Genomic DNA, 72,089 nt, shown 5'->3' with positions numbered 1-72,089 from the left:
CAAGTTGCCGACAAGCGATGTCGGCAGTGACGTCGGTCCAGCCCTCGTCGCACAGCCTCGCCCATTGCGGTCCGCCTGGCTTGAAATCGGCGTAGATCTCGATGCGACCTTCATCTGAGGACGGCCCGTCAAGTAGCCGAATGTCTGGAAGGTAATAATCATCTTACATACTTTAGAGTAGGGTTGCGTTTTTGCAAGTGCTATCGCCGCCAAAAATTTCAGTTCCATTCAGTTCAAATTTATTTCATATTTCCACTTTCTCAATGAGAGACTACAAAATGATTGACAGTAAAGCAAGAATACAACATGTATACATCAATGTCTTTAGATTGAAGAAGAAGGAAAAACATACTAAACACAAATGTATATGGTCAAATCATCTGAGGATGTCACAAGTAAATATCAGAAATATCATATTGGGATATTGAGCATTTCATTGCTACCTGTGTATCATTCCATGAAATGCATTTCAAATTTTCGTCAACTTGAACAAGTTTTTGCTTCACCTACATTCACTAATGGAATGATATGGGTATCTGCACTTTTACCAGAGGATGTAGAACCTAAACCGAACATCCTCTCATACAACGCAGATCCAGTGTCATCGGAGATGTTGTCTCCAACCGAATTCCCGTCCCTGACATAGTTTTACAAGGCCACTGTTGTCGTTTTAGAATCCCATCAACTTCATTCAAATTGACTCAATATTATATATTTTCTCTTTTCCACGTTTATGAATTATTTAACAGTGTATTAAACTTAGAAAACTGAACGAAAAGCAATCAGTTCGGGAACTCTGCCCTTGATATGCAGAACACATTAACAGACAGACTTCAATGACAAACTGTATCAAATGAAAATAAGGTCCAAACATGGAAATAATAGATCAGCAGCTTAAGACCGAGATGGATGTTACATCGGGCCACTACTGGTCAATCAATAATTCTTGGTACTAAAATGAATATGACTGATACTACTGATACTACTACTACTACTACTACTACTACTACTACTACTACTACTACTACAACTACTGCTACTTGTACTATTACTATAGTTCTACTGCTAGAACTACTTCAACTTCTACGGCTGTTTTTTTTTTTTGCATTATCATTGCTGTTCTTATATCATTACTTTTTTTTTAGTCTACTTTATTATGTACTGGTTCTTCTCCCTTTAATAAAGAAAAATCTTTTATTCCAACAGGAAGACGAGATAAGATTAAAGCCAAAATGTTATCTTTGAAACCCGGATGCACACACCTGTGAGATGCCGCATGTTAAGAATCATTTTTTTCCAATTCATCTGTAACAACAAGCATGATATATAGATCCTGGAATAGGGTGGCAATTTGAATTGATAACATTGCTCTGAGTGCCATTGTCATAACGTGTGTCAGTGACAATACTCGGTCCTCATTATAGCCATTGAACCTTCATCCACCAGGACAATTTGTTATTATGGTCGCATGGATTCTGGTTCCTATACTGTGCAATTTGGACCTACACGGTACAAAATTATTTTTGTTATTAGTTATCAGGCACGCTATAGCTTTGTCATCAGCCTACTGGAATAAGGGCCCTTCTGTTTGCAAGTCTAGAGTACATTAAATTCAGGCGAACTGAATGGAAGCAATTTCACCAAAGTCAAATTTAGTACAGAAAAATATATCTTTTGATAAGGATCACCGAATTTTAAAGGCACCCAGACCAAGAGGACGATGTTGGATGGCGTGACGATCACCTCCATTTTTATTGCGAAGATGGACTATGTAAAGCTAGTTATCTGTCAATCAAAATGAATCGGGCCCGTCTTGCTTGCGCTTTCTTTAGTACAGGTTCCATAGTCGTTAAGGATTCGTACGTAGCTTAGGTATGGCATGATGTGCATGTTGGACTTTAATACACAGCGATCCGTCGACTACTTCACACCTGTCACACGAGTTTACAGGATGGCAAGCAAATTTTGTCTTTGAGGAATCCGTATGTGTTAGGCGGAATTGGCAAGAAACAATGCCGAATCAAGAGACTATTAAGTATTTGAGTTTGACATTAGGCCTATTTCAATCATTTCCACATGCTCAATGTACGAATCGATTTTATTTGGACTTTCTGAACATGGCAGATGTGTAAGCATGGGCCATCAGAGCCTTCTATTACAGAGTTTGGCCAACTTAAACACAGGCGCCATTTTGTGCCCACCTTGTGCCCACCAAAGAGGTTCTATAATGTAATAGAGTGCGCGTTCGCATAATTATAGAAGCGGGACCAATTGAACGACCCGCCGTCATTAGCAAAGAGGTCGAGAAGTCAGCATTCGCATGGGTACCACACGTTTCTAATAGTCGACCTCTTTCGTGCGCGCGCGCCACTGTTCATTTGGCCCCGTTTTCATTTGTACGCACTGAATGGTGAGTGCTTACTCTATTACGTAATATTATAGAACCTCTTTGGTGGGCACACAATGGGCACCGTAAATCGAAAAACTCATAACAGGGTTGGCCAAACTCTGTAATAGAAGGCTCTGTGGGCCATGCTACAACAGCGCCCTCTTTTATCTCGGGTTCGTTTTCCTTTAAATAAGCATTGACTTGTTACATGCGCGAAGGGCCATGTGGTTATAGCATAAAGGACTCCCTAGATGCACAACTACAGCAACAAGTCATCTGCAATGACTTCTACCGGTTGTCGTAATAGCTGCAATTACAAAGAGTTTACGTGATATTTACTGAGCAAGGCCATGGTTGATTGCCCCAAAACATCTGTAGGCCCCTGTTGATATTACTTCATCATAATTTATTGTAGTAATCGAGATAAATCAAGTATTCAACGCGAGTAGTTAAACCGATTAGCCCCTATGAGGTAGTCAGATTACTATACTGCGTGCGTGAAAATGGACACCCCTCTTCCGCGTCAGGACTTGTCTAAACAGTACGAGGAAACATAGCATGGTCAAACTCGTCGACATGATAGTTCATTTCCTACACTTCCTTCCTCTCCATGCACGTTATTTAAGATATTCTGTAGTGATCAACACTCAATTAGTCCATCCCTACAGTAACCATTGCTACTGTGTGTGATGGTCGTGACCTCGTCTTTGACTTCACCATCACTGGCATTTAATTTAACTATCACTTTATAGAGACGAGGTAGTAGTTAAGTCTCTTGTTGGGCAGGTCGTCGCTACGATTTGGGAACCTGACCTACATGTCCGTTGCTTATGACATCCACATGTTGTTGGTGACTTTGTTCTTTTTTTTTTTCTTTTTAGGGCATAACACTCATTGTGACACGAGCGAACTCATTTCCACGGCATAATGCTCGGTATACATTAATATCCACGGCAATCACGCTCCACGCCATTACAAACGGGATGGACGTGAGACAACGCGGGAGAGGGGGAGGGGAATCGAGGCCAAGCGTGACGGGTCGTGATTGTCATGGATGCCGGGCCAGATCTTTAAAGGGGAATTCCGTCCTCACATTATGTTGCTTTGTGTGTAAACAGAAAAAAAAATCAAAAGAGAAGAACAGTGAAAATTTAAAGGAAATACTGGACACACACACATACATACACACTGACACAAGCACACATACACACAAACAAACAAACAAACAAACAAACAAAGTTATGAACTTAAGTTTAGACAACGAGGCAAATGCTAAGTAGGAAACTCTAGTATGTGACATATAATGTGTTCATCAGCTCTCTATCCCGTTAGTACACAAAAAGTCACAGGTTTTCCTTGGCACATGAGAAAGAAAAATCTTCAGAATATCTCTTGGTATACGACATAAATAGGTCCTATACTTGTTTGCATGTCTTCCTCAGCGGATAAATTCTGTCTGTGTCAAAATATTTGAGAAAATGATAATGATTGAAATTCTGTGTACACAACAAAATAATGGAGAGCTGCTCAACGTCTTCGTCACCAGTTGTTTTGCTCTCTAAACTTTATCAGTTCATAATTATTGTGTGTGTGTGTGTGTGTGTGTGTGTGTGTGTGTGTGTCTGTCTGTCTGTTGTTTGTTTCTTTCAATTAGATTTAGGCCTTCTTCTCTGATTGTTCTGTTTTCTGACAAAGTTGCATATCAGGAAGGATTATCTCTTAATATTGTCTTTCAGTTTGCCACGACAGTCACAGTGCGGATGAGAAACCTAGTAGGCCATAGTAAAACGGGAAGAATGACACATAATGTTCACGTAACTCTGAATATCTACAATAACAAGAGAGAAGACCAAAATTGGGGGGGGGGGGGACAGAAAATGACCAAAATCCCACCCCACTTTACGTTTGCTGCAGAACTGCAGGGCTGTCGTGTACGCCGGGAACACAATATAAACCAAGCATGATTATAACACATACTGTACTAGTATAGGCTACTGATAATCATTAGCAAGGAAGTGGAGGCGTGCAAAGGAAAGCGCGGAAATTGCATGTCATGTCTACGGTGGTCTCTGAACTTTTTGTTTACCTTCAGTTGCAACACTGAGGTACGAATGGGACATTTGTGGACAAGCTGTATCTTAATTAAGTCTTCATTGTCGTCCTTAAAAGGAAGTACTATCGAATGCATGTACATTGCGTAAACATTGTTAATTGCAAGCACCGAAAGTGGTAGATTATTATTTTTTTCTCATAAAAATCAAATTGCAATGAAAAAAGGAATGTTTGGTAAAGCAATTAATTAATGTCTTATTAAGCATCAGAAAACATCATAACACAAAAGAACCGAAACAACAAACAAACAAACAAACAAACGCCACTACCAACGCTTCCGGATATGAGATTCATTCTCCGTGATTCATCACTTTCTCTTTCTTTTCCTAGTATAAAAGGCACGTGGACATGTTCTTAGGCAACTGATTGACATAATCGTCCTTTATTGACGTAAATCATATAGATAAGCACTGATTATTCAGTTTTAGAGTTATAACCACGAAATAACAACAACAACAACAAAATCATGGGCATTCATAACTCGGGTATTATGTATATATATCATCCAAGTATATTATGCCCATGATATTTATAATATCTATTACACTAAACACGGAATAATCGGTTCTTATTCACTTCGACGACAGACAATTTGTCAATTCTGTGTTGTTCGACGCAAGTATTAGTAATTTGAATGTTCACAGACATTCTCTAAAAACACACAAACACACACACATAAAACATGAATGAATAAATGATGAAGTTAACGTTGGAGGTCTAGATTTCTAAAAACTTTGCGCAATGCGGTGTAGGCGTTCACTTAAAGTAAAGGTTATCTGAAAGTTGACATAAAACTCTATTAAATTGTTTGTTTGTTTGTTTGTTTGTTTGTTTGATTTTGCTCAAAGTCCAAGTTATGGAACTAAGTTGTGACCTCAAGAGAAAACGTTTCCGGAAAGTTGAATTGAGCTGTTGAGGATATATATATATATATATATATATATATATATATATATTATAAGTCTTTATTCGAATTTCGTTCAATTTCATATCACAGAAACGCACACGAACCCGAACAGCGCACCCGAACCCGAACACGCACACACATTGATAAACACATACATACACAAACGGAAATAATGCTATTTTAACTAAGCACATATTAACATCTACAGAATGTGATTTAAAAAATGTACTTACCCCCTATCTCTACAGCGTTTGCTTGTAAAATTCCCAGAGTGTAAAGCCATAGCACGGCTACTAGAGACCTTGTTGGTGACATTTCTATTAACGGTATTCCCAAATTCTGAAGAGAACGAACTTTTAGGAAAGTGTTTCCAGCATAAGTGATTAACTAACGTATGTCCGGCAGTGTCCCCACAATATATACCACTCGTTATAACACCAGGTCCTATGGTCGGTCTGCATAAACGACACATTCCTCATTGTTTTGTGGAAGAGACAATAGACCCACGCCTACCTTTCCTCTCTACCGTCACAATTGCCGACTGAGGTTTACGTGACTATGTGAGAGCGAATTCCGCTCGTACCCGACTTCCTTTGATTACAACATTTTAAATGAACTATACATAAATTTTGATATCATCAGAGTTGCGGTTCATCGAATTTCATATATGGATTTTATCATTATGATCGTGTCAAAGTTGACACAACTTACAAGGAAACAAGAAAACGATGATTATTGTACGGACCTGAAGAATGGCCTAACTTAGAAGAACCACAAAACCCGCAAAAACTGGCACATACCCGGGTGAACTGTTTAGATCATGAAAGAATCATATCTATAACTTTTAGCAATCTTTCATTGACTCAGTTCAGCTATACCTTGATCATAATAATGGTGTAGATATATTCATGAATTTTGAAAATATGCATTTACTTTGTTTTTTTTATGTGTATGTGCGTGCGTGCATGTGCGTTTAATATCTATTATTCTGAAAATACCTATATGGGCATGGAAGAGAGAGGGAGAGAGATTAAGAGATAAAGTCAGAAACACGACAAATAAAAACGTGATTACAAAATTGAAGGTCACGAGTCACCAGTCGTGCTATCTTCTGTACCGGACGTTGTGCACCAGACATGGAGTCACCTCGTTGCAAACACCGAAACTGAATCCCTTGTTCAGGTTTCTGGTGACCGTATAGCTCACGTACCAAGTCAAATAGAATTTGACAATCTAGTGTACAGGAGCTGACACAAATTTTGGGAGAAAAAGTTAAGAAGAGAGGGACGGACTCGGGTGAGAATCTACACGTTTAACGTTAACAGTGCACTGGGGTAGAATGATATGTGCGGACAATGTATTACAACCGCAATATTCATGATATTGCGATATCACACGGTTAAGACCGGAACGAGACAAAAATAATTCTTGTCACTGGAGATGAGTAGACAGGATTAATGTTGCCTTTAATGTTCACTGTTGGTAACTCTTCCATAAATCACACTAACATGACTTTTAGATATGACAATGATTAGCAGACTACAGGTGTACTGGCTTCCGTGTCATGGTAACAGCTACCCCTGCTACCCAACCCCCCCCCCACACACACACACACCCACGCGCATCCGCAGGTGTTCTGTTTGTAAAAGCCGAATGTAGGTAATCTAATTCGAGGACCACATTTGCTGTTAAGTAAATATCGAAGTTTATGTTAGTTAAAGTTACTTCAGACTTCATCGAGATTGGATAGGTGAAGTTATGGTAAATTTCCTTTATGATATAGGTTTTTCGGCTAATTTCATTGTTTTGTCATTCAATTTCATATTAGATTGAGCATTCAATGTTGCTACATTTGCTAAGGCATCAACATATCGTCATTTGTGCACTCTAAATTATTGATGGCAGAATGCTTGTACATCTTCGGCAAAGGTTGTTCAACTCCTTCTGCACCTGTCCCTAATTCTTTCCAAGTATTCAATTTCGCTTATGAATAAAAAAAGTTCATGAATAGAGAATTTAGATTAAACCTATCCATCAAAAAAGTACATTGCTTGAACTTCAATTGAATGTTGAAAAGTCTACACGCGGATTATACATGATGCAAATAAGTATGTTAAATGATTATCATAAATAATGACTTTGATGACCCGGATCAGACTAAAGATGTCAATTCAGATTATAAAAAAAGGAAGTTCATAATGCAATCAAAGATGAATATAAGAGACAAAGGAATCTATGAATAGCATGTAATGGGGATTATTTCATACTGTATTAGACATGACATATTTGGCAGAAGGAAAAAAAATGAAGGGTTTGTTTGCAAAAACCGATAAGTCCATTTCATGAAGATTTTGAAGTACGATCTCTGTCATAAAGTACAAAACAATACCTTTTAGATTATATATTGGTCACTACAAATAAAGGTATATTTTTGAAGTTATGGTCAAAAGAACAAAAATTTTCTTATTATTCTCTTTATTTTTCTTAACCTTTAATCGCAACTATCTCCATTTAGCAAATATGGACTTATCGGTTTTTGCAAAGAAACTCTTCAAATGGATATTCAAAACAACTATTGCTGATCAAGATGATGAAATCTGAGATGAAAAGCAAGAGTAACAGTCAATAATTACTTGGACAGAATCACTCTTGCTCAATGATATATAATTATATATATATATACATATATACATAACTTGTACTACGACAGTCGCTTACTCAATAGCGAAATCAAAAGAACTTTTAAATGCTTATCGAGCAAATGGCACTGAAGTGAAGGGCCCCCTTTCAACCATACGTCCTTTGCTAAGTTTCTTGTCCGATGACCTTCAAATGTGGTGAATTTCCTCAGAAAATTATTTCAAACAAAATAATGTGTTTTATTCATGTCACTAGTTACCCATTCTGGTTATCATTGCAGCCAGCATACGAATGCAAGTTGTCAATGACTTAAAGTACTTTCCGAATGATGTATGGTTGGGAAAAGTCACTAGCATGATTCGATATAATTTCGTCACGTGAGATAAGAAATATGATTTTGATAAGTTTTGTGCATTTGTTTACATTTTTTGAAATGAATTTTTGTTTGGCCTAATTAATATTCTTTAGTAGCCTCTACATAAAAGTTGCGATAACACCTGCTAGTCCGCTTCAGAACAATACATACGTGCAGTCATAACCAAACAATATTCATTAATTGTCAAAACGGTTGTAGCGCCCTCTTGATTTTTGTTTTTATTTCTAATGTGGTAAGCACTGTTTCCTTGTAAGCTTTGGACCTTTAAATGCACAAATTTTGTCAAAACAAGGCTAAAATTATGTTCCTTTCCCTTTGTAGATTTGAAAGAACAGCACAATTTGATTCTTTTTTACTCAACAATGTCCAATTCATAATTTAGAACAAATCAGTTGAATATTATTTTGAAGCGCATTTCAAATTTCAAGCTTTATTTGATGAAAATTGGTCTTGAAATGGCTGAGATATCCAAAAACAAAGTAAAAAATAGTAATACCTTATAAAAGGTGGGTCCCACCATTTATTAGGATTGCCTTGTTTTGGATATCTCAGCCATTTCAAAACCAATGTTCATCAAATAAACTTTGAATTCCTTTTAGAATTATATGCTTTTTCATACGTCATAACAGGTTTCTCATTATCTAAAAAGAAAAAAAAAATCTGAAAACTGAAGCCCATCTCAGAAACTGTATACCATACCTTTAAATTGTTCAGAAATGCTGATAAGCAAAGAAATGTATCAACTATGGTTTAGCAGCGTTTAATTAGATCAATCACAATTGCAATTTTCTTATTGATGCATTTGAGTGTATGTCATATTTCATTGTTGACTTTGTATAGTGCAGACTACTGTAAATTGCATTTCAGATATCATAATGTAATGCAGGTGTCCCGCAAGGATCGCCACTTAGCCTGGCGCTGTTTTATCATTATCATTTTATTATGGTAAGTAATGCTTGCAAAGATTGCCATTTTTGTTTTTTATGAATATGTTGATTATTTGACAATGGTAGAGGCTGGAGGTCGTAATCAGTCATTTCAGATGCAAAAAGAAATTGATTTACTGGCAACTTGGTCTTTGTCTGATAATATGAAACTTCAGATGTGAGTTTCTTCAATATGTCTCCCTCTCCCTGGGGGTTGTTTCATGTTCATTGTTGTCACTGCCGGCAACCAGGGACAGCCTGCTGGTAGTGTCGCTGCAGTAGTAGATGACAGGTTCGAGTCCCACGGGTACCTTTTTCACGACATGTGTGTTAATTTAGAGATCAGAAGTTGCGATCTTAACAAATTTAATTTGTAGACGGAGACAAATTGAAGAAACTCACACCCGAACCTTCACCCCTCTGAATAATATCTTTCTTTCAATATGGAACTTAATCCTCAAAAATGCATTTTTATGACAATCTCCTTTCTGAACCCATGAACTCGGCAAAGTTTGTATATCAATGAACCTACTCTGCATGAAACCAGCACTGTTAATATTCCAGGTGTTTATATTCAACAGAATCTTAAATGGGATACGCATACATCTGAAATGATGTAAAAAAGCAGTAGGAGATTGTTCGTGTTTAATAGTCTGATGAGTGTATTCAGATCAGTCAGATTTGGGAGACCTCCAAACTGATTCTGGTGTACAGCGTAGAAGTATTATACTTTCACAGGGAAGCCAACATCATTATGCAGTATTTAAAAAAATGTATATTTTGGAGTGCTTATACATTTTATCATGTTCCCGCATTCTTGCTCCCGTTAAACCAATAAGTTGTGTAGTTTAAAACCACTGAATTCTTTTGTCACCTAAATCTAAATCTAAGAAAAGGTTTACTGAAACCCGGCAAACTGAAAACAGAAAACTAATGGGAACAATATGTTTCTGGTGAACCCAAACGTGTGTTACTTCGTCACTGAGAGAGTCACATCATGTTTCTAATATGTGATATTATGTTTTCTATTAGAAACTAAAAAAACGTAATTATATGTTACAGAGACTGCATCATTTTAAGCATCATTTGTGATCAGTGGTAATGAAAAACTATGAACTTTGATTTAGAATATTTGAAGAGTTTGTTCACAAAAACCGATAAGTCCATATTTGCCAAATGGAGATATTTGCGATTAAAGGTCAAGAAAAATAAAGGGAATAATAAGAAAAATTTTGCTTCTTTTGGCCATAACTTCAAAAATGTACCTTTAGTGACCAATATATCATTTAAAAGGTATTGTTTTGTACTTTATGACAGAGACCATACGTCAAAATCTTCAAAAATGGACTTATCGGTTTTTGCGAACAAACTCTTCATTTCTACCCTCTGCCTCAATGTGTTACAAATTGATAGTGACTGCTAAGTTATTACCTATAAAGTTCACTTCCACTTGTCTTCAATATCACGTGACACTGGTAACATCTTTGCACATAATATACCTTATCAATGAACACAGCACACACATAATTATACACAAAAGCTGCACACAAATTCCTTAGTAATGATTAGACCAAGACAGAAACAACAGACCAAAACACCGTAATTTGATACTATCGGTTCATTTTGAATGTCGTTCTTGAGTACAACATCTGTCACCAAAAAACCAACACACCAACATTTAGCCATCGTCACTGGGTATATGGAATTCTGTAGATAGTTAATGATTTCATTTCAACTCAACATGGCTGTTTCTAATAAAATTCGAATCATTAGATCATAACATGTACTTCCAAATATCCCACTTATTATGGCCCTATTATCATTATCATTACTATTATTATTATTACTTTTATTATTATCATCATTACCATTATCGTGTCTTTACGGCCATCGTTATCTGCGAATCACTCTCATTAAAAACAGATATGTATGTCAAAACAGTTGATTTCAGTAGATGTCTGAATTGTGCATAAGTGTCAAGATAAATATAGTGCAAATGTGCTCGTATGGAAAATTGATTTAAATAAAAATATAAACTTCATCATAATTGTCAGGCCCTATTATACCTGTTTTAAATTTGCTGTCTGAAAACAGCATGGAGGAAGCCAGAAAGAATTTTGATTTGGCATAGGTGAAGGTATCAATGAAATTGACCTTTTAAATGAGGAAATATAATGATAATAATGATGATAATAATAATAATAATGATAATAATAATAATGATAATAATAATAATAATAATAATAATAATAATAATAGCAAGAAATTCAAACAGAAAATACAGTACTTCAAGAGATGACTTTTTAACCTGACCTTGAACTCATTAATTGTAACTGCTTGTCTTACAAACAAAGGGAGATTATTCCATAATTTTGGTGCAGCGTACAAAAATGCCCTGTCACCAAGAGTAACTTTTGATTTCCCCGATGGCTATTTCAATAATGTTTGATCTCACGAACTTCGAAGGTGATAAAATGTTTGAAATGAAGTCTTTAAGTCTACAAGTTGCTGTATGTACACTGGTGCTGTACCATGAAAAGCTCTATACAATTAGCAAAGTTTTAAGTATGATTCTCTGCTCTACAGGCAACCAATGTAATGCACGTAGTAATGGACTACAATGAGAAAACGAAATAAAAAAAAGAAATATGACACATTGTGTATACGACGAACCCTACCCCGGTCCATCCAATCGTTCTAGATCTGCTTTGAGTTACTCCTGGTTGTTTCAAAGATAAGCCCAAAGTTGTTACCTTTGCAACCTAACGAATGTAATTTATGTCAATACCTCCACACTTTTTTTTTTTATAACCTATCAAGCAAATATCTTATGATATCCCCTCAATCATATCATTATAAATTGACGTGCACATATTACCAAATCAAATACACTATTCAGTCATTACAACCATTATGATGCAAAGTGAGAAATAAACACAAAAGACGATGTTTGAAATCAAGGTTAGAAATAATGAGAGCATTTAGAGTAAACATGATATTATATCACATCTTCTATTACATCTTCTGAACTTTTTCGTACCCTATGAAGCATTTTTTTAAAATCCTCTCATTAGTATCAACATAAATTCACTTGCATGTATCCTTATATCACCACAAAAATACACTACTTCATCTTGGTATAATCATCATCATACTCCGAAAAGTGAGAAATAAACACAAAACACAGCCTCTGCAATCATGGTTATAGATAATGAGAGCACACCACTATTTATATCTAAAGTAAACATGGACAGATTCAATGGAAAGTATGATTTCAGATTTTTCCCCAGTAGCTTTGCCATGGGACGACACATATGTGTACGTAAACAGTGATTGAAACCTACACTAAGAAGCTATCACGTAATGTACTCTCAGCAATATCAGTACGTGTATAAGTTCCCATACATCAATAATATCATCGCCACGAAATCAAATATAACACTCTTTTATCATTCCAGTTATCACACTGAAAATGAGACAAAAACACCATAATATAGACTGAGTTTTAAGATCACGAAATGATTAGAGTATTTACAGTAAGCCTGAAATAGTCAGTGGAATGCACAATTTTTTATGAATTTTCTTTCCTTTCCTCTTTGTGTGTGTGTGTGTGTGTGGGGGGGGGGGGCTTAACGAGACACCTATCAAGCTAAACTTATTTTGACAACAGAAAGAATTTGGATCGCGTTTCCTGAAACACGATAAGAGTTTCTCATTCTTTCTTCTTTCTTTTTGGAACAAGAATGCATGTAGGATTCAAGACATTCACTGGCATTGTATTAATGTACACTTGTACAAGTACATCGTTGCAGTGATTATCAATACTTTCAATCTGTAACATGGACCATTCAGTATTGCAATCGTCACAAGTCTCTACCACTAATATAGCTTGAACATCTTTGTCAGTTCAATCATCCAATCAATATTTAGGATTAGTATTAACAATACCAAGGAAATCCCACTTTACATTATTAAGGAGCTGCAACAGAGATTAACTCTTTCGTGTTTAACCTTTAGTGCCAGTGACTCCATGTAGACAATTATGTGCATTACTATGGGTTTTTCTATGTGCCAATCTCAACTCAAATGAAAAAAAAGAGGGTAAGTTTGATGTACTTAGGGCCTCGACCAAGCTACCACCTTTATACAGTATATACAACATCCATGATAGCGATCGATAATCTTTTTTTGCTAACTCACTGGATACATGCTTGAAAGTGTTGTAAGTGGTAACAATGAGTTCAAACTCCATATACAGTCTAAAAGTAAATGGTGAAAAAACTGTGTCTTTATCAATAAACTCATAATGACTATTCCACTTTGAAAAAGAATAGAAGATTTGCCCGATAGCAGGTATAAGTCAAGTACATTTTGATCGCAACGAAATATGAAATGAACCAAACAATCTCTTTCCCATGTTCTGATACTTTCGTTATCACGTTTCCACTATTTGGGTTGTTATTAACTGAACTTATTTTATTCATACAAACTGGCCACCTGGGTATAATTAGGAGATTCAGTGTTCCACTTGGAAGATTTGACAAGATCTGAAGTAAACTGAACAATATACATCAATATCATTACCAATAATTACTCTTTGATTTCGTAGATTATAGAAGGCATTTTCTTATTTGATTTGATTTGATTTGGTATAATGAGTTAGAGAGTGTTCCACTAGGAAGATTTGACTTAATTTAAAGTAAAATGAACTAGAATATTCGTTACGTCTATATCATTTTCAATTACAGTCTGTACATTTAGATTTTGTAGATTATAGAAGGCATTATCTTATTCATACAACAACCTGGCCACTTGTGTATGATTCAGAGATTCAGTGTTATGCTGAGAAGATTTGACTTGATTTGAAGTAAAAGGAACTACAATATTTATCACGTCAATATCATCATCAATTACTTCTTGATTTTGCAGATTATAGAAGGCGTTATCGTTGCCATCATATCTGTTACCATGGTCGTCTTATTGAGGCTTTTGTCATTCCGGTTTTTTTATGGTTTTTGGTTTTCCTTTTTATAGTGGTGTTGAGCGGCAAGCTCAATAGTAGTAGTGATGATTTCCAGCGAGGACATTTCTCTCTACAGTCGAAGGCGTGTGTGACGCTGAAGAGTAATACACTTCTGATCTCTTTCTGTGTCCAGCTTGGTGTCTCAGTGAAAAATTGGTGGAGTCAACCCGTATGGTAGGATGGTCCCGTCGGTATTCTGGGAAGATACAATTTGATATTTAGTAGCTATCCCGTGAAGCATATGAAAACGAAAGTAATAATAGAAAGCTTACCTTTGACCCCAGTTCCTTGCCAGTATTCAGACCATGCGAATGAAAGACACATTTAAGTTACACCACGAAGAAAAATTTACGCCAGTTACTTACGTTGTCCCCATGGGTTCGCATCTTTATGAAGTTGAGCCTTCCTCACCATAGACCTGACAGAATTTCAAAAGAAAGACAACACACTCAATACTGTATTTTCGGAGTTAGGAATAGCCTTCACAATGGCAAAGGAAGTAATAACATGGTTATCAATTTCAAATAGGTATCATGTGAAGGGCAGGTACATTGGCCCTGTTGATGTTGGGCTCGTGTTTTCATCATTGCTTTAAAAACTCCATGATCAGTTATGACGGAACCACAATCACATGAGCAATGTTCAAAGTGAATCGATTATATGATGAGAACAACACTGATAAAGTCGATAGTGAAAATGACGGTTTGTCAGTGACAAGTGCTGTTATTATGTACGACAGGTACTGTCAACATTGCCTCTTCGCTAATGGAAGGCAAAGTTTGATATTGAAATTAGGAGACGTACGCGCGGCCTTAAAGGTATTCAGCTGATCATTATGTATCGTTATGTTTTCGTTGGCCATTACTCAGTAAACGAAACATAATATCCAATTTCAGAAATCTACTACGTACTACCACATCCTTGTTACATCTGCCTTAGTCGTCATTTTTTAATCCCTCTGCCTGCTTTTCTTGTCTTGATAAAATTATCAAATTGACCGTGTATCGATTATGACTTTGTTTTCAGAGCTTGAAAGATTTGTTACAAATCTGAGCTTGTTTGTCATGTTTTTTGTTTTGCTGGCATAAATATGCGTAAAGAATTACACAACACACGTGAGTTTGAAATTACATGCATTGATGTGTGAAAAACATATTGATTTATCATGCATGTCATAAGCAATATTTCGTCACACTCACATGTGCATGATAAGCAAACAAAGCGACAGGGAGATCACAACTGATAATACCGCCACTACTGCGATGATGACAATGAGGTATGCGGGGAACTCCGTGTCGGACGTCGGAGGGGTGGTTGTTGGTTCGACACCGTCGACAATAGGTAGGCTGATGTCAGCGATCGAGACATTGAGGGCTTCTTCTATGGTCTTCATATTCTCCTGAATTGACTGGTGGAGAAGGTCCTGTGGGATGTACGTTTGGTCTAAACGCAAAGAATGCATAGGTTTTCGAAACTTTGACTCGGTAAAATTGTCCTGAATTCAGTGGAAAAACAGACTGTGAATTGTTGGAATGCTATCCTTAAAGGCATTATTTACCATTTGCAGATGAAGGAAAAAAAAAAAACAGCTGTAGTGCTTCAACGCAGTTCTAAAATGCGAGTTAGGGATAGAAACAACCAATGTAAAAATTTGAACCAGTATAGTTAATGTACTAAACTCACCATCCCTCTTTTTTCTCCCTTTTTTCCTCTCTTTTTTCCCCTCTTTTTTTCCTTTCCTTTTCTCTCTTTTTCTCTTCCCAATCATTTTGATGTCAGTTGACATCGGTTCGTTTATTGTGTTTTATATTGATGTTTTGTGTATTTTCTGAGGGTCCCATATCGTACAAGCTTTGCTTCTTAGTGGGACCCTCCACTTCCATCCTCATCCTTAGTTGACTTGTATTATACGCTTTATGTATTTAACAAAGATGTAATCGCATCTACTTTTCATTTTCATAATTTTCTTATGCACCTTTTCAAATTTTGTTCTGTATCACAAATATCCCGTGTATATGCAATGTACATAATTTCTTTGTTCATTTTGATGGAGGTGAAAATAAAATTGAAAGTTGAAAGTTGAAAGTTGAATGTTAAGTATTATTTAATATACAAAATGTGAACAATTGTTATAATAAAAATGTTTCTAAACTAAACCGTCTTCAGTTATGGTTTATTGAGAAAAAAAGTGATATCTCCTTATATTTTAGGACTTATTGCGAATTTTTTTTTATGGTATGATGTTTTGTGATATAAGTGACAAACACATGTGCATCAAATGTGATATCTCGAACATTTATCAAATTACTACACCCAAAGGTAAGCGTACCTTTAAGTAGCTATGTGTCGAAAGGATACAAGCCATAACCGTTACATTTAACACGTTTAAAGTTTTAGGAACGTTGTTTTACTTTCATGTTGGGGGACAAACGTATAGTAGAGTACAGTATTGCTGTCTCACTAACCTGTTTGGCGTTTAATCCGGTCGTAGACATCTCGCCGACGTCGTCCTCCAGATGATTCCCCATTTGCACAGAGATCGGGGTTTTCCGGAGGAAGAGCGACGATGGTGACGTAACAACCGATTTGCAGCCTCGATTCTACTGGGAAGCCGTCCGCTATCAGAACATGAGCCGCAGTGACAAAATTCAGATCTTCGGTGCTTAAAAACAAACAAACAAAAATATTTAGTCCGAATTCTTCGATATTGTTTTGGCGTAAAGCAAATCATTGACGCAATGTACACAGCAAATGGCGGGAATCGAAGAACATATTATACATCTATTCAATCTTAGTGTATCTGTCAGTAAAAAAACAGAATTATCTAAGATTTGTTTGCAAGTCTAGTAAGGTGTTGACGTCATTACCATCATTACATTCTTTATTGTGAACGATAACAACGATTTCTGTAGCCATGGAAACTATCTACTCCCCTATACCGCTTTAACTCAAACTTCAACTTCAGCAAGATGTTGCACGTACTTGAGTCGTGGTCCTTGATTTGGACAGCACACTGAAAATTCGTCGTTGCAGTAGTTATTGATGGCAACAGCAACAATCTCGCGAAGAGGTGACAACAGATTTATGCACTGTGAGACACGAAGGAGAAGACAGTTGAAATAACAAATGACATGCTAAGACAGCCGAAAAATTGCATGAAAAGTTATGATCGGTAACTATATAATGTTTTATAATATGAAGGAGTAATGAGTATTGTTTTTTTATTCAATTATAGAAGTCGAGGGTTTTTAAAGCACTTAAGAGCAGTCTCTTCAGTGTAAGAAAAGAAATGATTCAAGCATTTTCGTTGTGATATCATCATCGTCGTAATTAAAACATTGACGGTTACATATTGATTTTATTACTCAGCTAACGAGGTATAAACAAGTACAGCATCTTTGTCTACAGGGGAATTTCGATTCGATCTCGGGACCTCAAGTTTAAGAGTGTCGAGTTTCGGGCACACCTCCCAAAACGAGAACGCAATATCATGATTAAAATTCCTTTGGGAGGTTTTTTTTTAAAGTTTCAGATGAAGATGACTAAGATTACTAAATCCTGAATTTGCCATTTTAGCCCTCGATTTTTTAATCATGTTTGTATGGAATTTTACGATACGAAGATCATGTACAATTGATGAAGGACTCGTGGATACACATCCTTGGTTTATTAGAAATAGGATATCCTAATTCGCGTAACTTACCACTCCAAGCGTGATGCCAAAGAACAGCTGTACTCCACTCGAAAGCTGTTGCTTGTCAACTGCAGATTTTAACAGGATAGTGAAAATGAATGTTTTAAGTTAGGTACCCATGTTTTGACACAAAGACACCGCAGCTTACAGAAGAACGAATGCACACATACACACATACTTCTTTACACGTTGAAATTTTGCGATAAAGTACAATAAGAGTATGCGTACTTGTTAATTCATATAACATTTACAATACCATAATACGATTTTAAGGCTCTATATGCTATATGCTCTATATGCTATAATCACAACTAGTGTTAACGATGAACTTGTATACAACAGATTGATAGAAGGGCAGAAGGAGAGGATATTGCACAAAAGGAGAAGACAATTAATTAAATGTCATATTAGTCTGATTAATAGAGATGTGACCACGTGGAAATACACGAATGCAACAGCCTATAGGTCTTATTTCTGCACGAAAAGCTGTCGTTGATTGATGAACATTGTACAACGCTAGGCTAAACCGAAAGAGTTTTAAATAATGTTCGAAAACTTTCCTGTCGATAGATATGTTTACAATTATTTGGATTTTATTTCACTGACTGCTTTGAATTCAAATATTCCAGAGTTCAAGAATGTTAACATCGTTTGAGATGTTACAGTTCTCGTTCTAACCACAAGACCACGTCGAAGGGGGTATTCATTAAAAGCTGTTTTGGTCAAACATTTCAAAAGGAAGATAAAAGCTTTGTGTAACGCAACCAAAATTAAAGTCGTGACCAGCATAACATGGTTAGATATCCCGAGTCAAACCAATCATCATGTATACTATTACAGCAAAGTTCACACTGTCACTGACAGATATTCCAATTCCGAACACAACAGCAAAGCACACACACAAACACAAAAATTCTACTCTAGGTATTATTTGTTTTAGAACTATTTTCAGAGTTACCAGTTTGCTGTTAAAATCTAAAACTTTTGGCGTCGGTGCTGATAGCAAATTTCACACGGGAGTGAAATTTACGCTATGCACAGTAGTCATCATGATCTGAACATTAGCTTTTGAAAAATATGAATATAATCAAAATATTTCAGCACGGTTAAAAAACAATCTTTCAGTTGCTTTATTGTTTTAACATAACCCCTATAAGCAAGCATTTGTATGTAATATTTTATTTTTGTAAGTTTATTCTGTTGTCAAGTATTCTTCGAATTACAACTTACATTGACAATTTTCCCCTTGGAATCCGGTTGGACAGTTGCATGCGCATGTTTGCGGGTTGAAACCCCCGCCATTCTGACAGACTTTAGATGGACATATAGTCAGAGTTTTGACTGTTGTAGCGGCTAATGTCGGTTCTAATGTTGTTGGTTGTTGTGTAGATGTTGGCTCTTGTGAAGTTGTTGGCTCTTGCGTTGTTGTTGGTTCTTGTGTAGTTGTTGGCTCTTGTGTTGTTGTCGGTTCTTGTGTAGTTGTTGGCTCTTGTGTTGTTGTTGGCTCTTGTGTAGTTATTTGCTCTTGTGTAGTTGTTATCTCTTGTGTAGTCGTTGGCTCTTGTGTAGTTGTTGGTTCTTCTGTTGTTGTTGGTTCTTGTGTAGTTGTTGGCTCTTGTGTAGTTGTTGGTTCTTCTGTTGTTGTTGGTTCTTGTGTAGTTGTTGGCTCTTGTGTAGTTGTTGGCTCCTGTGTAGACGTGGGCTCTTGTGTAGTTGTTGGCTCTTGTGTAGTCGTTGGATCTTGTGTAGTTGTTGGTTCTTCTGTTGTTGTTGGTTCCTGTGTGGTTGTTGGTTCTTGTGTAGTCGTTGGCTCTTGTGTAGTTGTTGGTTCTTCTGTTGTTGTTGGTTCTTGTGTAGTTGTTGGCTCTTGTGTAGTTGTTGGCTCCTGTGTAGACGTGGGCTCTTGTTTAGTTGTTGGCTCTTGTGTTGTTGTCGGTTCTTGTGTTGTTGTTGGCTCTTGTGTAGTTGTTGGCTCTTGTGTAGTCGTTGGATCTTGTGTAGTTGTTGGTTCTTCTGTTGTTGTTGGTTCTTGTGTAGTCGTTTGCTCTTGTGTAGTTGTTGGTTCTTCTGTTGTTGTTGGTTCTTGCGTAGTTGTTAGTTCTTGTGTTGTTGTTAGTTGTGTTGTTGTTATTTCTTGCGTTGTTGTTGGCTCTTCTGTGGTTGTAGGATCTGGGACAGGGATAATACGCCTGAATGTTGCAACTGCGATGTTGGACACGTCGCCACTTTTGCCGCTGTCGTCAGAGGCGCGAATGGCGAACCAATAGGAGAAAGCAGCCACCTGCGTCACGTTCTCGACAGAGGCAACGAATTCTTCCGGCGACCCGAATGGTTGCGGGACCAGCAAATCTGAACCATTCACCCTGGCGGCACCCTCAAAGTCAGACATCAACATATCCATAGAGTCTGACACACGGATGTCATATAATGTCGCTGAAACATAATAATGAGAGCAGAATCCAATTCATCGAATTCTCGCTATCACAAACAACTATATATAAGAAATTTAATAAAGCGACGGCGTTATTAAATTTTCATATCAGACTGTCAAATCTTTCCTGAGGACTACTTCGTTTTGCTTTGTTTTGGAATATCATTTCAAAGCTGATTTTCAACAAAATAATATACTTTACATTCCTCTGGAATTGTATGCTCTTTGATATTGCATATGTAAGTGGTTTCTAATCATCTCACAAAAAGTTAAAATCTGTATCCCCATCTCAATCGAACCTACACCATCCCTTTAAGCCCTAATGCCTATTCTAACTGTTCCTTTTAATTCAGACAGATCTCCCCTGAGCAGGACTGCGATTCTCCTGCGATTCATTGTGAAGTCAACAATGGTAGAGTTGGTGGCAGTATACATGTAAGGTTTTCGGGCGTGTTCAAAACGTTGTAAGCAGATCGTAAAATGAGCACACCCTGATAGCATATCGAGCTGGATGGCACAGATGTGATTGCTGATGTGGTCTATGTACTACATAATGTAGTCAGGATTAGCAAAACCTGACTAGAGAGATGGAAAGTTGATTTCGGGGAATGTTAATGTTTAAAAGAAGAGTTACTTCATATAATATAATATAATATATATATATATATATATATATATAATATATATATATATATATATATATATATATATATATATATTCTATTATAAATTATATTTGTTGAAGGTACTACCTTTTTGTGGTTTTATTTGTTTGATTTCATTACAAGACACTCGGTTAATATTTGTAGCACAGAAACAGTTGAAAATCATACAAAAGAATTGTGTTTCTACGATGCAGGACGGTTCCTGTTTAAACGTGCTCCAAGTGCATGTAAAGACATCAGAGAGGGGGGCATTTCATGAAGCGTTTTGTTACATATTTTGCCTGACATACTGTTATAAGCTGCTGAAATCCTTCCATTTAACTGACTGAGAGAAAATTTGTTCGACAAATTTGTCGAAAAAGAAAAAAACACGCTTTATGAATTGTACCCAGCAGAAGTGTAAATATGCTAAAGTATATTGAAATAATCCTCTGTCAGTGTCAACGTCAATGAAAACCTTTACCCGTTCCTGAGTCGAGATCGTCCCCCGGTGCGGTCCATGTCAGCACGGCAGTGAGGTTCTCAACGGACGTCGAAGTCACCTGGAGGTCGAGAATTCTGCTCGGTGGAAACACGTCCATGTTCACGATATTGGGTGGCACATTATTGATGCTCGTGGATCCAGTAGATGAACCTCTGACAAAGGAAGGAGCATCTTCAACCTCCAATTCCTGCACCATGTCGCCTGCAAAACGTACCGGGTAACTACCTGTCGAATGAGAAAGGTATTGTGTTGATGTTAAAGTCGTTTGAATGGGTGCTGTTTGTTATTCCGAAGGTTCGTTATATCGAAGGTTCGTTATTCCGAAGGTTCGTTAATCCGAAACACACAAATTCCCTATACCTCGAGGTTCGTTAATTCGGAAATGAAAAAGGGTTCGTTAATCCGAACATTTGTGGCGTTATTCCGAAGGTTCGTTAATCCAAAAATTAAATAGGATTCGCTATTCCGAAGGCTCGTTCTTTCCGAAAATGAAATAGGGTTCGTTTAAATTCCGAAGGTTTGTTAATCCGAAAATGAAATAACGTTCGTTATTCCGAAGGTTCGTTGATCCGAAGTGATATAGGGTCGGTAACGAATTTCCTTCGGAACAACGAGCTTTGTTTCGGGACCCTGTGGAAGAACAGACATATTTTGAAAAAAATGACTGAACAGGCAATCCCCCGTCTCTTCTGTACGTATATGCAATGTATATGCAACTTGTAATGTGTGTATTTTTTATATGAAAACGGAAATAAAAACAACATCAACAACAACAACTTTCAGAATAACGAACCTTATTTCATTTTCGGATGAACGAGCCTTCGGAATAACAAACCTCATCACATTTTCGGATTACCGAAACTTCGGAATGACGAATCTTCGGAATAAAGAACCTTATTTCATTTTCGGTTTAACTAACCTTCGGAATGACGAATCTTCGGAATAACGAACCTTCGGAATAACAAGCTGTAACCGTTTGAACTTTGTCACATTGCCTATTTGCTTAGGAGTTGCGCCAAGGAAGGAATTAAAACGTTTACACATCAATTCATTCCTTAAATATCACAAATCATTTCAGACAGCTGGAATAGAGACCATTAAAGACACTGTCCCTTATTTGGTATGCCTTCACTTAAATGTATGTGTATATCTCACTGTTAGCAAGCAATTTATGTAACTACGATCAATCGTCACAGTTGTCACGAAATTTCCGGTGGACATAACACAGTAGTTCCTTCAAGCCACAATGCAATGTTATAATCTAGTTTCACATAAACCATACACATATTTTTCGTGGCATAACATTATTGAGAATGCCATTCGAAAGAATTAAACGCAGCATATCTATCTTAAAAGCGAAAAAAAATCTTCCATTCAAATGTGAGCAAATGATTTGCGGCCTCGACATCATACGGGAGACCAATGAAGCTCAAAAACGGGCTATTGATATTCCCTTTTCATTTTTGTACAACATACCAATCGATGGCCTGGAAGCTACCGTGCCATCATCATTAAAGCTGATGTATGCTTGAGCTCTGGAACCGCTGGGTTGGCTTAGGATCTTGGCGTTCCCATCATTCTCTGCGACGATCCTCAGGCCATAGAAACCACTTGATGTAAAGCCAAGGAAATTTCTCGAGTATATCCCGTCGTTTGCAGTTATGTCTGCCCCTATTAAAGACATTATTTACAGTTTACAGATGAAGCAAAAACCCAGCTGTAGTGCTTCGAAATACTTCAAACATGTCAGCAAGGGATAGAAAAAAAAAATAACAATTTGAATCAGTGTAAACAACGGTAAATAGTGTTAGATAATATACAAAATGTTAACAATAATTATAATAAAAAAAAGTTTCCAGACTAAACTGTCTGAAGTTATGGTGTATTGAGATAAATAGTGATATCTCCATATATTTCAGGTTTCATTGCGATTTTTTTAAAATAAAAATTATGTTAGGATGTTTTGTGATACAACTGACCTACGTTAATTGTGCATCAAATTTGATATCTTTTATAGTTCTTTTTACATCACTGCTCCCAATGGTAAACAGTACCCTTAAATATACTTTTATATATTTTGCGTTCATATTTGCCACTGGAAAGCGTTGGAATGAGTTAAAATGATACCTGCTCCGTTGTCTAGCAGCGGTAATTCCAACGGTGTCCCGCCAGGTCGATCGACAAAAGCCTTGATGCTTGCAGCAATGACCGGTTGAAAACCCTTTTTGGCCTGTGCGTACAAAACCACCGGTTCGATGTCATTCGAGAAGTCCAAAACGGAGTTATTGATCTCCGATGTGATGGTGATTGGGTCCTCATCCTCGAAAACTGGATCTGACGTGATGGATAGCGTGACAGACTGCGTTGAGCTAATTTGATTCTGGATGTTGTACGTCCACTGTCCGCTCTATAGTGGAGGGTGATGATAAAACAAAGTGGATGCTCAATCAAATGGATAAACATTGTATTGTAATAGATGCCATTTCATGTTAATGATACATAGAAAAGTGAAAATGAGATAAAATCATTATCACTTCATAAATTCTCTACCTTATGCTCAATTGTGTAAAGCTATTTCAGAAGAAATACACGTTGTCACGCAACGGAAGTATATCATCAAAGAATAGGACTTGAGAGTACATCATGAAGGACCTGCATTTTATACCAAAATAACATGGTGCTCCCAATTCTTTTTTTTTTCAACACAAGAAGAACATCTGGTATTCCAACGGCGTCAAAGAGGTTAGGCCTGCCGGCGTGATTTCTGATATACATCCAAACCTCTGTTTTGATCTCGTTGATCGTGCTCAGTTATGTTGTCCCACTTTTTGATAGAAAACTGGTATGGCGCACAGCGCTCTGTGCAAAGAGGTTAAATAATACACTATACTAATAAGTGGACATACTATGATGGATATACGCTCTGTTATGCTCTGTGAGCACTTGGAGAAAGGTCTACCATACTAAAGAAGGACTCGTCTCCCTGTGATCACTGACATTTTACATATTCTGCATTCTAGCGATCCTCTATTCAAAATTTTAACAACATTCGTTAAGACACTTTATGGCTGGTGGAGCGCCCGTGTCGTATTTGATATAAATCCAAAACGTGGCCGGCACAATCGCGTACGTATTGCGAACACTGCCGAATGGAGTATTCTCAGGTACACATTGTTACCGAGGACACACTTACTGCATGGTCTATAATGAAAGGTTGTAGATCACAAACTTAAAAAAGTAAAATGCAGGGAACTTGTCTTGTCTAGGAATCTTGACACAAACTCGGCTGAGTGTGGAGTTGGGATTCTATTACGAATGTTCAGTTCTATACCTGCGCCACACCAAATATCGATATTGTTATCGTTCTTCTCGATATATTTTCATCGTACTCGGGACTGGTTGATGATATCACGGTGTTGTCGGGGCGAGTGATGGAGACCGTTATTCCTGAAGTGGTAATACCTGGAAGAAATGATAACTCAGCCTATAAAGGATGTTGACGCTAATATACTACTTATATACAATAGCAGATTGGCAATTTTATATAACAATCATTCAAGCATAAGTATTCAAAATTACACTTTATGAAAATTCTGCCTAATTTATGTGAATGTGTACGACATTACCCCCACCCCGGAAAAAACACCTTTTTTCCCCAATAAAGCATCAACGAGCTCACACTACGAAATACTCTTGTAAATACACTCACATGCAGACGAGCGTTAAAGATAAATGCTCTTGCTGAAAACAGCGCAGCAGGATTATAACTGGTTAACTTGACTCGTACGGTACACCCACCAATGCTAATGCAAACGCAACTAATCCATCTACCTTACAAGTTTACTTTTTGTCATCATTTAACTATTCTCGGCCCTCTCCTGACCTGTTATACTGGTCAGGAGCTGTGACTTGGTCTGTGCAGATCGAAACAGAAATTCTGCTTGTTTCAGGTCATTTATTACATTGTATATATTTTTTTTTCTTGGTCGTCTCTATACATTCTCATTCCTTGTCTCTTGCAAGGAGTGGATAAGAAGATGTCACATAAATTTTTCGAATAGAATATGTTCATTTTCTCTTTTTTCTTCGAGGTAAATACCTACAATAATGTTAACACATATGTACAAGAACTGTAACACTTATTGTGCAGTGCCCTAAAAAAGGAAATCCATCCCACAAGTAAATAAACTCTAAAAGAAAGACAAAAATCTTCCCTACACAACAGAAGAAAAAGGGAAAGAGTCGAATAGATAAGAAACATGAAAGGTATCATATTTTGAAGTTTCATTTTTTTTTTTCGGAATACATTTCTTGATCAGGCTTGTGAACATTCTTATGAATGTGTTGATGATGTCATGCCCTTACAATATTTTATATATGTTATATATGAAATTCGGAAAAAATTGTAATTTTTGCCTAATACAGGTAAAAGCATATTCCCATACCAAAATGTATCAGAGTTGACATCTATTCTTATTTATTTTGGGTGGTTTTATGGCACATTTTATATCTATACAGGTGAAATATGAGATTTTTGTCACTTCTGTATATGAAATGAATAAGAACTTTGCTGATATGAATATTCAAAACCACTGCATCAAGAAGTGTTCTCCGACAACTTCCTGATTTCTTATCCGGTTTTCAATATTTTTTGCGCTGTTCAGCATGGTTTTTTTTTTTTGTCTTTCTTGTGAAATTATTTCATGAAATTCTGGAGTGGTTTTCTTCTTTAACATGTTTAATGGTCATAATACCTGCAGCATTTGTGTATGTCAGCAGAAAACGAGTGTTCCTTCCAATGAGGGCGTCGAACCAAACATTTCCAGTTTGGCTAGCTCCAGAATTCAAAGTAAACGCTTCGCTTAGTAACTGGAAAACATCGAGACAAGAAAAAATGATTGCATTTAAAACCGAGTTACATTATGTCATTGGAGGTCGTGTTAAAATACAGCCACGTACACTTTTCGTTACCTTCTAATAATTTCATGCCCCATTTTGACGTAAGGGTAATTATTCTATCAGCCTGATTTTATTCTGTTCGTGAGACATAAAGTAAAAAAAAAAAAAAAACATGGAATTGCACTTTCAAATGCGAAAGTGTATTTTGTCAACACCAGTCCTTAGTAAGTTTTTTTTTTCCCCATAATTTAGTATCTATTGGTCAAAAATAGATTGCATTTACAGCAAGCGAATTACAGAATCACATAATATAGGAAAAAAAGATGCAGCATAACGAAATGAATACATACAACATTACATATCAAACAAATATGACAAAAATACCTTGCAGGTTAACTTCACTGTTTAATATTAAATTTCACACTCCCTTTTTGGAAATGTGTGGCAATTTTACCTTTCTTTTTTTAATTCTATATTCTATTCTGTGTTATTTTTTAAGTAAGCCTGAAAAGATTCCAAAATAGGGGTTTTATTCTGGAATTTACAGACCCAAAAAGAAATATAAGAATCTCCATGTTGCTCAGAAAGTTATTCTCACCTACTTCATTTATTGCTTCGAAGTGTACGCAGATTTCATTGGTCATAAAGCAGTCTAAGTTGCACTATAGGATATTCTTATTTCCAATACATTGAATGTTCATACATACAAGTTAACATATGCAGACCATCATTTCCTTAACTGGGGTTAGTTAAATGTAGCTGATATATTTACTGATATGCTGGTCGACACGTTAGTCAGTTCTCCACATTCACGCACCAACTCCTGCAGTGCGTCATTAATTGAATTGGACGCGGAATTCACGTCATACGATACCGCAGATCCACCTGTTTCATCCAAGAAAAAGAAAGTAAATACAATTTTTTTTTTGAAATAAGCAGTCGAAGGTGACACTATAAAAAGTGTCATATTTCACTTTATTTTCATTAAAAAGAGATGACTTTCGGAATGCATACTCTCTGGTGCCAGTTGACATCATTAAAAAAAAAAACCAACTTTATCTCAAACAGAAATCACGATCCCAATAATTCCATCACAATTTGTCTCCGTTTCCTCTCACCATATCTATTTGAACATGGCCACTTTACTTCCAAAAACTTTTAAGCCAATCACCCTCAACAATCAGAAATAGATTCATCTATCTTCTCTAATGAAATATCATAAGTTATATGAGTGATTAGGTAGACAAGGTAAAATACAACTGCAAGTAGTTCTTGAATACAACAGCGAACATGGATGAATACAAGCCGTTTCGTAGCAGCTGCCAGTGACTGCCCATCTGCGGATAAAGTGGACCCTTTAGCATACCAAGTGAAACAGTGAAATCGACAAAAGGTTGAGTTGACCGGGGGCAGTTAGCGTTCGTTAACGAGGATAAATTCCTCCAAAAAAAAAAAGAGTCCGTCTTATCTTTGCGTGTGATATGCCTTTACGGTGATCTTTCATGCGTTGTTATTTCATGCTATTTTTTAAAGTCAGGTCACACATATATCACTGAATATTTCATTAGTCTCCGTTTTCACTCTCCCCCTCAGGTTTCTCTATACGTTATGAGGTTAGAATCAACGTTTTACCAGTTTCCTCTGCTATAGGGTGGAGCTGATTTGACGTGGATTGCTCGATGGTGAGGATGTTGACCCGGACACCTGTGTCGGGATCCCGGAGTGTGTCTCTCACAGAATGACTGACTATGCTGCTATCTTGACCGTCACTCATGAGAAAGAGAATTCCTCCTTGGGTAACCCCAGATGGATGTGTTCCCAACACCTGGATTATAGTATAACAAAAGAATTATCATCTTTTGCCTAATGTTCCTACAGTCTGGAACCTGTGAATCGTACATAATATTACAGTCGATGATTATGACAATGGGATTAGTCTATGGTTCCATACGGTCATTACACGATCAAACACTTACTCTAAAATACTTGTTCCACCCTGCTTGCTGATGCTTCATGTTTTTCTTTTCCATCTGAGAAGATGGATGGATATCCCATATATATTCAGCTGCACTATCTGGATTTCGAGAGGGTCCAGTTGGATGCGATCACTTCACCGGGTTAATATGCACCCTGCTCTTTGAGATGAATAAATGGAGCGGGATCCTTTATGTGCATGAGTTATCAGTTATAGCTCTATCACACACGGGACCTCCATTTTACGTCCTATCCGACGGACAGGGGGTGTTTATTGGAGGAGACGGGATAACAATACACATCAGTGCTTAGTCAGACTTTGGAACCACATTCCATAAAGCCATATGAAAACCAATCAATAACATGAATTGCTTTCCCAAAACAGCAATTTGCTCGATGTTTTCACTTTCACACACTTTCATACACTTGGTTCTTGTGTAAAGTTCAATTTTGTTCAGAGGGTCCAATTTTAACCAAAACCTTGAACTTAACTTTAAAATTAATGATGAAGTTCATGAAACTGATCCATGCTCTCATATTTAAATCACCTCTAACAAATTGTACACTATTCAGCTATTACTCAAATCAATGAAATTGTTTTCTGATTTATTGTTTTAGAACTATTAAGGATCAAAAGTGGGAAATCAGGTTTTTTTTTTGTAACACCTAGTATATATTGGTGTTACAAAAAAGGTGGTGGGATGACCCTGATTAACAGGATAAATTGAACATTTTGGTTTTGAGTATGTTTACTGTTTAGAAGTCCAATAATATTTTCATTAAACGGGGAGGTTTAAAGTTACCGTTTACCATTGAGAGCAGTGATTAAAAAATGTTGGAGATATCACATTTGACGCATAGTAGTAGGTCAGTTGTATCACAAAACATCCTACCGTATAACAATTTCGTAACAAAGGCTAAAATAAAAGGAGATATCACTGTTTTTCCGTCTAAACAATAACTGTGGACGGTTCAGTCTAGAAACATTTTTATTATAACTGTTGTTCACACTTTGTATATTCAACAATATTCAACATTGCTTATACTGATTCTAATTCTTACATGGAAGAAGAACTATTTGAAGCACTAAAGCTGGGTTTTTGTGTCATCTGCAAATGGTAAATAATACCTTTAAGGTCATAGTCTTACCTGAAGTCCTCTCTGTAAACCACATCCAATGCAAGTGCCTCCACCAGTTGAAAGGGCCAGGGCGTTTCTGAGGGATGAGCGCTCAGTATCACTGGCGACTAGTGTCAGCTGGTGCCTGGTTGATGCTACACTTGAGAAGGTGACTATGCCGACATAGGACCCCGTAGGAATTAGGTCCACAAATGTCGTAGCGGCGCTGATAACACGAGTTATTCTGTTCTATATAAAGAAATTGAAAGAAAAAATAAAAAATCAAATTCTCTAAGAGATTGCAAGGATTCTGAAGAATACTCCGCCTTCCTCATATGTGTAACATTTATAAAGCGCACATGAATAAAAGATGATGATAATAAATAACATTTACATACGTTTTTCACGTTTCTGAGCACATTGATACAGAATAACATCAAAGCAAAATGCAGCATTACGTACATTTACAAGAATTCCAGTCTCTCTCTCTCTTTCTCTCTCTCACTCTCTCTCTCTCAAAATGCAGCATTGCTTACATGTACAAGAATTCCAGCCTCTCTCTCTTTAATTTACGAAGGACCGTGTTGGCCTATGTCAGTATCATGAGGTTTCGACCTACAAGTACAAGATTTGATGAGGAGAATCAGATGTTATAATGTTCAGATAATTTTCATCCTTTCTGCTCCGCGCAAAATGCATCTTTGAAGAATTAAATCAGGATGAATTCCCTTCCTAAAGAAAGAAATGAAAAAGCAAATGAAAATAAAACAGTAATAATAATAATGATAATAATAAAAAAAAATAATAATAACAAAAATAATGATGTGAAGAAGAAGAAGAAGAAGAAGAAGAAGAAGAAGAAACACAGTGGGTCGCGAGCACACAATGAATAGCGCAATTTCATCTTTCACGCATTAGTTTAAACTATTATACCAAAGGAAGCAAACTTGGGCGGCGGGGGAGGGGGGGGGGGGGGGCGCATTGGGGGCCTGCAGGGAATCATATTTGTTGTGTCCATCGGTACATTTTGTAACACCGGTTATAATGTTTGCAAAGTTTGTAGAACATTTTGCATTCGTGTCAAAAAAAGAGAAGATCAAAATATAAAAAGTGAATGCCAAAATGTGGTCCCGGTCGCGAGGAGACCACCTCTGGATTCGGAGGAAACAAAATTGAAAGTACACTGTCTACTGATCATTGCATTTCAATGCTCATAGCACTTTCTGGTTTTGAAGTATTTTCTCTCTTTAAAAACAAACAAACAAACAAACAAAAAAACAAACAAACAAAAAAACTAATGTGTGAGCTCTGGGGCCTCTTTTAACAAATTTGTACATATTTCATCATCCTATATATCAACATGTCAAATTCGTTGATAACGTCGACTTTGCATTTTCAAAAAGATTAAATGTGAATCTGCCCCTCCCCTCTTTCTTGGAGGGGGGGGGGGGGGGAGGGGCATATCCCACGACCAAAGTACCACGAATCAATAACTACGCTCATTCATGCATGGCACCATACTTGTAGCCTACATGTATATACAGAGAGGAAGAATTGCAAACATTCCCCAATTTGGGGGGTTTGAGTCCCCTTTTTCTCCATGGTGTGTGTGTGTGCGTGTGTGTGTGCGCGCGCGTGTATGTGTGTGTGTGTTTGGGGAATAGAGCAAATACGAATACAAATTACAAACAAAACATTATGAATAACTATACCGCAATGAAGGGTAGAGCTCGTATTGGTGTTTTTGATTTTTTTCTTGCTTCGTTTTGTTTTGAGGAGCCAAAATTCTGGGAGCTGCACCAGGGCCATCATACAAATTTTCAATTAGTTTGAGGATAAAACGTGGAGTCAACTTACCCCGCCCATGCTTCCTGACGTATCGATTACCAAAACAACTCTACAAGCGTCTCTTGCAAACTCGAACTGGACGAGGTTAAAAGTTGGAGTGAGGTCAGCTGACGTCAGGTTTGGGGAAGAACCCGATGAGTCTTGAGATAACAAAGGAATCGACAAGTAAGTCCAGTTGACTAGATTTACTGATATAGTTCATGATATACTTTACCTGGATAACTGAGAACATTCAAAGACAGGAATTCATATGATCTCAATGTGAAAATTTGAACAATTCAATTATGGGCTCGTTCCATAGAATATTTCTTGCCTTAGTCAATTCTATATTTAAGATTAAAATTCAGAATCCTCAATGATGATATATAAGGATGATAATAAGGGTTCAAAATATGAAAGTTTTCAAATTATCTTCACAAGAGTATGCACTTCAAGATTGGTCTTAATTTTGCACAACCATGTTGTCATATACTCCCTTACAAAAACAACAGTATGAAACTGAAAGGAACCCGACCCATGTACAGTAGCCATATCTACTACGAATGCCGCGTCATGCACGCATAATCAAAATCACCATTTCAGTGACAATCATTGAACAGATAATTTATAACACGACATAAACAAAAATCTGAAAAAGAAATGAAAACATACATAATCTTCAACGAGGACTGCGTCACTTTGATTACGAGATGCAAAGGAAATAATATGGTGGGGAGGGTAAAAGACACAAAAAAGATAATGACCCCAAGATTGGACGGATACGATCAAGTTTATTTTTTTTTCGAAGAGGGCGCTCTTCACCGACTCTGAAATTGTTACGACGATTTTTCTCTGCGGTGAAAACCTCTAAATCTGCAATCATAGAAACTGTTTTGGAAAGAAATTTGTGACTGAAGATTATATTGGAACACTTGTGAATCCTTTGTGCTGACTGGAATGGTGGATGACAACTCTGAAATAGAAAATAGCAGGATTTGATTTGAACTTCAGCACACAGATCCTGACTTTGAAAATGGCGGCACGCAGTGACACGTCATACGGCGAGAAAGCGGCCCATGCTTTCCCTTCTGCGAAACCTGAGGAACAGCTTGGAGGTAAGCCAGTCTTCCTGAAAAATAAAGACATACCATCAGCGAGTGAGAAGGGAATGTCAAACGAGGACATGTACAAATGCCTCATCCGTAGGACCTAGTGTGCAAGGACGAGAAATTAAGGGGATACAGAGAATTCGTGGTCTATGGAGGCTGTACGTGGAAAATCGGGAGTCAAGAATGAAACTGATAACAAATGGCTTGAACATCAGAAATGCCAATGTCGCAGTGTATGACCAAAACCCTTTCATCACAGCTGGGAAAGAAAACAGTCTACGTCTCCTCATCAGAGACATACCACTTTCAGTTCTCGACACTGTCATCACCGATGAACTGGAAAAATGCAAACACAAGGTCCTCGGTGCCCCTATCCGTGAACGTCTCCGTGTAGATGGTCTGCTCACTGACTGCCTGACCGGCAACCGGATAGTCTACATACAGCATCCATCGAAGCCCCTGCCTCGAGACATGAACTTTGGTATTTTTAAAGCCAAAGTCTACCACTATGGCCAGATCGTACCACCTGCAAGGGCAAACCTCATGTGCTCACGTTGTTTGAATGCAGGGCACCACCGGTCGCAATGCAGCAACCCCATCGTCTGTCGACGATGCAAACAGCCCGGACACCTGCAACAGGATTGCTCCTTCGAGACCCCGCCCACCTCACCGACCAGAGACACCAGCGAACATGGACCGATGCCAGCACCATCGCCTTCCCCGTCGGCATCAGCCTCTGCTGCTATACCACCAGTGCACCTGATCGAACAGCTGATCGCATCGGGTCGACAAGCCGCAAGTACAGCGAGTGCACGTCAATCACTCCATGACAACCAGACGCACATTCAGCCCAAGATTACGCAATACCTAGTCGGGGATCGCAACGCTTCACAGCCGCGACAGTCCGCTGACAAGTCTAACGGAGAAATTTCAACTCCTACGCCGACAGAGCCTGTCACTGACCTCTCAGCAGACCGGTCGGAGATGACCGACTCTCGCACACACTCGGAAGCTTCGAGCGAAGAATCATCGAGCGAAGATGACGGCGTGGAAGCGTTGTCTTAACTCTCCGCTGAGTCACCGGAACTACCTAAACGGGCAACAAAAGAAAGGAAAGTGAAACAAACGAAACGGAAGCAGAAATCTTCGAAAAAAGTGCCAAAGAAGAGATGAGTGAAGTGATAAAGAATATACTTGTGTTCTCTTTTCCCTTTATTTGAATGGTGAACTGTCATATAATCAGTTTAAATGCAAGAGGTTTAAGAAATAAAGACAAAAGAAGTCAAGTTTTTCATTGGTGTAAGCACCAGAAGGCAGATATTGTACTTTTTCAAGAGACATACTGGTGCAGTGATTTTGAATCAATTGTCAGAAGTGAATGGCGGGGTCCGTGCTTCTTTGCGCATGGATCAAATCATTCACGAGGAGTTTCAATTTTATTTAATGATAGACTTGATGCTCAAAATCTTGTAGTAAAATGTACCTTGAACGGTCAACTACTAATACTCAGAGCAAAAGTTCAAGAAACTAATCTCATGCTAATCAATGTGTATGCGCCAACGCAAAGGCAATACAGAGAGAGTTTCTTTCATAGATTGAACTCTGAATTACGTAAGCATTATACATATGATTGCGAATTGATCTTAGGAGGAGATTGGAATTGTGTTCTGAATATAAGCAAAGACGTACAAGGATCGAAGAACAAATATTATAGAAGACCTGTAAATCTTAAAAAGATAATGAAAAAGTATGTTTTGATTGATGTTTGGAGATCAATGCATCAAGACGTGAAACAATTCACCTGGCGGAATGTATCTTTGAAGAGGGCTTCTAGATTAGATTTTTGGCTGGTGACGAAAAATATTAAAGGAAAAACAATGTGTACTGACATCCGACCAGCCATTAGGTCTGACCACAACGCAATATCAATCAAACTGTGTATTAAACAAAACATGAGAGGCCCAGGTTATTGGAAAATCAATAATGATATCTTATTAGATAAAGATTACCAAAATGGAATTTTCAAAATTATAGACTCATTTTCAACAAACTGTTTGCCTGTGCAAATGAGATGGGAAATGTTGAAAGTTCAAGTTCGTGAATTTTCACAGAAATATTGTAAGAAAAAGGCACTTGGAAAGAAAGACTCCAAATTGTCACTAGAAGCAAAACTAGCTCAACTTGAAAAATGTATTGATGTGAATGAGTGTAATGAAGAGGTATTAAGTTCTTATTCTGATGTAAAAGAGAAGTTGGAGAAGATTTATAAATACGAAACCAAGGGAGCTGGTATACGAGCTCGAACAAGGTGGATTGAGAAAGGAGAAAAAAGCACGAAGTTCTTTTTGAACTTAGAAAAGATGAATGCAAAGAAAAAAGAAATTACACATTTGAAATGTGATAAGGATAATCGTATTATTGAAGGAAATGAAAAGATACTGAAAGAGATTGTTGATTTTTATTCAAAATTATACAAAAAAGAAACACAAACCAGAAAAAGTATGGAAAGTTATACCTGTTCACAAAATATCAAACGTCTCTCTGATGAAAATAAGGTAATGTGTGAAGGGTTACTCACACAAGAAGAATGTAAAAAAGCTGTATTTGCAATGCAAAAAGATAAGGCACCCGGTCTAGATGGAATTTCTGCAGAGTTTTATCAGGTGTTCTGGCCGAGAATACAAGCGTTACTCGTAGAAGCCTTGAATGAAAATTATTTATCTGGAATGATGTCAAATACCCAAAGAAAAGGTCTCATCACATTGTTATTTTAAAAAGGTGACAGTCAACAGCTGAAAAACTGGAGACCTATCACTTTACTCAACTGTGACTATAAGATAATAGCAGCAGTTTTGGCCGTAAGGGTACAAAAGGTCATTGGCGGTATTGTGAATGACACTCAGACAGGATACATTAAGGACCGCTTAGCTGCCTGCAATGTAAGGTTAACGAAAGATATTATTGAATATGTTATGAAAAGCGGTAAAACCGGAGCAATAATGCTAGCAGACTTTGCTAAGGCATTTGATGTTTTGGATATAGAATTTTTGAGTTTGTGTTTAGAAAGATTAAATTTTGGCGAATCATTTCGAAAATGGATTCGTACTCTTTACACGCACATATCGAGCTCTGTATTGATTAATGGTTGGATATCGGAAAGTTTTAATGTTGAAAGAGGAGTCCGACAAGGATGTCCACTGTCATCACTATTATTCATTTTAGCAGCTGAATTCATGGCCAACAGCATCAGAGAAAACAGAAGTATTCGGCCAATGGAATTAGCAGGCTATGATTTTCAACTTAAACTGTTACAATATGCTGATGATACTTTGTTTTTTGTTCAAGACGAAAAATCGTTAGAGGGAATTTTAAAAGAGTTATATTCTTTTGGAGATGTAGCAGGTCCAAACATTAACAAAGATAAAACATTTATGATTTGGTTGGGTAAACAGAGTGAACGTTGGAACTTAGATAAGTTTTATTTGAAGTGGTCGAGTAAACCAGTTAGATATTTGGGACATTATATTCACCCCAATAATGATGCAGCTTTGGAGTTAGATTGGGAGCAAAAATTATTCAAGTTGCAAAAAATTCTTGACAGTTGGACAAAGAGAAGTTTAACCATCTTTGGACGAGTTATTGTTTTAAAAAGCGTAGCCCTTAGTCAAGTTATTCATCTGATAATGGTAGATTCGATACCGTTTAATTTTTTGAAGATTTTGGAAAATATGGTGTTTAAGTTTATATGGAAAAGAAAAAATGAAAAAATAAAGCGAAGTATTATTACAGAAGATTTGAGCAAAGGTGGAATAAAGATGATGGATATACAAAAACAATTGCTAAGTTTTCGGTTAAAATGGCTGGGACGTTTTCTCAATGACTCAACAGATATATGGAAAACAATGTGCTCTTATTGGTTTGATTCGCTAGGGGGTATTATTTTGCTGCTGAATTGTAACTATAACACGGGTAATATTAATGATATTGATAAGAAAGTTCCAAAGTTTTATAAAGAAATTTTACAAGCATGGGAACAAATACGATATTGTACTACAGTGAAAGATATGAACAGTGCAAACAATGGGTCAACTGATGTTTTAAATCAGATTATTTGGTATAACAAACTTATATTGTTTGACAAGCATTCGCTGTTTTATAAAGATTGGTATGAAAGTGGCATACTCTATTTTGGAGATTTAGTAACAATAAATGGTTTCCGGTCTTTTGAATACATTATGTCAGAAATTAATTTTAAAAGAAGAAAATGTACTGCAATTTTTGATTATGCAACATTACAAAAAGCAATACCATTAGTATGGTATAACATGCTACATAAGGAAATGTTTGATAGTTATATCAGAAAGGAAACAGTATTGTGTATACCAAGTGAATGTGTTTCAAAAAAAGTAGTTTTCATTATGGATCTAAGCAGCAAGGCATTGTATAATTTGATACCTTCAAAAAATTTGTTAACCAATACATGTTCCTTATACTTGGAGAACTACTTTCATTTCCAAGCTGATTGGGCCAGTGTATTCAGATATAATTTAGAATATATAAAAGAAAACAAATTACGAGAATTTAATTTGAAATTGTTGTATAATTTATTGCCAGTGAGAAGTAATCTATTCAAATGGGGTTTAAGTCATGATGATTTGTGCCCGAACTGCAACGTAAAAGAAGACATTGTTCATGCTTTCATTGAATGCAAACTTAATGAAAATTTTCTTTTATACGTAAGGAGTTTGTTACAAGATGTATACCATACAACAGTAACAAATATCAACGTTTCACATTTGCTGAAAATACAGTGTAAGAGTCAGTATAGTTTGTTTTTGACAATAGCATTTTGGAGTATTTATAAGCTTATTTTGAAACGGAATGAAACCAGTAATGATAAAAGAAGTTGTTTTTTAAAGCATGTGTTTATGAGAGAAATTAGAACGAGAATAGAAATACAATGTTGTATGAAACGTAGAAGAACACTACGGAGAAATGAACAATTGTTACCAAGCGAATTGTTGAACCTCTAATGCACGATTGTGCTTGCATCACTTTTATGTGACATCGTTACGATGATATTATTTTGATTGTGTATTTTGAATTGAATCCTGAATAAATCCTCAGATGAGGCAAAAGAAAAAAAAAATCAAGTTTATTTTCACTAACAAGACAAAACTCGAAAAAAAAATGTAAAAGGGGAGGATCATCGAATATCAGGTCATAAACTTAATAAAGTTACGGAATTTCAGAAGCTAATCGTTTTTTCGCAAGCCATTCTTGGGCTATCTCAAAACGAGAATACGTTTGTTTTTCTTGTATAAGCGTATTTCAGTTTGTCAAACATGTATTTTTTGTGAAGATCATCTGTGTATAAATGCACGGGTGACAAGTGAGCCGATAAACTCATCGTCTCATCAAAAGTTCATTTCATGTGGCTGAAAAACATAATTTATAGCTTTATCATGAAAACATGAGGTGTCTTCAATTGCCATAATAATTCCAAATGTTGCATCAGCATGTCGGATGTGTATGAAAATTAGATATACCATTTCGTTTCCTTGAATGTTTCAATTCAATCACTTCACTTCCATCGAACAGAAAGAGATATATAATAATGAGTAATACAAAGTAAAAATAGATAGTGATAAGTATTCCAGCCAAGAGGTAGAGAAGCACAAGTTGAAAAAAAAAATATGGTACAAAATATATTATGTACAAATGAATGAATAGTATCAGATAAACGATGATTTCTTGGCAAGAATCACATTAGGAGTACATACAGCGATGGAAAAGAGTTATCCACTAACAGAACTTAAACACAACTCGGTAAACAATATGCAAATACATATCTATCCTAAACTGATCTAAATTGAATAAGAGTATTTCATCTGGAAATTGTCAGCTTTGCTTAAACACTACGGAATACGAATGGAAAATGAGATCTCAATATTGCAGCACAGACATAAATTCACTGAGTGTGGTTTTATTGCTATTACTCGAACATGGAGCAGATTTTGGTATCTGAGATTTAAGACTTTGTAATAAGAAATCATACACGTTTTATTTACTTTTATTTGCTTTCATCAAACTACACAGAAGTTTTATAAAGAAGAAGACGACGAAAACATGACGAGGAATTCGCGAAGAAGAGAAAGAGTTTTCATTAAGCAAAGGCTGCTTGAGATCGTCTCCATGGGTTCATCCCACTAGACCGACACCCACGAGTCATACGGCCCACGAGTTCGACATTGAAAACAGGTCCATGAGTCATACAGCTCACGAGTCATACAGCCCATGAGTTCGACACTAGGCAAATAAAGCCCAAGAGTTCGAAACTATAGGTAAAAACAGCCCACGAGTTCGACAGATACAAACGGGGCTTAATGTGTCGGTCTCGTGGGCCTTGTTAGATTAGAGTCGAACTTATGTACTGCGTGACTCGTGAGCTGTATAACTCATGGGCAGTATGACTTGTGAGCTGTGAGACTCGCGGGCTGTATGACTCGTGGTGACGTGCACCTCGTCTCCATACCTCTAAAGTCCGGATGTTCCAGCATCACTTCCCAGGCACTTCTTGAGTCGCAAAGACGGTTTTGTTTGTTAATGGCTTCTCGATTGTGCAGATTACTTGGATCGGTTGTATCATTGCTACAGAAATGTTCAATCTAGAAAGACAGGTCGATAATTATCCGTGATTAGAATAAGTACCAATGACACGTACAAAGGTGATTAAACCCAATATTTGCATAATATGCAATATATTATATGTTTTCACCCTGACAAATATCATTGATGTTATTGGAATGCCGCTCAATGGTAAATACCAATGGTGAAAGGTATTTAAAGTGGTATAGCCCTTTAATGAATGCGATATCAGTGGTGAATGTTGACTGGTGACTGGTGAATGGTATAAGCTAATGATGGAAGGCGAATGGTATGTTAATTTTGTGTAAATATGGTATATTAAGTATGTGTCAATTGCAGAAGGGGAATCGAGGCCAGTATGGTAGGCCAATGGCATGAATGGTCAGCTAATGGTGGAAAATAAACATAATTATGGAATGCCACTGGCTATTACATGTTATATCAATGGTATAAATAAGTGGTCAATGGTAAAAGGTACAATGTATGTCAATGTTATATATCATTGAACACGTTGAAATGAAGATTTGTAGATGAATTTGAGGGTATCATTCATTCCCCTTCAATATGCAAATGGAATGTTCTAATTCTCCATATTCAATGATGGTACAGTTACAATGTAGTTTGAATGATAAATTATGAATGGAAAGCGACGGGTGAAGTCATATATGGTATATTATATAACGCCTACAGAGATCCTTATCATTTGATTGGTTGTTTGCCATTGATCATTCGGCCCATTTCACTATGACGTCACCATCCGTGCAATTGCGACTCCATTTACCGTGCAATTTTGGATCCATGCGATTTGCTCCATTGCACGCTCACTGAGAGCCCGGCACATTACGCGTATTCGCTTGCGTTTTGCAGTGTACATGCGACAGCGCGCTATATTTATAGCGTACACAAACATGGCTCAGTGAGCACTCTCGGGATCTCAGATTTTCTCTTGTTTCTAAATTAATAAAGTGCGAAAAGCAAGGATGTCTTTCAGGCGTTATATAAAACAAATAATACATGTTTTGCATTCGTGCAATGGACGGAATATTTCATCCATTGCACTCATAAACATTCATTATTTGTATACCATTCAAAGACAAAATGTTTCAAATGGAAAACTCTGAAGGGTTAACGAATGGAAATGTCAAAGGTGTACCATTCTTCTTTTTTTTACGTTTGTTGTACGAACATGTGGACCAGAATGGAATGAACAGAATGTTTAATTGGAAAGGATATATAAAGAAAGTGTATCAAGCAATGAAAATCGACTGCACTTGAAAAAATGAAACCAGCCTTGCAGTTTGCACGATACATCTATACGCATTCGTACTCGTGATCACCCTAGAAAAGGATTTTTCACCGTCAGTATATCGAACTGCTGTCTAAAACTCAGGGCTTATCCTGCATCCTATAGATCTAGATATATGATTTTACATACAGTCCATGGACTATAACAAGCGTGACTTCTGAACCTGGCGCATGCGCCTGACAGCAAGTATGTATCAGGGCCGGCGCAGTGTTTTCAAACCATTTCCGGGTTTCATGAGCTAACAAGCAAAAAAAATAAAAAAAAAATAAAAAAAAAAAGTCCTCAGCTCATCTCTCCCCGTCCACTTCCGGGTTTCTTCAGCCAACAAGCAAAAAAAAAAAAAAAAAAAAAAAAAAAACCGTCCTCAGCTCATTCTCTCCCCTCCCATTTTAATGCCACTTACGTACTTCCGGGTTGAAAAAAGTGTGGGGGCCCAAAGTGATGACACCTTAATATGTATTCCTTTGTATGATGCACAAAAAGTGTGGCTGCGCCGCCCCTGTGTATGCTCATAATGGATGTCTCTCGTTTGGTTTGCTTTCTTTTTTATTCGTGTATCGAAAGCATCTTGGCACTCATCTACTGAGTATATAGATTTAAACCGTCTATGTGAATTCAGGCCTGCAGGTTGTCCTACGGGGTCTTAAAGGGATGGTACAGTAGTGGTGGAGATGAGAATTGGAGAGAACACCCATGAAATAGTACAAAGCATACTATTTAAGAGGATTCGAAAGTTTATTTGATGAAAATCGGGTTTGGAATGACTGAAACATCCAAAAACAACGTAAAACAAAGCGATCGTAATAAAAGCTGGGTCCCACGCTTTATAAGAATCGCTCTGTTTTGGATATCTCAGCCACTTCAAAAGCATTTTTCATCAAATAAACGTTGAATTCCTCATGGAATTACATGCTCTTTCACATTTTATAAGAGGTTTCTCATTATCTCAGCAAAACATGTTAGAAATCCGAAATTAGGTCTCAACCAAAAATATACGATCCTTTTAAAGCCCGATCCTATGTTGTGCATTCCGCTATAGATGATCATAGAATAAAAACATGCGCACATAAATGCACATGCCAGACACATACGCAAGCAAACACAATCGTCACACACGACACACGACAAAGAAAGAGCAAACAAATCGGGAAAGGAGGAAGATGAAGTTCCCACATGGACGTTCAACTAAATGTCTTGGGGAAAACGAGACAACAATAAGTATTGTTTCTATGTTTGTTCTACGCCTACGGGTACATCGTTAAAGAAAAAGAAAAGCAAAGAACTTCATACTCGAATCACCGCATTTCAAAACTAACGAGCAAAAGAAGTATTCAGTGAGGTGGAGGAAGTCGAAAATGAACATGATTATGGAGGCAGAGCTCATGAATGTTGCAAAAAAGTGTAAGAGTATTAACCTGAGGGTGAAAGTTTCCAAACATGATGGAAGCTGTTGCTCCGTTAAGGCTCCTCACGGTTGATACACAGCCCTCCTCGTAACCGTCGCTCGGGTTACCAGAGCAAGGCCTATAAGAGCCTGGAGATGGCTCCACGTACCTGAACATATTAAAGTAGCTCTCATCTGGACATCTTATCAAGCAAGATAAAGAAGACAAAGTAAGCGAGTCACTCTCATAAAGTAGTGGCTTTGCGGTCCAAAACTGTCCCCCGTGAACTCAGCGTATTTGAAGGATATTTTTCTTTCATTTGTTAATGTTTTGATAAAACTTTAATGATTGTGAAGAACTATACGGGTTTAAAGGCACGAATCTTGATGATGATATTGCATAACATGACTTTACAAATCTGTAACCTTCCTAAAGTATGGAGCAGGACTTCATTTTTAGTAGAGATGAAAACGGAATAACCACTACGACTTGTCAATATTTCTTTTCTAGAGAACCATGCATGAATTTTAAATTACTCCGAAATCTAATGCCGTCAAATTATCATAAGGACGTCTGTGCCAAGTCTGATAATATATATATATATATATATATATATATATATATATATATTATATATATATATATATATATATATATATATATATATATATATATATATATATATATATATATATATTTATATATATATATATATATATATATTTTTTTTTTTTTTTTTTTTTTAGTGCGACTCTACCGTGTCTACTCTAGATAAATGAGGGTTATATGCGTTCGAAAACATCATTTCTTAATTTGGGATGTAGATGAATTTGCTATAAGGTGAAGGAGAGTATAATCATTGCCGTCTTTCCAAGTAATATAACGACTACCGCGAAGCATTTCATATAACCTGCGTTTAGTGAAGTAGAAAGTGTACTTGATATTCACTCTATCATGTTGGTTTTTTAACCAACTTTGATTATTTCTGTGACATAGGGCGACACTGTGACATTTAGGTTCCAACAAACGATGTCATAAGGTGAAATGTTATATGAATTACACTCCATGATGTACAACGTCATAAAATACAATTCCAAATACTTTCAATACAGGCCTACAACGTCTCTAGAGAAGGACAAACGGAAAGCGAGTGATACGTTGTATTACCCCACGTCATGTTCTTAACCCCCTCCATATTAAATTCTAAAATCCCCATAGGCTTAATACACAGGCCACCAGGTTCCCGTATGGAATAGGTTAATTGACATGAAACTTTCTAGTATTTATATGCGGAACAAGAACAATTTATGTCACACTTACGTCACAGCTCTCCACTCGTTATTATGCAGGGTTGACTGGTAAAAGTAGGCCACGTTTTCTCGGTCTCCCACGGGGTCAGGGTATTCGTTGAAGAGCCCCCAACGGAAGTGTCCCCACTCGTGCACCAACACTCGCCCTGCGGGTTATATCCCAAATTCAGTACGGTAAAAATGCTGATAATGATGATGGTGATTATGATAAACGTAATGATGGTAATACTCAGGGACCATGGCTTATTTTCAGTGAAAATGAGTGGGGTCAAGGGACAATGCGGACAGATGCCGGAAAGAGACGAAACTTCAAGAAATCAAAGAGTTTGGGTTAGTTTAAAACAAAAACAAAACAAACCAGAAAAGAAAAGAAATATTGTGCGTGGAGTCCTAATCCCATGGTATCAATTCGTCAATGTCAGGTAATAATACCAAATGGTCTAAAATCACTGGTCGATGATTGGTCATAACTTATGGGACTTATGCAAAGTCAAAGAGTTATATTGCGGGAAGTGACGTCATGTCAAATGATATAATTTATGACTTTGACTGGCTGCTAACGGGACGACAATGGAACGTTGCGCATTTAATATGGAGACTATCGTCGATTTTGATTACTGCATAGGCGTCAAACTGTCCCATACTTGAGCATGACACAAAACAAAAGGAACGTTTAAATTCGGCTTTGATCGTGTAAACATTGTGCCATTCGTAAGAAGCATTATAAAACCAGGGAGTTGGAGCCCCTCCCTGATAAAACTATCGTGACTGTATAAAGCATGAGGAATTTCTCAAGCTCTACGCGCAGCAGCCACTTCGTTAGCTGTTAGCGGTGGGGTAAAATCTTCGTATCGTGTGTCCTTCGGGAAAACTTCGTAAGTAGGCTGACGTCACACTGTCCCGAAATTGGTACAGGATGGCTGTGGATTTTTCAATTTCGAGTACAGTTATGGTGGTCCTGAAGTACGCTCGACGACAGGTCATGTGCACCGTGAATTTTGCGACCAGGTCGCGACCAGGTCGCGAAATTCGCGATTTGGGTCGCGAATTTCGTGACCCACGACACAAACTTGGCGACCGGGGACACGAATCTGGCGACCGGGGACGCAAAATTCGCGTCCTGTGGTCACGAAATTCGCGACCCAAAATCGCGAAGTTTTCGACCACAAGACGCGAATTTTGCGTCCCCGGTCGCCAAGTTCGTGTCCCGGGTCATGAAATCCGCGTCCCGAGTCACGAACTTGGCGTCCCAAATCGCGAATTTCGCGACCTGGTCGCAAAATTAACGACGCACATGACCTGTTGTCGAGCGTACTTCAGGGCTACCATATAAAGTTGATCCAAGCCTGGTTAAGAGTTGACTAGATGAGTGTTAGCAGCCTCAGAAACTCCACCGGTGGTTATAATATTATGATGGCTTATAAGATGCTTAATACAGGCGTTGAGCACACTGTCCCAAGTTTTAGCAAAGATGGACACGCGAAAAACAGAAACTTTACATATTCGGCTCTGATCGTGTAAACTTCGGGTCATTTGTGGGAGCATCTTAAGCCATCGTATATGACTGCCGATAGATTTTTCTCAGGATCCGGCATTAACTTCTTCGGCAAGCCAAAGAATAGTCAGAAGATTTTGCGATGGTTCATATCATAACAAGCTTCAAATCTTCGTGTAGTCTCCTGGCGTGGTTAGAGTGGCATCGTGTTACCTAGTAGGTGTCATACTTGCTTTTGCTGTTGATGAATTTTGACTACGTTCGAGGACAAACTTCGTAGAAAACTGAAAATGCCATATTCGCATGATTCTCTTGTATATCAATTTTGGGACAGTGTGACGCCATCTTCAGGATCCCTGTTATGAGCCCCACCAACTCTAGGATGTGATGTGTATATACAGAACAATAATTGATAGCCCTAAACTCATCCCAATAGCACTATACAGGCCTAAAGGTTCAGCGGGATGAACTTGCAAAGCTCCTGGAATGCTCTAACACTTAACCACATAACATCTAAAATTGCCGAAATGAAAAACAGAAGGTCCTTCATAGAGCATACTACAGTAATCTTGTCATCGCAATGAAAATTAGGTCCTCGGCGGCTCTTCTTTGTACCAATAATATAGAGGGGAGCATTTTCCTTGTTGAGAATGTCGTAAGGACAGCTTTTGTTCATGTGTCTATGTACTCAGTGGTGAGACAAAGAATGATATCAAGAATCATTTTATGGGAGCAATGAGTGTTGTTGACGTAGATCCAAATGTTTCGTTTCTTATTCACGTGCATAATGAATGGTGTTTGAGTTAGCTAGTTGATGTATTTCCTTCATATTATTGTCTCACATTATTTTTTTTTCATTTCTTTCACTTGAAGTTATCTGTAGTCATGCAATTTCAGGTTTCTTTAATTCTTTAGTGTCCGTCGGGGGTAGCAGGTGAACTACATATTTGCATTCTTGTGATGATCCATCTATAGGCCTACTTGTTTCTCTTCAAAGGATTAACTGAAAAGAAATACTCGCTGATTGTACTGTGAATGTATGAAACAAATAAAAAAAAAATGAATGCATGGTTGAGGAAGTGCGCTTCCCATTTTGTTTGTTAAGTGTAAAATTCCATAACAAATAAACAGCGCAACAGACTTCGAATTCGAGAGTTCTGTTTGCCCTCTAGAAACATAAAATGATTCAAAAACTTGAAAAATGTCTTTTTTACCAAGATTGCCGTAGGTGTTCTCGACTTCTGGGTCGGTCAAATACTCATCCATGAAATGAATGAAGCTGCCGGGTTTACCACAACCCTGGATCTGCAAGGTGTATGGATCGGGCGCCCACAGCGGATTGGCCGGAGCTACGATGACGTCAGCCAGGTCAAATCTGTTTTCTCCAAGTGGGCCGTATTCCGGCTTGGAAGTCCAGTGTGAAGGTATGATGATAGTGACATTTCTGAAGAAGAGCTTGTTCCGAGTTGCAGTGTACAGGTAGCTTGATCCCTGCGTGAACATTCTCTGAAAATGGAAAGACCAAAGAGGTACAAGAGATGGAGTAACAACAGTGTTATTCAGTTTGATCCCATGTTTGATGCCGTCACTATATAGGAAATATTTCAAGTATGTGCTAAACTGGACCTACCCACAGATAGGAAGACAATCGATTCATGTGACATTGCATCATGACTCGTCTCTCTCAAAGGAAGATATGTCTTTATGATGGTAATTTGCTCCTCGCGGTCCCTTCATATGAAACATGAGCGTACAGGGATGTGCGAATAAAGATTCCACAAAAATTGATGATATAAGAATTAAAATTACTCGACTTTGAATGTTTTTAAACTAATCTAACATATAGATTAATAAAGAATTACACTCGAAGATTGTACCATAGTACTATTATCACTTTCATTGGTCGGAAGTGATCGGAAAGATAATTAAATCCGCTTTCCAGTAAGGGTGCAGTTTCACGTATTTTCACAACGTACGGCTAAGATTTACATTTTTGACATAATCCTGGACATGATTTACTTCTTTTTACATAAGCCTTATCATAAGCTGAAATTTAATTTACTTTGATACAAAAACAAACAAAGCATAGCCGACACTATGTTAGCGTTCCAAATGAATGATCACATTGCTCGGGAAGACGACGGCATCGAACCCCGATCATCAAAGGCACAAATGCACCAGTATAGTATATTGATCAGCCATCAAGGTTACCTTGTCAAATGTTGTCTACGCAAGTTCATTCTTTGTTTGACTATGAATTTCATAAATTGTTACGTTAGGCAATCATATGCAATGTGTCGCTTTGAAAACGAGAGAAGTGTCTAACCAACTGAGAAAATAAAAGAAGGGTCTTGTAGGTAATAATTTATACACATAAGCTAGTTATGTACGAGCTGGTTTATGTGAAGCACTTCTTACACGATAACCATCAATAGTAAAATATGTATCGCAGTAATTCTCTATAGCTACGGCAACTTGATTTACGATTTTTTCTTTCTCTCAATAACGATTTAATCGACGCATGCATGGAACCATCAGAAATGATTTTACATTTTTCTTTAAAACGATACCCTGCTTGTTTTGATTATCGGATAAGGTCTTAATTGAAAAGTTGCGATATGAATACCACTGATCATAAAGAGGCGATAAGCATGTTCTTTTGTACTGAGTTTACGATATGTCTTTTGCTCCCCAAAACAGGTAGGACCTACATTGTAGGAAGAGCGTTACATCTAACTTGCTCTGCAGGATCCCAGGAGAACGTCACAGACCATCGATATGTTGCGGGAAGGTACAATACAAAGAAGGGTATCTGATTAGACTATGAGAAATCGCCTCCAATCTGCATGCCCTTTTTTCCGAGCAAGAAAGACGGCAAAAAAGCCGGCAGCGACTTTTTTAACAAAGGCAGGCCCGCCTGTTCGTGTTGCGAATATCTCCGCTATAGAACATTGTCACTGAAATCCACATGAACATTGATAAAATCAAAGATCCCTATGACAACAATGAAAGTTAATGCAAAGCAATCCCCTGTCACTTCAGTTGTTTTTTACCTTTTTGTGAAAATGTGGTGAAAGTTCTGCGAGATTAAGTAGCTTGAGTCCTGTTCTTAAATGCTCATTCTTTTTGCTTTGTTTGGTTGAGCACATCACGTTCGGATTCAATGCTGTTAGAACGCATTACAACCAAAGAGGCATTGGGAAACTCACTTTACATATCAATATTAAACATGGTAAAAAGGAACAAAAATCCATGACGAAATTTAGGTCATTTTGCAGCTTTTCAATTTTGCCATTTTTTACCTCACATTTCTAAAGCACGGCACCTCCATTTAAGCCATAATTATAACAAGTATGTAGCGTATTATTTTACAGAAAACTGTATTTTTTGTTTCGTTTGTATACCAAGCAAATGTATTGATCAATAATACTGAGATAAGAGATATGGATTATATAACCGATCAAATTCAGTTTTCCAAACTTTTTTTTTTCTCGAAGTGTAAAAGATATACGCATAACAAGTACTAAGTGTTTCAAAAAACATTTCCCACTTTTGATCATTAATAGTTCAAAAACTATTCATCCGATAAAACTGTCATTGATATAAATAATAGCTGAATAGTGTACAATTTGGTTGGAGGTAATTTGAATGTGAAAGCATAAATCAGTTTCTTTAAATCTAAGATTGATTTTGAAGTAAGGTTTCAGATTTTGGTCAAATTTTAACCCTCTGTACAAAAATTGAACTTTGCTCAGGAACCAATGATGTGTATGTGAGTGTGTGCTGACAATGGCATTTAACAATGGACATGCCTGAACCACCTGTTGACTAGGCGTCAGTCTCGCGCTCCCAGGCACATGAATGCTTAATCAATAATTCATGTGTATTGCCCTGGGCACTGCTAGTCTGAATTCATGCACGGTAAAGGGTAAAATGTATGTACATGGAAAAGGTAAGCACATGTTTCGATGTGCTTGTAAACACCTCATTTCATTCCAACTGGCAATCATTTTGAAATTTTGCTTCACATAACACAAAATTTGGGAGATAAATAAGCATAAATTATCTAAAGTTCCTCATTTTAATACAACTGTCTAACAGTCTGACAAATTTTTCGCTTTTTCAATAAAAAGAGATCATTTTTGGTAAAGAGTTCAACAGCATTTATCATTGGGGCGATTTGTTTCACAGTAGATTAATTTAAGGCTCCATATATAAACAAGTGTATACTCTAATTGATTTTCTTTGCTTCCTGTCACCATGTTTACAATAGAACAGAAGGTAATCATTGTAATTTCGTTTTTCAGAAGTAGGGAGAGCACTGTCACGACTCAACGACAGTATCGGCAGGCATTTGACTTTACACAGATACTGCCAGAGGCTGAATAAAGACTAGTTGTGATAGTGGAATTTCTCATGAATAAATAATGAAGCATTCAAATCCTGGCCATTGTTCAGGACCATTGTCAGGGTGTTAACCACACACTCCCATACACACCCACCGACCCCTGTGCAAAGTGATATTGTACAGAGGGTTGAAAATAGAGCAAAATCTGGAACCTAACTGTGAAATTAATCATGGATTTCATGAAACTGATTTATGCTTTCATATTTAAACCACCTCCAACCACATTGTACACTGTTCAGCTATCACTCATATCAACGACAATGTTATCTGATATACAGTTTTTGAATTATTGAGAATCGAAAGTGGGAAATGTTTTTTGAAACACCTAGTACATGATACTAGGTTTACAATGGCATAGATTGTAATCACGTATTTTGCTTCTACCGAGCTTATGATTAATGCACATTTATGCACATTGGCAGACTGTAAAGACGGTATCGTTTTTCAAATTCGACAGGTGCTTCCTCTGAATCTTCCGTGCAACATGTTGGAAGTGGTGCGCCCTCAGTGGCGGGGTGCGGCTCACGATATTGCTTGGCATATGTACACACTGAAGAATCACGATTATACAGCTGCACACTATATTCAATGATACTCGGTATTATGATGATATGTATTTTTTTTTTTGTCTTTGTCGATTTTTAAAGAATATTATATGCTCAAACCATATATGTATTTCTTAAATTGCATTCAATGATAATTCTTGCCCATTTTTGTCCCACCCTTTTTATGGTTGTTTTTGGTATGTCATGGTTCCTTCCTTTTGGATGTGTTTTTTTTTTTCTTCTTCTTCTTGTCCCTATTTATTGCAAATCCAGTTCTTTTTTATGCGACTCATGATTTATGTAACAGTGTATAACGACATACAGTTTTAATATTGTATATTTGCTCATGGGATCAGCCTCGAAAGGCCAATGGCCTACTGCTGATTTCCTCCACCATTTATTTTAATTGTTATGTCAGTCTGGAACACACACTTTTTTAACTTTTAACTGTGATTATGTATTTATCCAAAATAATTTTTGGTTTGTATATGTATGTGTTAGAACTGATTGATTGTGCATTTATATGTTTTTACCTGAACTGTGGAAATAAACTGAAACTGAAACTAGGAAAGCAATTATTGTTTTTCGACTTTTTATAATGCTTTCCTCAAAGACAGCGTCGAAGCATACAATAGCGTGAAACCAGCCATGCATGGCTCAGTTTTCCAGGAGTCTATGCATGATAGTCTGAAAATAAATGCAGACTTGGATGATACACTTTTTATATCTTCTTAATGCTTAAACACCATGAGGGTATGAATAACAGTGCTAACAAATAATTGAAGGAAAGCTATGACTTGATTTCCCTTTATATTTTAAACAGAAACGTTTCCCTTCGTTCTAGAGGTATTGTGGAGCTATTCTGCATGTCTTTACTTTGTCATTAGGAGCAGGATCATATGCAGGGCTCGACACTAACGGTGGCCCGGTGGCCCGGGACCATCAAAAACGCACGTCGGGCCACCAAGATTTCAAATTTAAAGATTTTGGTGGCCCGATCGGGCCACCAGAAAAAGTCGGATGTTTGCCTTTATTTTTGGAAATAAACAGCGTAACAATCGGCTCCGTAAGATGCTAAAATATATGCCAGATGTTTGCTTTTAATTTGGGAAATGAATACCGGTAATATTCGACTCCGTATGATACTAAGATAATATTTAATGTCGGATGTTTGCTTATACTTTCGGAAATGAATAACGGTAAGATTAAGCTCCATACGGTGCTAAAATCAATGTCAGATATTTGATTTGCGTTCGGAAATGAATAAGGATAACATTCGGCTCCGGAAGAACCTGAAATAAATGTCGAATATTTGCTTTGACGTTGTGAAATGAATAATAATAATATTCAACTCCGTACGGTGATAAAATAAATGCCGGGTGTTTGCTTTTACGTTCGAAAGTAATTAGCAATAATATTTAGCTCCGGAAGATGCTAAAGTAAATGTCGAATGATTCCTTCAACGTTCGGAAATGAATAACAATTCATGATATTCAACTCCGTACGATGATTAAATAAATGTCGGATGTTTGCTTTTACTTTCGAAAGTAAATAGCAATAACATTCGGCTCCGGAAGGTGCTAAAATAAATTATCAGATGATTGCTTTTACGTTTGGAAGTGAATAGCAGTAATATTCTGCTCCATAAGATGGTAAAATAACTGTCGGATGTTTGCTTTTAAATTTCGAAATGAATAACAGTAACATTCAGCTGCGTTCAATGGTAAAATTAATGTTTGATCTTTGCTTTGACGTTCGGAAATGAATAACAACAATATTCAACTCCGTACGATGATAAAATAAATGTCTGATGTTTGCTTTTATGTTCGAAAGTAAATAGCAATAACATTCAGCTCCGGAAGATGCTGAAATAAATGTCGAATGTTTGCTTTGACGTTCGGAAATGAATAACAATGATTTTCAACTCTGTGCGATGATAAAATAATGTCTGATATTTGCTTTTATGTTCGAAAGTAAATAGCAATAACATTCAGCTCCGGAAGATGCTAAAATAAATGTCGGATATTTGCTATTACATTTTGAAATGAATAACAGTAACATTCAGCTGCTTTTGATGGTAAAATAGATGTCTGATGTCTGTCTTGACGTTCAAAAATGAAAAACATTAACATTCTGCTCCGTACGATATTAAAATAATTGTCAGATGATTCATTTCACTTTGGACAGCAGTAACATTCGGCTCCGTACGATAATGAAATAAATGTCGGATGTTTGCCTTTAAATTTGGAAATAAATAACGGTAATATTCTGCTCCGTGCAATGCTAAAATGAATAACAGATTGTTGCTTTTACATAGGGAAATGATTAACGGTATCAATCGGCTCAGTAAGATGCTAAAATAATAGCGGATGTTTGCTTTCACGTTCGGGAATCAATAAGGATAACATTCAGCTTCGTAAGAAGCTAAAATGAATACTAGTAGTCAAGGCGCTAATTCATGTACGGGCCTTAATTAAGGAGTTCGTTCAACCCACCCCGCAGAAAAGGTTTGACCACACAGAGTGGTAGATGGGACCTCCAGGAACACCCCCAGGTAGTATGTGAGTCGAAATTGTGGTATCAATAAAATTTTACAGGCCATTTTAGTTGCGACAAGACCTTATTGTTTGAAAAAGAGTCTGCGCACGCCAAGACTACTACACGCACCACTAGCACTGCTACAGGCGCCAGTGCCAGTGGTGCGTATAGTCTTAGCGCACGCAGACTTTTTCCTCGGCAAACAAGGGTTTTTGCCAGCAAACTCACTAGCTGAGGTCAGTGTAGTTTAGTTTCTAGCCGTTTTTATTTCGTGTATATTTTTTTCCGAGTTGCAGCAAGCCGAGTGAGGTTGCATACCCAGTGATTGTGACCCCAAACCGTTCGGGCGTCGCAATCACTTGGTATGCGCCTTCGCTCGGCTTAGCACAATAAAGTGGGCTTCTACACATGCGCAAGCTGCAACTCGGAGAGATGAAAACGAAATAAAAACGACTAGAAACTAGACTGGGGTCGGTTACGGCTGGCACTGAAAATTACAACATAATCACAGTTTTTTGCAGTTATTTCATGAATGATTCCTCAAAACACCGTAAAACCATATATATATATATATATATATATATATATATATGTTGCTAGAGATGTCAGCAAAACAATGGGATACATTGTAAGTTAAAATATTGTGCATGGTTACCATGGTAACCAGATGTATACAGGTGATTGATAGTCCAAAAAAATGCCTCCAACTGCTGCAAACTTTGGTATTTTTTGTTCAGTTTTTTTTTTTTGTAGATATGTGAATCAAAAACAAAAATTTCTAAGTTTTTTCCTGTTGCCATAGCAACCAGTAATATCGTCGGCGTTTTCACGAACCGACGCTATTTCGTTTTTGAGCGAAAATGCAGTTCTGAGAAAATCGCGTTTAAAGATCTCACAAGTTTTAGACAACGTTTTCAATGACTTTTCCTGTCTTGTGTGTGAAAATTTTGACAGGGTGATGAGAGTGGAAGTTGTTCTTCCTATCCATAGTGTAATTTTAGTGTGAATTCAAAAAATTTACGATATTTCTGTCTTCAAACTCACTGCGTCGGTTCGTAAATCCATCGTTTCTTGCGCGCACCATAGGTTATGTACTTAAGCGCGGGTCTCACGAACCGACGTAAGTTGTATTACGCCGGTTCGTGAGACCCGCGCTGTAGGGCCTGTACAATAGGTAACGTGCAATACGCGTGTATTTACGAACCGTCGCTATTTCATTTTCGTATGTGTTTACATACAAATACTATTAGGGCTATACCTGCTTATCAACAATAACCTTATTAATTGAAATTAATTGTCATGTAATGATTGTTGTGATTATTACAATACATTTAGTGATAATTAAGATGATAATACAAGCCAGTTTCTCTTAATTGTTCTAAAAAGAGTGTTGTCATTGTTTTCATCTTCATTTAGTACACGCATGTATTGTTTATAGCTGTGGTTGATCGTTCCAAAGATTTCTTTGCCCCCCCTTTTTGTGGATATATTATTATTTAACACTTTTGCATTTGGACATCTATCATTTGGTAATACATGTATTCGGTATACTGTGTTTCATATTCTTTACTTTTTACTGTTTTTTTTTTACTTAATTAACTTACTTTTTCATTTTTTCACATTATTTTTAATTCAAATTCAGTTCACTTCTTTCATAATAATTATGAATGTTTGTTCTAAGATGAAGGATACCGCTAAATCTTGGGAAAAAGACGTGCCAGTCAATAATAATTACTTGTATTTACTCATCTTTCATACTCATGCATGCACTCTGTTATTCCTTTCTCTGAAATAATATATTAATTTCTTTATTTCTTATTATTCCACATATTTGTGACATTTACTTTGTCACAATTTTTATCAGTGTCATTATTGTCATTTGGCTCGCATGCGAATTCACTCATAATTCCTCATTTTCCATCTTTCTCTTTCCTGCTCAACAGATTCTATGATAGCTGCACCTGATCATATAAAAACATAAACTCATCCTGCATGCACTCTTCGAAACTGATAAACTCCTAAAAATACATGAATATTGACACTATCAAAATTTCAAGCTTCATTTTAAATATATAATAATATTCATGTTTTATTATGCCTTTTGCAGCAATATATTGAAGAGGTACATTATGTAATCGAAGAAACATAGGTCCTCAATAGAATATCAAATTTGAATTATTCAGAGATGAGTAATGACAATGGGAAGGATAACAATTGTGGAAGAGCTCCATAAATCAATACATATCTAATGGCAAATGGAGATGGAATCAAGATTTAAGAATATGTGTAATTCAAGTTCATTATTATATCAGTTCTTGTGTGTTCACAAAAAGAGGAACACAGTTCGAACATGCACACCAAATCTTACATCGTACATTTACATCTATAGAGTGCGGACGGAACATATACAAGAGAAAGAATAACATTCTCAAATTAATATATCAAGCATAACTACATGTATGTATATGACCACACAAAGATGTTGCTGCATATGCATGAAGCTTGAGAGTGCTGCAACACCCATATGCTCAGATAAAAACTTGATGTATATCATACAAAAGAGAAGAGGTACTGCATGTACATGTAGTTACACTATTCACAGGACAGTAGAGAAAAAGCACGAGAGAGAGAGGGAAATGGGTGTCTAAAATAGGTCGATGTAAGGAGTGCCAAGCCAATTAAGTCTCTAATAGAAGTCATACATATATAAGGAAACAAATTAATCACAACGTAAATGATCATGCTCATGTTAACCAATAATTAGCATCTAAAAATGTGTGTAGAAAGCCCATAATATCAGCCTTTCGCCCCGAAGGCTTGTTACATATGAGAAAAGAGAAATTTTGGCCGACCCCCCCCCTCCCTGTGAATCCTTAATCCACCAGTACTATAAACACATTCTGAGAATGTGTTTTAGTACATGTACTAGCAAATTCACAAGAGGGTTGGGGAAATTCAGCCAAAATTGTGTGTGGCTAAAATAATTAAAAAGAAAGGTCATCAGCAAAACTACGGGGTGGATGCAGACGAATTTTCATGTGATGACTAAAAAATATGCAGCTAAAGGAAAAAAAAAAGACGGCGGAGAGGGGCCAAGGCTAATTTGACTCCCCTCCCCCCCCCCCACCAAAAAACAAACAAACAAACAAACACCACTGTTTTACAGCACCTTTAAAGGACTCTTAATTTTTTGTTTGTTAAAAACAAACGTCTCGAAGTGAAGAATTCCATATTGTAGGCGGAATGTAGACCGATACAGTGTATAAAGTGTACATCCCAAGCTATTAAAGAAAAAAAAACAGATTATGAATATCATTTAAAGTAAGAATTTCAGTGTGTTTAATCATCTTTAGTTGAGTTGCAAATGACATGTACATATTTAATAAGAGCAGTAAACTTCGAAGCGCCCCCAAGCCCTTCTATACTTAATTATTCATGTGTAAAGGTAGCGCCAGGGCACTCCGGTGGTCTAGTGGTTATGACGCTGGTCTAGTAATCCAGAGGTCGTGGTTCGAATCCTGCTTGGGCTGCCTGTGATTTTTTTTTTTTCACAGCAGCCTACAAACTGCACACTGCAGTTGCGTGCGTTACTACGGATGGAGACAAATGAATAATCTATTATTTTAATATACGATGTTTGACATCCTTATTGCAATCACTTTCTTTAATTGTAAATTTAGAGACATAATGAATTATTATTAAAAGAAATCAAATTTCTGTATTTTGTTGTGAGTTTGCATGGGAACATACACGTATCATAATTTACAATTTTAGTTAGATAAAGAACATCTTATAACAGAACTGTCTAGTGATGGTTGAATAATTATGTCAATTTGTTATAAGTCCTATCATTTACATGGAGTGCATGTTCCCATGTTTATAAGAATCATACGTGACACATTCAAAGTGGGTTGAAGACAACAAAATAATAAATAAAAGAATAAAGGAGAATAGAACTTAATCTGATTACAGCATCATCTAAATATTGCCAATGTGCACTTAGAAATCTATCAAGATTTATCACAAGGTTATGATTACCACACAAAACCTTCAAGATTCATTATCATGAAATACATACCAATGAACACTTAAAAAAATCTAACATTCCATATCCACATGAAGCTTTCCTTGATATAAATGTCTCTCTGTAGTGTTATTAAAGTGTAGCAAAATTGTAATTACGACATCACAGAATGGAATGCCTTGTTTTCACCTTCAATCTTAGGATCTCCTTTCATGTTTCCACTTTACAATCACATTTCACTGTAGATATACCGTCCTTATGTTGTCGCCCTTCATCCCAATTTCTCCCTTCTATCCTATCTGTAGATTGTCTTCTTTCCTAAGCCATTGTATTCACATTCCTTGATGATCAGCACGATGCTGTACTTTTTTCTTCTTCTCTGAAACAGTCCAGCTCTTCGCTACTGCATGGCATCAGTCATCTGAAAGAAAAGACAGAAATTAAGAACTTTCAATTAAAATCAAACATCATGATACAAGATACAACTTTCATTTTGAGAAAAAGAAATCAGCCAACTAAACTGTAGTTGAAATTATTTTGCTCTATTTATATTAAACATAAAACAAAACGGTATACAGGATCAAAGAATGTCAAAAAAATACTGCTGTTTTTGATGCATATTCAAATTGTCTCGCCTTTTACATATTTTAATGATGCAAGATCTTATGTCTAGCACTTAGTAAGTCTCATGTAGAATTTAAATTATTATTCACATGAATAAATCTGCATGTCCTTGTAAACAAAGCATTGCTTTGAAAAAGCTGAATATTACTAATTGCATTTGGGAAAGAGTCTACGACAATCAAACTTGTTTATTATCAGAGACTTTAACATCTTAATTAGACCTAGACTCTACATTACCATTGTATTCACATCCGTTGGTGATGTACACGACCCTGTACTTTTCCTTTTCTTTTCTGAGACAGTCCAGTTCTTCGCTACTACATGGCACCAGTCATCTGAAAGAAAAGAAAGAAATTAAGAACTTTTGATTAAAATCAAACATCATGGCACAAGATACAACTTTAATTTTGAGAAGAAAAAAAAAATCAGCCAACAAAACTGAAGTTGAAATTATTTTGCTCTATTTATATTAAACATAAAACAAAATGGTAGGCCTATGCAGGATCAAAGAATGTCAAAAAATGCTGCTGTTCGTATTTGATGCATATTCAAATTGTCTCTTCATTTACACATTTTACTGATGCAAGATATTATGTTTAGCACTTGGTATGTCTCATGTAGAAATTGACTTATCATTCACATGAATATAAATCTACATGTATTTGTAAACAAGGCATTGCATTGAAATAGCTGAATATTACTACATGTACCTGCATTTGGGAAACAGTCTATGACAATCAAACCTGTTTCTTATCAGAGACTGTAACATCTTAATTAGACCTAGACTCTACATTATCATTCAGCTTTTAAAGGTATTAACCATTCACCTATAAAACACTGCCATTGTCATGTGCATCATATTTCTTTGATACTGCACATATTTTCATGAAGTCTGCACAAGAATGCAAATGAAACACGTCTGCTGTTTGGTATTTATGAGAAAAAAAATCACTAACCCGGAAGTCCTTGGCCTTAGGAATAACACGTGGCGAGTTAGTAGGAATTGACGTTAAAATAGAATAAGAATAGATCTACTAAATAGGCCTTTGCCTCATGAATGTCTGGTCTAATTATAGACTAAGTGAAGTCTAGACCTTTCACTTTTAAGTTACCAGTGGTTCACAAAATTTATATTATAGATCTAGACTACATCTAGATCTAGACATCTAATACTATTAGATCTTGGCAACTTTTGTCTTTGTGACACGAAATTAACACGTCACGGATGATATTGCGGCGATATCCAACAGGATGACAGTACCACTATTACTGACTCAGTAAGTTGACATAGATAACTAACATCAACTTGTTAACGTACGAAAGACCAGAGATGGCACATATACAATAACCGGTGACACTGACACTGACAGATCTAACGACTACGTTTAGACTAACGTTAAAGAGTTAGACTCGCCATCTCAGTAAGTCGGCCAAAGACAAAGTCAATACAGGGCTAAGTCAGTGTTACTGTTATGTTAGGCCTAACAAATGTTAATGGTTACTCGGTTAGGTTAGGTTTACCAGGACTCAAGAGTCCTGGTTAAATCAGTCGAGGGACATTTCTTAGAAGTCCTTCGATTCCAAGAATAAAAAGGGTGAAAGAACAAAGGGAAAAAAGGAAAGAAGAAAGGACAAAAGATTATGTATGGATGCTGTGGAAATCGACAGCGCTACTGTATCACTATCAATCACGCGTGAATATGTAAACGCCATTTGGTTGGGCCGCATTCACAAGTTTTAGGGAAAAAAAGCCCCACCGCTGTGCTTCAAAGGTACTCCACTCGAACTAACGTTAGACATAATGTCACATATCTACACACAGTACGGTACTAGGGCTGAATTCACAAGTACATTGTATACTATAACACTGCACTGTACAGGAAAGCCACCTAACCTGTAGAGTACTACTCGTAGTGTTTAGGTAATATCACTAGACCACATACTGTCATAGATGACATCTACACCAACGCTGCACAATGGCACTGGTCCGACGGTCCCTGACCAGGAAAAATCACTGTTGGACACTGACCAGTAACTTTTTCAGGAACGGACAAGTAAAAATTGGGGGAAAATGGGTGGACTCTACCTACTATTACCACTAGTCTAGATGTAGATCTAGAGCTAGACTATAGACTCTGTGTTAATTTGACTTGGTCTTAGACTTCAGCTGATCTTAGTTTTAGTAACTGGCATTACAAGTAAAGTCTTAACTTAGACTTAAAAGTTAAACTTGAAAGTTAAAGTCTAACATGTCTAACTTTATTCTTTACTCTTCCTTTGAGTTTTACTTTTAGACTTTTTACTTTTTTTTTTTAGTTTAGTAGGCCTACTTTGTCAATCTCATGATTTCATTTTCAACTCAAGTCAAGGCATACACATGAGTGTCTTCGAGACTTTGACATCTTGCATGTCTTGCACACAGACGTTACGACTACAGTACTCAGTAGTCTCAGAAGTAACGACATAAGTTGAAAAGAAACTATAAATAAGGCCAAGTAAAAAAAGAAAGCAGTTTCTCGTCCGGGTTTTTTGAGCAAGGCGATGAGGGAGGTCCTTACTATTTGATATCTTACTATTTTTTCGAGGATTGTCAAAATGAAAGTAATATGTGTTTCTCGTCCGGTAATTCTGAGAAAGGTAACGAGAGAGGGGTTTACTATTTTCTATATCCAATTTATGAAATGAAATATCACTCTGGTAGCTGTGTTATGAGAGACCAGGTCCCAAGTGTATGTCTTGCCTGCACTCTGTGCATTTTCAAACAAATAGATATATTATGTACCATACTTGAAACGAAACTTCATGCATGCAGAAATACATTTGCTTTTTCTTTCCACTACAGATGTCAAGGGAAAATGACCATCTTAATACTGGTATTTCTGATACCAGTGTACTTGCAATTCTGATGTATTGTGCTATTAATTGAAACAGGTATAAAACATGTCTTTCAACAAATGTACGACTGAAATTAATTCCATGATATTCAAAACACTGCTTTATTTATCATTTGTGTTTATGACTTTTTGAGTCCACACAGCTGGTATGTATAGTTCTTCACAGTACAATTGTAGCACATTCAACTGGAAACTAGCTTGTACAATTGCAGATGGATGTCAAAATGATACTGATGTGGCATTATAGCATTAAACATTAGATGTTTCTTCATGTTCTAAAAAGACATTTGATAATCACTCATCATTTGGATGATGAATTATTGTATACCAAAACTACATAAATGTAGTAAAACATGTACCTGTGCAGGTAAGTCACATTCTCCCTTCATTTCTTCCATGGCCATCATTACAGTGATACCAAGAAGCAGCAGTGATATAAACAGCAAAATACAACGTGTAATGACAATTTCAGTTCACGCTCATCAAAACTGCTTATTACTTTTCAAAGTTTTGGCTATTAACATTCGTTTGTGGGTGTATTTTATTTGTTTGTTTTGTGTGTTTTTCCCTCGTGAAAGACGTAATGATTTCTTCGTATCGAACGTAAACTGCATGTTTACCGTAAATAAGCCATTCAGCTCAGCTCAGCTACGGCGCATTCGATTCATCGAACTTGCAGTAACCTCTTATAGGCAGGAGCACATGGCGCATTCCTTTAAACTTGAAAGTGAAGCCACGTGTTTGTACATCGGCGCTTCCACACACAGCGCGGCATTTTGCGATCATCGTTATAGCAGACTTTCCGATTCCAGTCAGGGGAAAAGGAATTGGAATACTTCGGAAAAGACTGATGTTTAAAATCTAATGAAATGAAAAAAGCCTGAAAACAACGCGTGATTATGTTTTCATAGTAAACGATAATTGGAAACACGGAACAGAGTACCGGTATCGCATCCGCTCACAAAGAAGCTCTCTTGAGAAGATGAAAGCATTCCACGTCCCCTGCTAGATAGTGGAAGCTTCCATAATCATCCCAGCAAGTTTTTGGAGGTACATACTTGCACTTGTACACATTTACTGCGAGAAAGCAATCAATCAACGCTGAACATTGCGTAGTTTGGCATCTTTATCGTGCTGGTGACCAGCTCGATGCTTCGGCATGTGTCATAACGTTATGTTTAGAGCCTGTAGGCCTCATAAGTCGACGAGTTTAATTCAAAATAGCAAAAAGAGGGAGATTGAAAAAATACGAATTCTGGTGGAAAAATATGAATTTTGGAGCTGCTGAGTACTAATTTGTGCTTCCAAAGGTTGGCAGCTCTGGGCCCCGTTTTATGAAGAGTTAGAATTGATTATGAAGTCAATTTCAACTGTAAGTCTATGGCAGACTGTGTAGTAAGGAAAATTAAAATTGATTTATATCTTTTGATAAAACGGGGCCCTGGTATTAAAGCCGTTCGCTGTGCACACGTGCGCTTGAGATCGGTTCTCTCCATCACTGCACTCCACGATTTTTTTTCCAGCTCCAGAACGCGCGCATGCTATGCTGGCTGGCTGGTCTCCTCTATGACTAGTATGTGGTTACATCGCGCAATCAATCTAGCAGCACATGAAGCGGGCAACAGCACGAGAAAAATGTACAGAAGGTGCTCAACGTCCTGTCTACACCACGACGTACCGAGTGCGCTGTACATCACAGCCCAGGCCGCGCCCGCCCGCGCCCATCCAATTACAGTTCAACTGCTTTGTGGGTCATTCCTTCTTGCCGAGCTCGCAGTGTGAAATGCATGTGTTATTACATACGCACTACAGAAGCTACAGCTGTACTACAGCTATAAAGTAGAGGACGCAAGGCGTAATTAGAAATGAGACATCACGATTGGTAGGTGAATTGTCGATTTTTTTTTTCGGCGGCCGAAAAAATAGTAAAATATCAAAAAAGTCGATGCGGCAACTGAAAATCGATGCGAGCGGGGAGCGGGCTGGGACGAGAATTATGAATTTCTTGGTATTTTCAGCGCCATTTTGAAAATAGTAAATAGTAAAAAAATCGACGCGGCGGCCAAAATCGATGCGCGCGAGGACGAGAAACTGGTTTCTTTTTTTACTTGGCCTAATATGATTTGGGATCTAATTTGAAATTGGATGGCGTTTACAGACTAGGCTTCATAAGCATCACGCGATTGAATACATGGGACTACACTCTACCGCAATTAATGGTTATGGTAGTCCAACTGAAACTGTTATTTTGAGCATGAGTTTAATAGGATTATAGCTTACCATTCACTTCACTCGTGGACAGTGGGCTGGCTTAGGTCGTCATTCATCTTTCAGATGGTTTGGTTCTCACTCTGAGATCTGGATTAGGGCCAAAACCTAATCTAGGCCAGTAAGTTGAACAAAGCTCAAAATAATGCAACTGCGACGGTTCGTAAAACCCGCATTGCTCTTCACCCTAGCAATTCGGGTTTCACGAACCGGCGTATCTTTACTGCGTCGGTTCGTGAAACCCCTTTTTCTCAATTTCTCGATATTTCGAGTACCGTCGTTTTTTTCTTTCTTTGATAAAATTAAGAATAATTAATTTTGTGATCTAAAATTTTGGGATTTGGTAGAGTTTTGAAAGCACTTTCATTTGGTACCAATATCTCGATTTTGAAAATTTTGACCAAAATCGAAATAGCGTCGGTTCGTGAAAACGCCGACGATATCCAATCAGGATTCAGCTGTCAATACTCAAGAACTAATGCCCATATTTTCAAAAAGCTCAATAAGCATGTCATTCTGCATAATACCATTTACCGTACTTTTAACACATATTTGACTTCAAATTACAGTCTATATTTAGTAAGACTGATTTAGTTTTTCTCACGTTTTTCTTGATTTTCTTTGTTTTTTTTTGGGGGGGGGGTGGGCCACCAGATTTTACTTTCGGACCACCACAAAAATTAAAAATCAACGATCGGGCCACCAAAAATAAAAGTTAGTGTGGAGCCCTGTATAAGGTTTGTTCAAGGTATCTAAACCAGAAATAGGATACATCGATTGCACTGACATTAAATTAATGTTGCTGGTACATCATCAAAAGATGGAGCAAACTTTTAGAGTTATATTGGTTATATTGCTTGAACTGCAGTCTTGCAAACAAGTACGAATTTTTAATAAATCTATCGTCAGAGACCATTATCTGTAAAATAGTAATTAGGAAGCTTTCACCAGCTCCATTCATAGAATGCTCGATATCGAAACTTCTCAGGCTTCAAACATAGTGTCACACCACTTCTCATTTGAGAGTCAACATCAATATCAAAACTATTCTTTTTAAGTCTGCAAAACTAGTCAAAATGTCATGTATAATATCATAATGAGGGAAAGAAAACTTTTAGAAAGCAAGAGGCTTATTGAAGACGGTTACAAGCTACATACAAGACTTAATCATAGATGAATCCTTGGCAAAAAACAACTAAAACAAAACACACACACGCACACACACAATTACACGACAAAGGAAACATATTATGAATAATTCACCATCTTGACTATTATGTCTTATGGTGACAAAGAATCAAGGGATATACTTCAAGTGCTTGTTCACTCATGTTTTAAACTCATTGTATAAAATTTATCAAAGTTAGTGCTGCAAGAAAGCTGTGGGTTATGATAAGGAGAAAAATAAACCTTTTTTACCTTAATTGCTTGAACGAGTTCATCACTCTCATTCACTCGGCTGTGTATGGCGACAACAACATCGGCATAGCCATTGTCGACAAGTTTTACTGACGACTTCGGAATAAGACCTTGTGCGGAGCTCAGGCCAAGGCCAACGAACACGACCAGGTGCAGTGGCGACAACATGATGACTGGAGAAGATTTTCGAGAGAGACACATTTTTAAAAGCTGTCTAGCGGCTTGCACATATCCGTATGGTTGTTCCGGTTGAATGCCCATATTTTAGGTCCAAATGCTTCCGCCTGTGATGCTTGTCTGAGTCTCATAAAACTGTGAGGCATTCAGTGATGGAGACGCAAGATAACGAAGCGTGAGTTACAATTCAGGAGACAATATTGTGTTATTGAATTACTTCTTGCATTCATTCATTCATTCATTCATTCATTCATTCATTCATTCAATCATTCATTCATTCATTCATGCATGCATGCATGCATTCATTCATTCATTCATTTTATTCAATCATGGTACCAACATCAGCCATGGCTGTTTTTCAGTTAGTCCGTGCAATAAAAAGTTTTCATAACATAATACATCATTATAGATACAAAACAAATAAAAACTACATAAAACTACTCAAAATAATTTACATAATCATAGGCAAGACTATCGATTCACACTCGTCTTTACTCGCCTGGCGGAGAATATTTTACTAGGTAGATATTAATGTAAAACAGTGCCAAAGCACAGGACCTGCACCCCCTATATAGTTCCTCATTATCTGATTGCTCGTTGAGTTGAGTACTAGTAGCTGCAATAGGGCCTTTTCGATTTGTACGTTCACTGGTGGACTGCGACGTATGCGGTCATGTTTTGAAGCAGGGTTGACGAGGCACGCAGACGTACATTTTTACCATTTCGATTTCACACGACGACAGCTCAGAGACGTCATCTTCATGGTAATTGCAAGATTACAATCATGACGAATCTACACAGACTTTTGGAGGAAATTACCTGCGTATATATCAGCGGTGTTTTGGACGATGATGAATTCATGTTGTTGTGTGATGCAAATCGGCTTACAAATGTGCTCATTTTGTGGATTATTTGGCAACAATTTTGAAATGAAGGAAATCACACACAAGAGAATGTGTTAATTTTAAAGAACTTACGCTTCCACTCCTCTCCGCTCGCAGAATCAAGTCAATTGGGTCCATTTTCAATGATTTTGTGACTTCTACATGGTATTTTGTGTGTGCTTACCAAAAATCCAAACAAGGTCGTCACAGTTTTCAAACGACGGCAAAACAAGGGTGAACACGTTCTAGAAATTTGCTACGAACGATGAGCTCGTCGATGCGCATGCGCACTGCTTCAAATGTGACCGCATACGCCCAGCTACTGCCCGACACCGTTCCTGTGCTTCCCCTTGAAGCTGCTGGAACGTCACATCCTAATTACCCTCATAAAACTTGTAGACCCAACGGCAACGATGCGGTTTTGCATTGCGTCTCCTACAAGCAATAGAACACTCATAAATTTTTCTCTGCTTTGTACATTTATTTCGTATCTATTTATTTTATTTTATTTATTTTATTTTTATTTTTTTTTTTTGGGGGGGGGGGGCAGATTTCTTAATCACCGAGAAGTTTTTCATAAATCGAAACTGTTGTTTCCAGTTTCTGGTGATATCCTTCGTGCTCATAAAAACAAAATTCTGGAGACAATGTTTGTGACAAGGCTCATTAGGCATAATTATATGTATGGAGCTGCTGCACAGCGTTTTTTGGGCAGTACAATGAAAACCGACGGATTTATTGTTTGCAACATCCGCGTATACTTTTGCGAAGTCACGCCCATTATTGTAACGGAATGTCCCCCCAAAACGGGCACAATTTTGTGATTTTGTGTACATTTCCTATGGAAAACAGGTGCTCTGTCATGAAGGTCATGAAAACCTGATTTTTTTTTTAAAAATTAATCACTTTCATTGATTAGTTTTGTGCTAATTATGGCAGAAAAGTGGTCAGTGACAATTTCCAATAGAAAAACAAAGAAAAAACAAAAGTTGAAAAAGTTGAAAAACAGAGAAATACATAAGAAATTATGAAAAACAATAGAATACATTAAATTTCACATAGAACAGCCACTTTTCGTTCATGTTAACATCTTGATTATGTTTTGGTATGTCATGAGGATCCTGAAAATGTAAGTTTGGGTGCACGGTGACCCCCCCCCCCCCCCCCCCTTAGGTACCCAAATATGTGTGTGCGGAAACATTTCCTGACATAGCAGAAGAGCTTTGAAATGACACTCATAAATGCACACAAGGACGCATACACTCAACTATACACACACACATGTATTACTGGCTGATTACCATCACTGCTTACAGTCATTTGCACGTGGTGAGAGGTCTCTTTGCTCTCCACCGAAGTCAGACGTCCTACCTGTTTTTGATCACATTTTGCGTGCTAACCACTGGACATTCCCGTTGTTGAAATTAAAAAGTTTATTACTCTACTTATGAGTAATTTCTTGTAGATTAGTACCACTCCTTCACAAGTGCGGTCTTTCTTTCATGAATATGAAAATAATACTTAAAAGTGAACGTCCAGTTAAGCAAAAGCTCAAGCTCATTTTACAGAGCTTGGAAAATCGTAAGCAATTGCTAGCAAGAACTAGCGAAAGGTATGTTTTATGCATACGTTTTTAAGCAAATGCTTTGCTTCTAAAAAGCAATTGCTTGCGGGCAGCAAATAATTGCTTGTGCTTGCTAGCAAAAGCTTCTGCTCGCAAGCAATTGCTTGTTTAGCATACGGATTCGAGTAAAAGGCTAGCACAAGCAATTGCTAGCGTTATATGCATCCGGCCCAATGACTCAAAGGTGCTGCACGCCTATTTTTCGGTCGGACTCCTAAAGGTGTTTTCACACTACAGAGCTGAGGTAAAAACCCATTGGAGGATCCAAGGAGGACTGCACAGAGCGCACGCCCCCGCCCCCGCCCCGCCCCCCTCTTTTTTTTTTTTTTTTTGTTGAAGCAAAATTAATAAAAAGAAAAAAACGGGGGGGGGTGCGTGCGGCCCTCTTTAATGTTGTAAACGCGCCCCCCTCTTTACGGAATTTCTGGATCCGCCCCTGAAACCTGTTCATGTTTGTCAGAGTCGGTAAGTGGCCAATCCTGACCGTGGTTGACCATAATGCCGTATGAAATATGGTCGCCGTTGGCCGTATCAGGGAGGTGAGACACCTCCCTGGCCGTATAGAATCCGTTGTAAGAACGGCAGTGAAGATTGATAGTAGCGACTGACGGTTTGAGAGAAAGTCTTGAACTGGTTCAAAACTTCGCATTTGACCAATCGGATCACAAATAACAGGGTTAAATGGAATATTGGCAGAACAATTGGCCCATTGTAAGACCAACATGGAAGCATATATAAGACGGTCTTGGACCGTTACTGACCTTTCTTTAAGACCGACATATTCGTTGTTATTACGGTCAATCTCAGCTAAAAATCGGTCCATCAGTCTGGTACGGGTGACAAGACGGTCACTAACACCGACCATATTACTCTGAGTCTTTGGACCGAGCTTGGGTTCTTCGTAGATATACGCTGGATAGGATGCTGGATACTAGTAAATGGGCTGTGGCGGTCACTCATACGGGCCATAATAGAGCTTGTTATATACGTTCCAGTGTCGGTCTTGTAACGAACGGAATAATACTCTAACCGTTTATCTACAACCGCATGTTATGTTCATCTCCACACGACAGTCTGCTTTGTCAGAACAGAAAAAAAAACACGTATAGGCTAGTAAACAATTTTACACACTGAAACTAAAATGGGAAGAGGATGGAGACCAGAAATATCGTAAAGCAAAGGAAGACCTCGGGGCCCTTTGCATAAAAGTTAGTATTATACTTTTGCCATCCAATGGTAACTTCCATGGAATTCTTGATTTTGATTGGCTGTTGAGTATTATTGCCATGGAGTTACCACTGGATGGCAAAGTTACCATAACGGTAACCTTTATGCAACGGGCCTTGAGGCCATGCACTAACCATGACCTTGGACATGCTGAGCGCCTCAGCAATCACACGCTGATCCTTATCTAGAATTACTAGGAATTAAGTTCCTCGGTCACTACCACTATCATTGTATTTAATTCTCCGCATATGACTTATAATAAATGAGAAAAAAATCCAATTATAATAAACAAGGGTACTTACAAAGAAAGAATAATGACTAAGTGTAGGCCTATGCAGGAACATTGGTCGTACTTTAAAGCCACCGTCTATACCATTGGGAGCAGTGATTTTAAATTTTGATCATCTGTATCACAAATCCGCCTACCATATAAAGATTTTGCAATAAGCCACAAATGATAGGAGATGTCACTAATTTTCTCACTAAACCATAACTGTAGACGATTAATTCTAGAAACGATTTTGACAAAAGTATTGTTCACTTATTGTATATTCAAAAATATTTAACATCGATTTTGCCGATTAACATTTTACATTGGTTGTTTCTTATACTCCTAACTCACATTTTAGAACTTTTTTGAAGCACTACAGCTTTTTTCATCTGCAAGTGGTAGATAGTGCCTTTAGGGCAAAGACGAAGAAGACCACAATTAATACGAAATGTGCTTTATTTGGATAATGGCCTCGGGAGGATAGAGTGTCTTTTATTTTAAGATACATGCAGTACTTCCATATATCATTAAAGAAAATCGAATAAAAAGATACTAAGAAAACAGCATGAGGACCCACTGCTGTTTGGAAAAAAAAAAGATCATGCATTTTGTGTATTTCTCTATTGTATATCATTCAATAGATCACGCGATCACATAAGGAAGACAAGTGCAGAGACAAGAATTTTGATCTGATTGTCTCTCGAATTAGGGACTAGAGCCGATTCTTTGTGATGCAAGAGGGCTACGTCATCTTATTGTGGATGTCCGTAAATAAAACAAAAGAAATGACATCATTAGACACCAAACAACTGGGACTCTTTAGGGGAAGCTTGCGGACTTGTTCAATCATTGCGACATGAACACCTGCAACAACAATAACACAAATAAAAAACAAAAGAAAATAGCATACATTACTAATATTACGAATGCAGTTATCCGCTAAGTTTGGTATCAAAATAGAAAAGGCATGAATGCACCATTGTGCTGGGATGCAGTCCCTATTGTTTACTCTTCCCGGAAATCATTGGACGTCCCCTCATGGTCGTCTTTTACGTCTTTGCACATTATTCAAATGGTTAATTTTTTTTTCGAAGGGGGTTGGCCAATTAAAGTTCAAGGTGTCATCAATCCTCCCACATTAGAATCAATACTAGGAGGTGATGTTTAGAATTTGTCTTTGTTCAAGTTCAACTTTATTTTCATTTCCATTAAATAAACAGGAGAAATTATATTCAATGCATAAACAAAACAAATTTGCAGTAATTTCGATAAACGTACATCAACAAGATACATGTGATGATGAGTAACGACATATAATTGCATTTATAAGGTATATACATATGCATATTACACGAATGGTAATGGAAATGGAGGGTCCCACTAAAAAGCCAAGCTTGTACGATATGGGACCCTCAGAAATACATAAAAAGCAAATAATGGCTTCATGAAACTACAAACAAATATATGAAACAAAATCAAAGAAACCAATGTCAACTCACAAGAAATGAAATAACAGGAAAGAACGAAAAAAACAAAATGGGAAAAAAATGAAACTGCAACACACGCCATCGTGGACACAAGCAAACAGATTTCCAGGACGTATAGGAGTAGTAATACGCACCCTTGAATGATATTGTGAATACAAGGATTGGGTACATATACCAGAAAAACTACAAAAGCGCGGACATATTAAAAGCAAAGAATAGACACAATGATGCATTGTTCGATGACTGTCATATTTGAGGAGAACTTATATTCGACAGATTATTTTACTCTCATGATAGAAAATAATTGATGTGTAATGATTAATGCAAAAAAGAAGTGATAACTTTATTGAGTTAATGAAACAAACCTAGTTCGGTAATATGTTATAAGATTTCAATAAACATAATTTCAATTTATTCTTGAAAGAATTCAAAGTTCGTACTGTTACAATATCATTAGGAAGTGAGTTCCAAAACTTTGGCCCATCATAAATAAAGGTGTTCTGAGCCAGAAGAGTTCTGAAAAAGGGCAAATGAAGCTCATTCGAACGCCTTGTTGGGTAATTGTGGACGGACTGATTTCTTGGAAACATTGTTTCAAATATATTTGGAAGATTTTTTTTATCATAATTAAACATAAATTGTCCTAGGTTATACAGATACAAATCCTTGATTTTCAATATTTTGTTTTCAAAAAATAACGGGTCAGTATGAGACAGAAATGCAGTATGACATATAATACGGAGTGACTTCTTTTGTAATAAAAGTAATTTATCTAAGAATGTTTGATATGTGTTTCCCCAAGCAAGAATACCATAATTTAAGTATGGCAATATGAGAGATGAATATAATGTAATAAGGGACGACAAAGGAAGACAAAATTTAACCTTGTTGATTATACCAATATTTCGTGAAATAATTTTACATATACTATCAATATGGAATTTCCATGAAAGCTTATTATCAACTGTTATTCCCAGGAATTTAATATGGGAAACAATTTCCAGTGGAGTCCCATCAAAAACAATGTCAACAGGTGGTTTCTCTATACAGTTGCTAAAAAACATATATTTTGTTTTTTGAAGATTGAGAGATAATGTATTTGCCTTTATCCATTCGGCGACATTTTCTAATTCAGAGTTTATTGTATTTACAAGAGTAAGAGGATTATTGTGCGAAAAAAATGAATTTGAGTCATCCGCAAAGAGAATAAAGGAAAGAACATCTGACGACCTACAAAAATCATTTATATAAACAAGAAACAAAAGCGGACCTAATAAACTTCCCTGTGGGACCCCACATTTGATATTCAACATTTGTGAATTATACCCATTCAAAGAGACATATTGCTTCCTGTTTATGAGGTAGCTCCTGAACCACTCCAAGACCTTCCCACGCACTCCATAATGATGTAATTTATCAAGTAAAATATCATGATTAATGGTGTCGAAGGCCTTGGAGAAGTCCAGGAACAAACCTATTAGATGCGAAGATCTGTCAATAGCGTGTGCCACTTTTTCTACAAAAGTTAATAATGCATGTGTTGTGCTGTGTTTTTCTCTAAATACGAACTGAGAATTTGAAAGTATATGATTGAATTTAAAAAAAGTAATAGTTCTTTTATGAACGATTTTTTCAAGAATTTTGGACAATGTACATAACAAAGAAATCGGTCCGTAATTATTAACATCTAATTTGTCGCCTTTTTTAAGCAAAGGAATAACTTTTGCTATTTTCCTGCTCTCAGGGACAATGCCATTGGAAAGAGATAAATTGAATATGTGAGCTAAAGGATCCGCAATTGAAGATATTACCCCCTTCAAAAGAAAATTACTGATGTCATCATGTCCAGCACTTTTTTTAGAACTAAAATCTGAAACAATATTGATTATCTCCTGCTTATATGTTGGACTAAGAAACATTGAACTAGAATTTGGTGGACCTAAAAATTCTGTAAAATGTTTCGTTGAATGGGGTATATTGCTTGCAAGGTTTTCCCCGATTAAAGAAAAATGATTATTCAAAATATTACAAATCTGATGAGAATCTTCAATGATTTCATCTTCAAACCTAATTTTAGTAATATTACATTTATCATTTGATATATTCATTGCTTGCTTTAAAACCTTCCATGTGTTTTGCATATATCATGCCTATACAAATATAACTGCTTGGTATAATATTTTCTCTTTTCTATACGTATAATTTTCGTCAACGTATTTTTATAACTAGTATATTTAAGTTTCGATTGCTCAGTAGGATTCATTTTAAATTTATAACATAAATTATTCTTTCTGTTTATTGAACGTAAAAGTGATTTAGCGATCCATGGGAGCCTGGGTATTTTTTTTTATAATCAGATTGTTTTTGTCTACGTTTTGGAATATGGATATCCAAGAGTCGAAGAAACTTCTGCATAAAATATTCAAAAGACAAATTTACATCATTTGTATCAAAGATACAAGACCAGTCTGTCATGTTTAAACTAGCATCTAGACTGGTTATGTTTTCATGAGTGATTCTTCGTCTCAATAAACAACCATATTTATTATCAATACTATCATTTAAAGAGAAACTAGTAGAGATGGGGAAATGGTCTGTTATGTCTGAAAGTAGTATAAGGGAATCGGGAGGAGGAAGAATATTACAAAAAATACTATCAATGAGGGTGGCAGATTCATTAACTATTCGTGTGGGCTTAGATATCAAAGGCAAAAAAGAAGCAGATAAAAATATTTCCAAAAATTCTTGTGACATATTATTTTGTTTTAATATGTCTATATTAAAATCTCCCATTATGAAGCATTTTTTGTGAATAAAAATTGGGTTCTTCACCAAATCCGAAAAATAATCTAAAAATGATTTAGTGTTTGTATTAGGAGGTCTATATACTACACCTATGATAATATTCTTACTGCCAGGAACAGATATTTCAATAAAAATAGATTCAATCGGTGCTGTTAAGCTCACCACGAACTACATA

The 72,089-nt window shown here is 37.0% G+C and overlaps 1 protein-coding gene and 1 pseudogene across 1 annotated transcript; one reads left to right on the top strand and one right to left on the bottom strand.

The window, feature by feature from the left end:
* The first annotated feature begins 32,279 nt into the window (after window positions 1-32,279).
* On the top strand, window positions 32,280-33,748 carry LOC139738514 (uncharacterized; annotated as a pseudogene).
* A 9,482-nt stretch (window positions 33,749-43,230) lies between these two features.
* Window positions 43,231-47,493, bottom strand: LOC139738512 (calcium-activated chloride channel regulator family member 3-like). Its single transcript, XM_071649138.1, has 3 exons — window positions 47,461-47,493; window positions 45,934-46,225; window positions 43,231-43,370 (listed from the first exon to the last, which is right to left on the bottom strand). The coding sequence occupies exons 1-3, from the start codon at window positions 47,491-47,493 to the stop codon at window positions 43,231-43,233; spliced, it is 465 nt and encodes a 154-aa protein (XP_071505239.1).
* Between the last annotated feature and the right edge of the window lie 24,596 nt (window positions 47,494-72,089).

The sequence above is a fragment of the Diadema antillarum genome, unplaced genomic scaffold (genome assembly GCF_040938485.1).
Source record: "Diadema antillarum isolate AM-2024a unplaced genomic scaffold, OU_Dant_1.0 seq00000750_RagTag, whole genome shotgun sequence".
Lineage (NCBI taxonomy): Eukaryota > Metazoa > Echinodermata > Echinoidea > Diadematoida > Diadematidae > Diadema > Diadema antillarum.
Note: the sequence above shows the minus strand (reverse complement) of the source record. Positions and strands in the feature narration are given on the sequence as shown.

Bases quoted from the DNA above. Each gene is read 5' to 3' on its own strand.
- LOC139738512 (XM_071649138.1), bottom strand. From the start codon at position 47,493: ATGGTCTGTGACGTTCTCCTGGGATCCTGCAGA. The intron at 46,226-47,460 runs GCAAGTTAGATG...TTCCATTTTCAG, and splicing joins TTCTCCTGGGATCCTGCAGA to AGAATGTTCACGCAGGGATC. The intron at 43,371-45,933 runs GTAAAAAAGACA...TATAACCCGCAG, and splicing joins GAACACCTACGGCAATCTTG to GGCGAGTGTTGGTGCACGAG.